This window comes from Canis lupus, chromosome 10 (genome assembly GCF_003254725.2).
Source record: "Canis lupus dingo isolate Sandy chromosome 10, ASM325472v2, whole genome shotgun sequence".
Lineage (NCBI taxonomy): Eukaryota > Metazoa > Chordata > Mammalia > Carnivora > Canidae > Canis > Canis lupus.
In genome coordinates this window covers 10,735,369-10,796,316 of record NC_064252.1, presented here as the reverse complement: position 1 = coordinate 10,796,316, position 60,948 = coordinate 10,735,369, and the positions used below count along the sequence as shown (strand labels likewise).

Genomic DNA, 60,948 nt, shown 5'->3' with positions numbered 1-60,948 from the left:
TGTGAATTTTCATTATAGACTATAATAAATGAAACTGTGTTTCTTGTACACCAGAGCTTGTGGCCTGAGCAACCGCTGAAACACATGCCACACCTTTGCCACCCAGAGAATAATCCTTGGCAGGCAGTGCTGGAGGGGGTTTGGGAGGTGAGAGGGAGTGAATGCTTTATAATGTAGGAAGCTATTACTTCTTTATAGTAAATATAGATCCATCCTACCCCCATCCCACAATTTGGCTTTTTTTTTTTTTTTTTTTTTTTTTGCTAAACTGTTTTTCTCTCCCAGTGGAACACTAGAGCACATGTTGTTATTACCTATAAAAGGTGGTCACTGAATAGTGAAATACAAAGTCAAGCTTTAGGATTTTGTTTTCGTAAGATAAAAATTGGTTGAGTTTGGAGTCATGGGATCCCTGGGTGGCTTGGAGGTTTAGTGCCTGCCTTTGACCCAGGGTTTGATCCTGGAGTCCCGGGATCGAGTCCCACGTCGGGCTCCCTGCATGGAGCCTGCTTGTCCCTCTGCCTGTGTCTCTGCCGTTCTCTCTCTGTCTCTCATGAATAAATAAATAAAATCTTAAAAAAAAATTCGTTGAGTTTGGAGTCAAGCAAAGCCAGTGTTTCTGGCCAGCAGGAGACCCAAAGTGGCCAGACTAGGGCTGGAAATGGGAAAGAGATGGATTAGAAGTCGGTGGGCTGTGGGGGAGAGGTTCTTCCTCTCAGAGGGATGGAGCCCTGGGCTGATTGGATGAGTGAGGAGTACAGGCATTTCAGTTCAGGTGAGGCAATGGTGTGCTGAAGCTGCGGGAACCAATCCTGGCATCTAGTCCCAACTCCACCTTCAGTGTTCTCACACTGGGTGCTTGAAACTGGCCACGGTGAGACTCGTTACAACACAGAAATTGGTGACTGAGACAAATCAAGATGTTTCCCTTGGAGGTCAGCTTTATAGACATTTTCTGGTACATCACTGCTTTGGGAACTATTTGAGGATAAAGGTGACCTCTGCCTCACTTCCTGGGTAAAGTCTAGGGAGGTAGCAAATCTTTGGAAATCCATCCATGTCTAACCTACATCTGGCAAAAGGTACAAATGATTGTTGCTGAGTGACCTGTGGCTCATCTTAGCAGAAAGGTTGTAAGACAGTATCCCACAATTTTCCATGGCCACAGATGGGCATGGAAAACACTCAAATTTGTCCTGTACTTTTGTTTTGTTTTGGTTTTGTTTTACAGAGAAAGAGAGAGACAGAGAGCATCAGAGTGGGGGAAGGGCCAGAGGGAGGGGTGAAGTAGATTCCCTGATGAGCAGGGAGCCTAATGTGGGGCTCAATCTTGGACCCTCTGATCATGACCTGAGTCAAAGTCAGACACTCCAACATCTGAGCTGCCCAGGTACTTCAACACAGAGAATCTTAAGCAGGCTCCATACTCAGCAGGGAGCCTAACTTGGGGCTTGATCTCACAACCCTGAGATCACGACTTGAGCCAAAATCAAGAGTTGGACATTTAACTGACTGTGCCATCGAGGCACTGCTGTCCTGTACTTTTGAGAAGAGCTCAGAAATAATTGAAATGGAGCTGTAACTGTGGCTTTGATGATCAACAATCAGGCAGGAAGATGCACATCTCAGCATATGAGACATGAGAGCATGTCTCCATGTGACAGAGGAGAACTAGTTTCTTTCCTGCCCCCATTGGTGGACAAGAAGGTGGAGATGCCCCCCGATGTGATAGAGAAGCGAGAGGGATTCTTGATTGCAATTATCTGAACTCCATTCTACCACCCACCTGAATGACACTTGATAGAAAATTAAGTCTCATTATAGAGAAAAATAAATGAAATTGTTTTTTTGCCTACCTGACCTTGTAGCCTGGACTGTATACTCACCATGCAAACTCTTAAGAAAGTTGTCATTCCATCTGGGGTATTTCTGCATGAACTAGTTGAGAACCACTTCTCCAAGCTTTTTCATTATAAAAGTTGTAAACTTTTTTTTTTTTTTTTTAAGATTTACTTATTTATTTGAGAGTGAGACAGAGAGAGCATGAGCAGAGGGAGGAGGTGCAGAAGGAGAGGGAGAAACCGATTCTCTACTGAGCAGGGAGCCTGACCTGGAGCTCTGTCCCAGGACCTCGGGATCATGACTTGAGCTGAAGGCAGACACTTAACCAACTGAGCCACCCAGGCGCCCCTAAAAATTTTATTTATTTATTATTATTTTTATTTTTTTAAAATATGGAATGCTTCACGAATTTGCATGTCATCCTTGCGCAGGGGCCATGCTAATCTTCTCTGTATCATTCCAATTTTAGTGTATGTGCTACTGAAGCGAACACCCCCTAAAAGTTTTAAACATTTGATAAGTAAAAGCAAGACAGCATCAACCAACTTGTGATACGTTTTGGAACAAGCATCTCATTGAGAGGCTCAGTGGCTAATCATAGAAGTCGTGTGGTTAGACTTTCTGGGTTCAGATCTTTGCTTTGACATGTTGATGTCGTCTCTCAGACAAGTTGCTGAATTTCTCTAAGCCTGTGTTTAGTCCCTCCTACAAGGATGAGATGAGTAGGTCCACTCAGGATTCTTACCTAGTGCTTTGCACACAGCGAACACTTAGTAAACTCTAGCTATGGTTAGGAGGGAAATAACAGTGATCGATGCTTTTTATGTGGCTTGTCCTTTGGCTACATGATTTAATTCATGTTTCTAAATCATCTTATGAACATTGTTTCCCTTCTGCCAGTATGAAAATTGAGGCTAAGTTAAATTGGAATCTAAACGCAGATCTTCTAACTCAACAAAACATGTACAATCAATCCTGTCCACTGGCATGGAGAAAGGACAAGGGGCACCTACAGCCTCCTCTCAAATCAGTGACAATTTGATAGGCAGACGGCAGAGTTAAATGGACGGCAGGAGATTCTGACTCTAAAATCATGAGAGGCTACACAAAACCTTTTCGACTTTTGAAACAGCAGTCAAAAATGAAAAGATTTTCATTAAAGAAGAAAAAAGTTTATTCTAAACAGGCAAAGATAGCAGTTCAGCCATTTTAGTTTAAGAAAGGTGTTATGGTGGACCTAGGTGTTTATTTTTATTTAAAACAAATACCTTAATAACTTATTCTACATTGCATACCATTTCGCTTTTACTAATTAATTAGAGCTTGATAAAATAATTATACTAGGTATTTAAGATTGTTATATTTTAGCCATGGTGAGGAAAGCCCAGCTGGTTGTCAAGGCTGAGGCACCACTGTTCATCCAGTGGCAGCTACATAAATGCCAAAAGGAAACACCCAGTCTAAGGAACTTGCCTTTAAAAGTACAATCCATAACATCATGTGGGAGATTGGGTTGCAATGGGGAAAGTGCTACTTGCTTCTCTGAGTCAGCCAGGTTTAAATAAAAACAACAACAACAAACAACAACAACAACAACAACAACAACAAAAACCCTCTAAATGATGGGATTGAACCCTAAGAAATTACCACGTCTGCAGGTTGCAAATCATCAAATATTAACAATTCACATGGTTCAAACTATCAATTAAATTACATCTTTGATTCCATGGGGCGTCTGCATGGCTCAGTCAGTTGAGCATATGACTTTTGATTTTGGCTCTGATCATGATCTCAGGGTCATGAAATCAAGCCCCATGTCAGACTCCCCCATTCAGCTCAGAGTCTGCTTGAGAATCTCTCTCTCCCTCTCCCTCTGCCCACCCCCCCATTTGTGCATGTGCTTTCTCTTTCTCTCTCAAATAAATACATATAATCTTTCAAAATAAATACATTAATTAAATCTTTGGTTCCTGTTTAACTTTTCCTTTTTTCCTAAGCAGGATTGGATAATAATCACACAATAGGAGGAGGCTTTATTATCTTAAGCACTTATACTCATTGAGCTCTTATGATGCTCCTGTTTTAGTCTAAATGTTTTATATGTATTAATTTATTTAGTACCACAATAACCATGTGGAATAAGAATTATCATTACTTCCATTTGAAAGATTTATCAAGTTGCATATGGCAGCTTTAAGCATTGTATAAACAAATGCTGTACTGAATTATCTCATTCCCATGACCACCAACCTCTTAGAGCTTGCAGTGTCACAGAAGGTAACAGATAAATGCTCCTGCATGGATGTGGCAGTGCAATGACTTCTCTGAGTAGTGGCTCAGCTCTTAGTCACTAAGGATGGCATTACTGAATCTCCTCACAGGGCATACGTATTTCTGTTGCCATGAAAATTGTAAGCAACAGCTCAAGCTAAGTTGCTCATATCTGTCAGAGTGGTTATTATTAAAAGACAAGAGATGACATGTGTGGGTGAGGAGGTGGAGAGAAGGGAACCCTTGTGCACTGTTTCTGGGAATGTAAATTGGTGCAACCACTATGGAAGGAAGTATGGAGTTTGCCCCCCAAAATTAAAATAGAACTACCATATAACCCAGCAATCCCACTTCTGGGCGTATATTTCAAGATGAAAACACTCTCACAAAGAGGTTCTGCAAACCCATGTTCACTGCAGCTTTGTTGACAAAAGCCAAGACCTGGAAATGACCTAAGTGTCCATCAACAGATGAATGGATAAAGAAAATATAGCATATGTATACAGTGGAATACAAGTGGGCCACAAAAAACAATGCAATCTAGTCATCTGCAACGACATGGATGGACCCGAGGGCATTAAGCTAAATGAAGTGTCAGATGGAGAAAAACAAACAACTGTGTATAATCTCAGTTTTGTATGGAATCTAAAAAGGCCAAACACATAGGAAGTAGAATGGTGGCCAGGGGCTGGCAGTGGGGGAGACGGGGAGATGTTAGGCAAAGGGTACAAACTTCCAGCTGTAAGATGAATAAGTTCTGGGAATTTAGTGACTATAGTTGTCAATACTGTATTATATATTTGAAAATTGCTAAGAGAGTAGATCTTAACTGTTATCACTACAAAAATTGCTAATTATGTGAGGAGATAGAGGTGCTGACTCACCTTATTGTCGAAGTATTTCGCAACATATATGTGTATCAAGTCATCACATGGTACACCTTAAATTTACATATGTTATAGTCAATAGTATCTTAGTGAAACTGGAGGGGAAAAGCCAAACTTCTCTTTGCACCCTGTATTGGAAAGATTTGCTGAAGCCAAATGATTTAACTGCTTTTAAGGATTTGCTGACTTCCATCAAAGATGTCCAAAGTTGAGGACATCTTTGAGATGTTGAGATTTTCAGAGTTGAGATTTTCTCCCACATGGGGTAAGTTGCTAGAAGTGGCTTCTTTCCTGCTGTAAAGGGGTAGCAGCCCTCTGTACCCAGAACATAAAGAGTGGGTTCATTTGGAAGAGTTGCCACACACACTCATACCTTTACACCCTTGGCCCCAGTAGGAGCTATACAAATGAGGGCCTTACTCTCTTAGATTTAAAGGAGTTGAAATGAAAAATAAAATGACGGAAGTAGTGAAAATATTTGGTGTCCCTCCTTCGAAACTGCACTAACTCTGCATGACACGTTGCCTAATGAGATACAGAAATGAAGTAACTTGGCCGTGTTCACATCCGGTATAACTGCTATACTTGGGGCTTAATGCAAACCCAACCGATTTTGGAGATCTCTGTCTTCAGCCCCATGGTATATTGATTTTCAGAAAATGTAACCAATAAACTGCTGGACTGAATCTACAAGCCGCATCCTTTGACCATGGAGTCCTGCTTTGTTCACCTTTCTGGTCTCCTCAAAATAGCCTCGAGTCTCTCTTTCAGGTGAGGGACTTCAGTGGCTGTTTCATCCTCCTCAGTTTCCATAATTTGCTATAATGGTTCATAGAACTCAGGGAAACACTTTGCTTATTATTATGGTTTATTACAAAGAATATAAATGAACATTCAGATAAAAGGGTACAATCTGGAGGAGTCCAGAGCACAGAAGCTTCTGTCCCCATGGAGTTTAGGGTATGTCGTTCTCCCAGCACATGGACACATTCACCGACCTGGAGGTTCTCTAAACTCCTGTGTTTAGAGTTTTTATGGAGGCTCTATTTCAGAGGCATGATCAAACAAGTGTTGGGTCATTGGTGATTTTCCCAATCTCCAACCTCTCTCCCCTCCCTGAAGGTCTGGGGGATGGGGTTGAAAGTTGCAATCCTCTAGTCCTCCCTTGGTCTGGTTTCTGGGTCCCCAGCACCCATCTTGGAGCTACCAGGAGTCAGTGCATTAGCATTCAAAAAGACACTCCTCACTCTGGAGAGTCCAAGGGGCTTAGAAGCTCTCCTGTCAGGAGTCAGGGACAAAAACAAAATAATATAAGAAAAGATGATCCTATCACCCTTATGACTCAGGAAATCACAAGGGTGTTATGAAATCTGTGCCAGGGACGAGGGACCAAATATATGTTTCTTATTATATCACAATATTACACCTGGTAATCTTCCTATGTTAAAAGGTGGGGATGATCTATTTTCTCTCTTTTTCTCATTAAGTGCCTTTTTATTCTTCACTGAAATATATTTGACGTGTAATGTGTATATTTAAGAGGTACAACATATTGATTTGATACAGCTCTATATTGTAATACAGTTGCCATGCTATCAATAATTAGCATCTCTCTCATCACATAATCATTTCTTCTTAGTAGTTGAAATAGTTAAGATCTAGTCCCTTAGCAAGTTGATGATTATAATCCAGGACTGCTGTCTATATTTTCACTCTACTGGGCATTAGATCTCTAGGACTTATTTACTACTCACTACTCCTTGCATTTGCATAGTATTCCATCATGTGGCTATCCTCTATCTAATTAGTCCCCACTAATGGGCATTTAGGGCATTAAGATAATCGCAGCAAATACTAAAATTTTTGAAATCTTGTAATTACAAACAACATTGCAATGGATAAACGTGTATAAATGACTTTTTTTTTTTCCCCACGTAGCTCTATGTGCAGGATAAATTCCCAGAAGAGGGACTGGTAGGCTTAAGGGTAAATGCATTTTTGATGCTTATTGTCAAATTGCCCTTTATAGGACTCTCTCACCAGCCTTATATAAAAGCCTCTTTCTCCACCGCCCTGCTGATAGAGTGCTTTATCACACTTGGATTTTTGCCAATCTGATAGGCGAGAAATGGTTTCCTAATGCAGTTCTGATTTACAGTTGTTTTTTTTTATGACTAAGGTTGAGATCTTTTCATATGTTTAAGGGCACTTATGTTTCCTTTCTGTGAAAAATACAGCGTGGGGAGATTATGTTGCCTGAGATATAAGTGACAAATATCTTTCCCAGTTTGTCCCTTATCTTTTGACTTCACTCTCGATGTATCGTTATTGTCATCATTACTATTGCTATCATTTTGCCATTTAGAGGGCTTTTGTTACAGGGTTTGAGGGCATCATTATTCTCTCTGATAACCTCTGGATTTGGAGCCACACTTAGTCTTTCTTACTCTGATACTACAAACGGATTCCCCTTTTTTTCTCATCATAGTTTTATAGTTTCTTCTGTTTTTCCACCCACGTTTAAAATTCTATTTGGTGGTATTCTGATGAATGTTATTTTATGCACCTAGCTTTGTGTTTTTTAATATGACTAACCAACTGCCCCAGCACATTTTAATAAATGGTCCATTTTTACTCGAGATGCTACCTTTGTCATATACCAAATCCCTGTAGGCATTTGGTCTTAATTCTGACTTCTTGTTCTTTTCCATTGGTCCATTTGTCTATTCGCCTAGTAGTACCACACTGCCTTTTTTTTTTTTTTAAGATTTTATTTATTTATTCATGAGAGACACAGAGAGAGGTAGAGAGACACAGGCAGAGGGAGAAGCAGGCTCCTCATGGGGAGTCCAATGCGGGACTCGATCTCCGGGCTCCAGGATCATGCCCTGGGCCCAAGGCAGACGCTCAACTGCTGAGCCCCCCAGGTGCTCCAGTACTACACTGCTTTTATTATTAAGGCTTTATAGCACATTTTAATGATTTATAATATTTCCTTTAGGGAAATATTTCCTTTAGGGAAGAGAGGACGTCCTTCTCTTAGTGCCCTAAAGTGGAAGAAAGTTTTTCCTGCCAATTATATCGTGTGTATAAGTCTAGCCTCCTTACACATCCATAGAGACTAGTACCAGCGTGTCTCCATCACTAATCTCCCTGCAAGGGCAGCAGCAGGAGGCAGGTGCCTGGAGTGGATGACGAAGGATGCTGTTTCCTCCCCACTGTTTGTGGGGATGGGGGTAGAGGGGCATGAGGAGAGTGTGGGGTTGGGGGTGAGTGGGGAGTTGATTTGCTGCTCTACTTGGATGTTTGAAACAATTCCCGAAAAGGAACCTCCCTGGAGGAGCACCAAGAAGCCAACCCTGGATGCCCCAGGCCTACTGGCAAGGGATTTGTATGGAGCACCTCTGTCCCAGCAATGACCACAGGAGTCACTACCGAACGGTATCCAAGTTGAAAGTCTTATGCTGGATGCCTGTCTCTCTCGGAGCTTCAAACTTTTTGCTCAGACTTTTCAAAAGATCCTATTACTTTACAGCCTGGGAAAGAAAAGAGAGTGCCTCCCTGAACTTTGGCTAACAGGCCACCTAAAACACTCTCTCGTCCACCACGTCCTCAGAAAGCAGAATCACCTCTTGGGAGACTCTCCAGCATCATCCCCAGTCAGGATGCACGGACATCCAGCATTTCCCACTTCCAAACAACCCTATCCGGCGGTGTTTACTTAAGAGAAGGTGTCCGTGTACATAAAATAAATCTGTGCAGTTCCCTAAGGTGTGTGCGTTGTGAGGATCGCCTTTTTCTTTCTGCCACCACGATGATAGCTTATGAGGAGTCTGCTGCCGTGTTTTACTTTGCATGCACCACAGCATTGGCTCCTCCAGCGGCCTCCGGGAGGTTAGAGCTGCGGGCTTGGTAATTTGCAGGCCGTGCAGAAGCAGGAGTGCTGGAGCTGTTTGTGCGTGCATGTGTGAGTGTGAACCGAGCCAGATGTGGGAGTGGACAGGAAACCCTCTGTGCTCGATACTGCAAACCTCTGAGTCATTTTCCTTCTCAGTAGGTGCCCATGTTATTAATTCCTAGATTATCTGTGGTTTGTTTTTGACATACCTTGGCCCCCTTGCCATAGCGGGAATGCCTCCCTGTGTCTCCCACCACCTTCTCTTTCTCCCACTTTGGGTGGTAAGTCTAGCATCTCCCATGCTCCTCTAGTTCCCTCTGGGGTTTGGAGAAAACTCCAGGCGCTGTTCCAGGCGTGGCAGGCGTCCTGGCCCAACTTGCTTTCTGTGTTGCTCCAAGGTCCCCAAGCCCCCTACTTAGCCAACATTGTCCGGTGCCAACAGCAGCGATTCTCCTCCTGGGTGTTAAAAGTACTTCTTTTATTTTTCTCTTGACAAAAGGAATAGATTCCTTTGGATAAAACCCAAACACTGCAGAAATATGTCCGGTGAAGGCCCCTTGTAATCCCACCCTCCAGAGAAAACCATTTTAGCAGTTCTATACTCCCCATTTTTTATAAAGGGGGTCACTGGTGACGTCGTCCTGATTTTACAGAAGTGGAGTTTTACAAAATGCTATACACAAACCGTTTTGCAGTTTGCTTTCTTCAGCCTCTCCATATGCTAAGATCCTTGTAATAATGAGGCCAAATACTTTTGCTCCCTCTCATTTCCATTCTCCTATTTTTGGCTCCACGGTCTGCCAAAAAAAAAAAAAAAAGGAAAAAAAAGAAAGGTACACTGAAACAAGATGAGACAGTCTTGGGTTTGGAGCTATAATTCTGCCCTTAGCCAGTGGGGGTAAGTCTTATGGGTAAATGGGTAAGTCTTTTGGCCTCTTTGGCCTCAGTTTTCTTCTTTGTAAAGTCAGGGGGTGGGCCACACGATCCCAAGGTACCCCCCAGCTCCAGCAGACAGGCCTACTGGGATGGGATCTGTATGGAGCTCCTCTGTCCCAGCAATGAGCACAGGAGGAGACGGCTCCCACCCTCGTGGAGCATCTGTTTCAACAGCAGGTGGATGAGGGTTCTCTCCTCTCATGAGCAGGACCAAGTTTTGTCTCCCTTCTCTCTGTGTCCCCCAATCATTCCCCAGCTCATAGCAACCAAATCCTTGCCTCACCTGGCCTGGTGTCAGGGCTCTAACTACCCTCCATTCACAGCGTCTAAGGGACTCAGTCTTCATGTTCCTTGAACACTGTGTGGAATGTGATGCTGTTACTTGTTTCCTTCTTTAACCACTGCAGCGCTGATTTCCTTCCAGAATGACTGTTTCTTCTTCTGGAAGTGTGGACAGTTGATTCTCATCTTTTGCAGATTCAGTATTTGCAAATTACATGACTCTAAACTTTTTTGTAGCCTCAAAAAATTCTTACAAATCGTATTGTAAGAATCTTTGACTTCTATCAGTCAGTAATAATTTCAAGTATTGTGCTTTGAAGACTTCATCTTTCTAGTCCTTTCCTCAGGGACACCATTGCAACAAGCTAGAGTCATTACAACTGAAAAACCTGAAGGTATTCTCAACTACAGTTTCCCTGATTCTTTGCCATCTTTTAACAGTTTGAGAGGTCGCCTCCCCCAGGGCTAGATCCATTAGGCACAAAAAGCCAAATCAATTCCAAAATATCACATATTTGTAACAAACACTTTCTCGTAAGGGAGGCATTTAGGATATGTCACATCTCAAATATTTTGCACAACTATAAAAGGGATTCATTTCACTGGGGAAAAAAATTTGTCAGTGGGTTGGTTGTAGCAAGTCATTTCCCAACGGTGAGACTACTTCACCTGTAGTGGAACCCTGGGGGTGGGCCCGTCTCCACAGTGAAGGGGAAGGGAGCTGGGTCATGGCAATTTGGGCCACACTCTGAGTCAGAAAGGACCTCAGAGGGATGGAGTTCAAATGCCACAGCTGATGCGAGAGCTGTTCTGCAGCATCCAGGTCTTGACGTGACCTGTTTAAAACTCTTTGATAGCTTCCTATGTTTCTAGGGCAAAGTCCAAACTCCTTGACGTGGTGACACGGCCTGGGAGGTCTTCCACAGCCTGACCTCTGCTGATCTCTTCAGTTTTTGTTTCATTTCTTCAGTCCTTTGTCAACCTGTTTGTCCTGTATTTATTGAGCGCTTACTGTGTTCCAGGCACTGATTCAAGAATTAAATAGTAAATAAAACAGAGAAACTTCCCTTAGAGATTATATCCCAGAGGTAGAAGACAGGTAGTCATCAAATAAATAAACTGTGTTATGTCGGGTGGTGACGAATGCCGTGGAGGAAAGATAGCGTGGAAGATGTAGTGATTTTAAATATTTCCACACCTCCTTTGATACGCCTCCCTCCAGGAGTTTGAGTCCAACTGCCTTTTCCCTCTGTGTAGGTTGGACTTCATGGCTCATTTCAAATGAATAGAGTAAGTCAGAAGTGATGGTGTGTGACCTTGGAGACTAGATCTTGAAATGTACTGTGACCCCCCTCCCCTGTCTTAGATCTCACACTCTGGGGGATGTTAGAGACCGTATCATGAGCAGTCCTCTGGAGAACCCTGTGTAAGGACACGAGGCCTCTGACAGCTGCCATGTAAGTGAGCCTTCTTAAAACTGGATCCTCTGGGCCCTGTCAAGCCTTCCTATGAATGCAGTCCCGGCCATGTTGACTACAACACCATGAGTGACCCAGAGCCAAACACTTAGAAATTATACTAGATAATAAATCTTTGTTGTTTTAAGCTGCTACATTTTGGGGGCAATTTGTTACATAGCAATTGGTGACCAATACAAAAAGAAAATAGCGAATAGATATATTAGGGAGTGTTGGCAACTGCCAAGGTGGCCTCACTGAGAGGGTTGTTGTAACAAACACCTGAAGGCCACAGCTCCGCTGCCGAGTAACTGGCACATAAGCCCTCTGAGGCTGTTTGCTCATCTGCAACATGCTCCTCTTGGAGGAGTATGGTGAGGATCATCAATGGGCTACGTAAACCACCCAGCAGGGCAAGTTCTACAGAAGCAATGCTAAATTCTAGTGATGGGAGTTTGTTCTCTTATAAGACAGTCCATTCCACCCATTATGGAACAGTTCCCTTTAGGAGAAAACTCTTGGTTTGAAACTGGTTTGAGGTCTGGGCATCCAAGGGAGGGCCTGTGTTTTTGGCTGACCCTCTGCTGGCCTAGAAGGCTGTCACTCCAAAGTGATGCTATTGTAGAGCATTCTGATTCCTTTTATAACCGTCTCTCAGAGCAGCATTGTGAACAGGCACTGATAACTTTTTAGCTTCATTTGGAACCCTAAAGGGCAAATTTCTATTTTCTAATAGAAACCAGAAAAAAAAGGAGATGGCAAGATTTCTAAACACAGAGGACGTGTGTCTTACTCTGACCTGAATCTCTGTTACACTTAATATCAATGCTTCCTGATTGCTTTTCCTTTGCATTTGTCTCACTAATTCAATTATAATGTGAGGAACTTTCCCTATGTTTCTTCCCTACTGAATAACGAGGACTAGTAGAGGACTGGGCACACAGTAGTCACTCAGCTTTTGTGAGAGACTGACTCTTGGGGACAAGTGGCTTTTGGTTAAGTCCTTTGGAAAGCTCCTTTGTGGATTGATTAGGACTTCAGGATGGAACTTCCGCCAGAATGCCAGTATTTTTTATTTATTTTGATGAAGGAAACTCTTGCCATTTTGACTATGGTTTTGCCAATTCACGAAACAAATGACCTAGCAACACAGTGTGACAAAGGTAGATATCTAGGAAAGTGGATTATCTCAAAAGATCAAGGTAGAGTTTTGGTTGTATCTGTGGGTACAAAAAAAATGAAAGAAGGAAGCATTTGTGGCTCTTGAGGTAAAGTGATGCTAGCTTCCAGTTCTTTCCCCCAATCCTCTTCATTTTGTAAGTCATTGTCGAGAATATTAAACCACCAGGGTAACATAGGGGAATCCCATTGGCAAACATGATCTGAGAACACGTCCTCAGAGAGGTTTCTAGGAAAAGTATTCTGGACGTCCTTGAGGGAGTTCATTAATGGCTACCCAGTAGTAAATATGCTGTAGGTCCCTGAAGTCAACTCGGTGTCAAATAACACATAGATTCAGGGATTCTGTGCAAAAGTATCAAAACACTCTACTTTTTCTCAACTACAGTGAATGCAATCAACCACAAACGTTTCCAAAGAGGTCACAGAAATTTTAATGTTAGGAAAGAGTCAGAGGGTCAGGAGTAGGTAAGGCCTAACCCAACATATATGAAAGAGGCACAGAAAGTTACAAAAAGACATCCAAATTTTTCCACTACAAGTCTGCCATTTTCCCCAAGTTTCCCATTAGTCATTCCTGAAGCTAAGATGTAGAATCCTGCAAAAATGCCTATCTGCATTTAGAATGTCTTATTTATATCTAGATATGTGTTAGTTGGTCATTATAGTCTCAGTTACCTGGTGTCACTTTGGGTAGTAGCAACAGCGGCTAGGTTAATTTTTTATAAGACTGAGAGCAGGATGGAGCTCCCGGAGTATGGGGGTGATTCCAGTGAGGTTGTGCCTCTATGGAGGAGACATTGGAGACTCTGAATTGCATGGAAGTCAACGTAAGTATGACCGGTGCTAGCAGAGCAAGAGGAGGAAAACAGAGCTAGTAAAGATGGGTGTGGTTGCCACTGTGGTTTTTCAGCTAGAGTGCCCTCAGGGTAGCCCTGCCACTGGTGCGGAGAGAGCAGATCAGTGGTGAACTTGGATATTCGTTGCCATTGGGTCACTCTGGGCGCACACATGCCTGCTGGTGGTAGGAAGAACTGGACAACTCTTGTGAGACACAGAGACCTAATCCTTCCCAATCTGACCTTCCTCGAGGGGGTCTCCCAGCCCTGAACATAGGTCAAAGGACAGGCCATCAAGAGGCTGCCTTGGTCATATGAGTACAGGCTGTATCCTTTAGGAAATGAGGAAGTGTGCAGTTTGCTCCTCCTCTCCCCTTGGGGCCAAATGGTACTCTTCTTCTTCCTGGCCATCCTCTCTCAATCTCAATCTCTGCTCCAAATGTAAAGGGGGAAGTTTCCTGTAAAAGACCTTCATGTTCAGTCACATAATTTATTAGAAACTCTGTAGAGTAGCCATAGTCTCATATTCCTGTTTTTCTTTCTTTTTTTCATTTTAGTCCAGGCTATACCTAGGGCTATACACAAGTGAGCAGAGAAAGCCCTGGAAATTCTTGCCTCAATTAGGGAAAAATGTGAACAGGGTCACAGCAGAAAAGGTTTAATTGATTTTGAGGAATAATGAATGACATTAAGAAAAGTTTCATTAAGATATAAATACATATAGAAAATGAATGTATCATAAATGCACAGCTCAATATGTTTTCACCAGATAAACACACCTATATAATCAGGCAGATAAAGAAATGAACTACAAGCACCCCAGAAATCTTCTTTTTTCCTATTTCAGCATCTGATCACCCCCGGAAGTGGTTACTCTTCTGACCTCTAACTTGATAGACCAGTTTTGTCTGTTTCTGAACTTTATATGAAAGGAATTATATATGTTTTATTTTTCTGTATTTGGCTTCTTTTGCTCAGCGTTTGTTTATGTTAATCCCTGTAGTTATGTGTAGCAATATCATGTATATTATCATTGCTGTGTAGTATTCCGGTATATAACATACTGTATTTATCTATTCTAATGGTTTTTGACTTAGGCTATTGTGAAGAATGCTGCAATGTATAATTTTGTAAATGTCTCTCAATAACAAACTCATTTACGTCTTTTATGTAGCTAGAAACTGGATAATTTGTCATAGATATGCATCTGTGCAACTTTGGTAGACACTGCAAAAACAATTTTCTAAAGTGGTTATACCCACAATGAGATATCACCTCATACATGTCAGAATGACTAGTATAAAGAAAAAGAAGCAATAACAAGTGTTGATTAGGATGTGGAGGAAAAGGAACCCTTGTGCACTGGTGGTGGGAATACAAACTGGTGCAGCCACTGTGAAGAGCAGTATGGAGTTTCCTCAGAAAGTTAAAAATAGAAACACCATATAATCCTGTCATTCCAGTACTGGGTATTTACCCAAAGAAAATGAAAACATTAATTTAAAAAGATACATACACTTCTATATTTATTACAACATTATTTATAATAGCCAAGATATGGAAGCAACCCAAGTGACCCTTCATAGATGAATGGGTAATGAAGATGTGATATATATGCACAATGGAATATTACTCAGCCATAAAAGGAATGATATCTTGCCATCTGCAACAACATGGGTGGACCTAGATGGTAAAAGTCTAAATGAAATATATCAGACAGAGAAAGACAAATACCGTAAGATTTCATTTATATGTGGATTCTAGAAAACAAAACAAATAAAAACAGAAACAGACCCATAAATACGAAGAACAAACTGATGGTTGCCCGAGGAGAGGAGGTTGAGCGATGGGCAAAATGGGTGAAAGGGAGTGGGAGGTACAGTCTTCCAGTTATGGAATGAATAAATGATGAGAAGAAAAGGCACAACACAGAGAATACAGTCAATGGTATTGTAGTAGCACTGTATGATGACAGCAGGCAACTAGACTTGTGAGCATAGCATAACATTGACTTTTTGAACTGCTTTGTTGTACATCTGAAGCTAATGTAACACTGTATCTCAACTATATTGTCAATAAAAATAATAACATGATTGCATCAATTTATACTCCTACAAGTGTCTGTGAGATTTCCCTTTGCTCTACATGCTTGTCAACAATTGGAATTGTCTTTTTCATTTTAGTCATTCTGGTGCATATGTGGTTTCAATTTTACCTTTCCCTATGCCTAATGAAATCTAACCCCTTTCATATTCTCTTTTGAGAAACATCTGTTCAAGCTTTTGTTTGTTTGTTTTTTTCCTCCTCTGGGGCATTCTTATTTATTTGCAAGAACTCTTTACATATTCTGGATTTGACTCCTTTGTCAGCTATATTACAAATATTTTTTTCCAGAATTGTTTTAAATAACAACTCACACTTGCAGTGGGTGGTTCTACAATAAGTGTCAGTAGGTATTTATGAAAAGACCCTAAATTAAGAGATATTTCAAAGAAAAAAAATGGAAGCATTTAGTACAGTTTGATCATAATGGATGAAGGAGAAGAGATACTCATGCTAAAAATCTGAGGTCAAGAACAATATGCATTAATTCATTAAACAGATCTGGTCCGTGTAAGGTAAACACCTAGTTAAGTTACAGAATCTCTGTTTCCTAACTCTTGGCTTCCTCATGACTATCTCCACTACTTTCTCTTGGTTGTTCCATATTTTGTCCATGAAGATGCTCATTATTGTTAATAGCAAATGTTTTCTGGACATTACTGGGTTTCAGGCACTAGCCCAGGCACTTCTTACAGATTGTCATAGCTGTATATACAGGACACATTTTCCAGAACATCTGGCTAACTTAGCTAAGGTTATCTAGTTAGTAAGAGGAGGAGTCAGATTCATTATTAAACATATGGCCCCAAACCATCTTCAGCAATGAACTTGAAAAAACCAGATTGCAGAGGATGGGGGATAAAAAAGAATTAGGTAGAGAGTAAAAGCAGTGGTCATTGAATCAGAAGACCTGACCTCAAGTTCTGGCTTTCTCATGATGACTCTGTGGCATTGGGTGGGTCACGCACAAATATTAGTCTAATGGCTATAAAAAGCGGGTACAACTACGTGTCTAGGGTGCCTAGAGGGTGGTTGCAAAGGTGAGAAGAGATCAAAGCAGTGAGAGTTGTTTTCTCAATAAATATTCATTTGTCCCCTCAATGAAGAGAATAATTATTAAGTGCCTCCTGGATGCCAAGCACTGTGCTAGGAGCTTAATAAATTGAAAGGTCAAAATGTAATGATTGCAACAATAATCGGGTCACTTTTGCTTGTAGTTTATTTAATTAGTTGACTGGACTTATCAAGGGCCTACGATGGTCTTACCAGATGAAATCTGTGCTCTTATGGAGCTGAGCTTACAGTGAATGAATGAATGAGGAAAAGAATGAATAAAGCATATTGCCCCTTTTTCTCTCATCCAGCATCCACCTGGTATCCTACAAGTAGCTCTTTGTTTCTGTTTTATTTCCTGGCAAACCTCTCCCAAACATCTCCTCTTACGCTCCTGTATTTAAGCTATATATTCTAATAGATGATCCCACTCATCCATGGCTTTATTATTTATTGTAACTCCCCCCTTTGTCAGCCTGCTAAGTATTCTAAGCACTATTTCCATCCAGTCCGTATATTTAGTTCCCCCTCTTCTCATTTAAGGGCCTGTAGATCTTCTAATTCTAAAATAATGTTAATTAACTAATAGGAGAACAATTTAAATTCTAGTTCTCTAATTGGTATTTAGGTACATTGAATGTTTTATCTCAAAACTGAGCCCACTTCAGATTAACCCTAAAGCTGCTACAACACAATTAGTATGTTACCTAGTGCTGTATTTCTTTAAAGTGTTAAACATGAGTCCAAGAACCCCATGTGACAAAATAGTCAAACAGTAAGAAAAAAGGTATTTATTAAACAGAACAAAATATTATTAGCCTAGTCGATTCGGTTGTATGAATTTGGAAGTGGTAAAAATCTTATACTGCTTTTAAAACATGCTGCATTTTAGATTTGCCATTGATTCAGAGGGCTGTCTTTTCCACCTAACCTAAATTATTGATGTTTCACCTTACTCATAGCACACACATGGCATTTGAATTAGGGTAGTGACAAAGGAAAAGGGAAAAAGCCATTTTCTCAGGATGATGTTTATGATATTTTAAAACCAAATAACCTCAAGATTAGAACTGTTTGGTCACATGTATTTTAAAAAGTTCACCAGGGTAGTGAGAAGGTAGGAAATACTGAGTTTTCTTGGCCCACAATTTTCCCTCAGAGACTAAGAGGGTCTGGTAAATCTGCACCAAGACACACAGTTTTGAATAGGAATTTTTAAAAGTTATGTCTTAAATACTAGTTAACCTGTGGGAATGATTGTGAGAAACAGTAATAATTCTAAAATTGATTAGAGAATTAGAATAAAAGATTCACTGAAATTAGTTAATGAACTATGACTTTGAATATCTGGTGTGATGAGCAAGTGTGAATTATGATTTTTTAAGAATTTATTTACTAGTCAAAATTTAAAAAATGAAATGAAACACTCAGAGAGACCTATGGATTTTTAAAAATATATGACAGTAGAGGGCAGACATTAGGGAGCCAAAGCCAAATTCTGTTTGTACCTACTAGCGTAGTGAGGCATTTGAATAAATGTTGTTTTCTTCTTTCATTGAAATTGATTTCAGTACTTGGTTTTACTAGAGAGGAAAATAAGCTCATTTATATTACGACACATTCCTGTGGCCTTTGTCTTCCTCTTGAAGATGAGATGCAGACTAGAGTCACAAGATTTAGTCCTCAGGAAGGAGAGAAAGGTGGCTATGGTTGACAAGTGTCTTTGTGGGCAAGGTGTCAAACAGGGTGAGTTGGCATGGAAGAAAGTTGGCCCGGGTGTTTTCAGGATCAGCTTTGAGCATAACAGGGAAGTAAAATATCTCTAACTCTCTATTCTGCTGACCCTAACCAAAAAAAAAAAAAAAAAAATGTGCTCTTCATTTTCCCAGGAGATGGATATCCCAATAATCCCAACTTGGTACTTATTCACACCAAGGTGAAAGTGATTAATAACAACTTAATATCTTACTTTGCCTATAAAGTGACTAAGAATTAAAAATAATATACAAGGGGCCCCTGGGTGGCTCAGTGGGTTAAGAGTCTACCTTTGGTTCAGGTCATTTTCCCAGGGTCCTGGGATGAAGCCCCGGGTTGGAATCCCTGCTTGTGTCCCCTCCTCTCTCAAATAAAGAAAATCTTAAAAAAGTACATAAGACTCAATGAAGAAAATTTTGAAAAACACTGTCAATGGATATAATAAAAGATCTTAAGTAGTAGAGAGAAGGCAAATTCTCTTAGATGGAATGAGTTCATTTTATAAAGATGTTAATTCTTTGCAAATTAAGTCATAGCCCAATCAAAGTCTCTCCTGCATTTTTTACAGGAACTTGACACATTTCTTATAAAATTTATGTAAAAAAATATATGAAAGGTCCATAAATAGCTAGGACAGCCTTGAAAAAAAGCAAAGAGGGCAGACTTTCTTGTTCAGATATAAAGACATTTCTCAATAATAAAAATATTATGGAACTGGCTCAAGAACAAAAAGAAAAATAAACCAATGGAACAAAACAGAGTCCAGATGTAGCTATTTATACATGGAAATTCACATATAATAAAGGACTCACTGTTTAGTAACTGTGTTAGGAAAATGGGCTTGTTATGCAGAGGAAAATAAACTGGATTCCCAACTCTTCATCATATACAAAAAGCCATTAAGGACCTGATTATAAAAGGTAAAAACCATAAATAGAGGAAAAGATAGAAGAATATCTCCATGATCTAGAGATGGGAAGAGTCTTTAAACAAAGTCTTGAACAGTGCAAACCTTATGACAAAAAATAATGTCTTAGATGTCATCCAAATTAAGTTTCTGTTCAACAAAACACAGTTAGTAGGATGCAAGTTGAGAGGAGAGTTTGTTATGCCTGCAAGCAAAAAGAGAAATAATACATAAAATATACAGGAAACTCTTATGAATCCACAACAACAACAAAAGACCCAAGCCCACTAAAACAATGGACAATTGATGTAAACCATCAATTCACAGAAAGGGGAAAACTCAAGAGGCTCCAAGTGTATGAAAAAAAAATCAAATCACAACCGTAAGAAGATAGTATTTTGAATCTCCAAAGCTGGCAAAGTCTGAGCTGGAGAGTGTGGGTGGAGATGTAAGGAAACAAACCTTTATTCAATGATTTGAGAGAGTAATCGATGCTGTCTTTTTGGAGAGCAGTTTGGTAGCATCTAGTAAAAGCCGGTAAACTTACCTTTAAGACTCGGTATATCTACTTCTGGGATAATTACTACAAAGATATTCTCAAAAATACACCATTACATGACTTGGGTGAGGCGCTTAGTGCTGCAGGGTCTGTAGAGTACAACTGGAGATGGATTAGGTGCCCACTGAAGGAGGAGCAAAAAGGTAAAGTATGGATACCCACTATGGAACGGCATGTTAGGAAAGGAATCTACTTGTAGCGACGTGGGCAGAGTCCAAGGCCATGGTGCTGAATGAAAGATTAAGAAAGAGAGCCATTGGGATCCCTGGGTGGCTCAGTGGTTTGGTGCCTGCCTTTGGCTCAGGGCGTGATCCTGGAGTCCCAGGATCGAGTCCCACGTTGGGCTTGGAGCCTGCTTCTCCCTCTGCCTGTGTCTCTGCCTCTCTCTCTCTCTCATGAATAAATAAATAAAATCTTTAAAAATAAAAAAAGAAAGAGAGCCATTCCCATAAAATAAAAATGTGTCCACAAGCTCAACAACATTTTATGTTTTACAAGGATTCAGAAATGTATATAAATATATTAGAGCCTATGGCAGGTGGTGGTGTGTGATGCAGAGGGAAGGAGGGTAAGGAGAGTGAGGCCTTGATCTCTGTCTCTGTCTCTTTCTCACAGACACACACACACATACACACACACACACACACGGGGGCAGGTGCAGGGGTGGGAAGGGAAGGACACCTGCAGAGAACAACGATCATGTGTATTGTACTGGGGGTATGATGACTACAAAGCTTTCTACCTGAGTTACCCGAAGTTCTCTTTCTCCTGGAGAGACGTATACTGCCAAAGAATGAGTTATGGGTTTCTGAACATCAGACAAAAAATTGAGAAATAGTTTCATCATGCAGTCAATGAATATTTATTAATCGCCTATTGCGTGCCAAGTGCTCTCCCGGGTGCTGGGGACAGTACAGTGCATGAGACAGAGGACTTGCCTTCTGGATAGGGATTCTGGTTTAGCCCTTCCTGGCATCAGGCTGGGAAAACTGCCACTTAAAATTTTATATCTACCATGGGTACAGTCTGTCTGGGGCCTGGGAACATGAGGCCAGGGGGGTGTTCATCTGGGGTGGCCGCTGGAAGACATTTGACAGTTTACAAGTCAACAACAGAAGAGAAGACCTCTCATGATCTGAAGTTATTTAGCACCGATATGGCTCCAGCTGTTTCTTCCTGGGAGCAGTTTTATGCTGTATCCCCAGCTCTCCTAATAACAAATATTTTTGAGACTTTCTCTATCACTGTTCAGAAATCCTAGTGCATTTTTTCACTTTAGTGGGTTTTGGTCAAGCTCATGGAAGCCTAAGATCTTGGCTCCATTAACACTATGTTTTTGATGGTTGCCCAGCAGGGCTGTATAATGACTCAGAGACATGTCGATGCTGCTGAAGACTGGTTTGCAATTTTCTGACATTCGATGTTTGTTTCACAGCTGTTTATTCCCTAATCAGGAATAATAATAATAATGAGGCTGGCAAGCAAGATTGCACCAAACCTTCAAATTACAAGTACTGTAAAGGCAGCCCCAATTCACCTCCATGCATGTTCCCAAAGATGCTTAGTGAGTTATTTAAATTCACAGAACTATATATCAATTCCCTCGACATCCTTTTTGTTGATTTCTTTTTAGGTGTCTGGTGCTGTGCTAAGTGTTGGAGATGCAAAGATAAACAAGATGAAGACTCTTCCCTGGGAAGCATATAACTTGATGATGTCAAAACTTATTTTCCATGGGAAAACAATTATATATGCTTGTCATGTTCCCAGGCAAACCAACAAGTCTACTGAATCCACAGTATAAGCATAAACCTAGTGCTGATATAATTATACAGAGTTTTGGACATGGACAAAAGTGGCCATGTCTCATATAATAGAAAATTGAAAGAAAAAGAGTCTCTCATCTTGGGCTCATGAACACCCCCAAGCTAATGTTTGGAAGGAGTCTGTTATTTACTCGTCCAAATCTCACCCTTTGCATCTGTCTCCTAAGACACCTTCCCAAATGCTCAGTGTCCTCGTGCTGCTCTATTCCTCCACGGTGGCCTTCACCTGGGTCTTGCCATCTCACCAATGCTCAAGATTCTATAATTATTCATTTTCCTTCTTCTAGTTCTTCAACACTCTTGATCTTGACTAGTTGTGGGAGAAAAATCTGATCAAACCTATGTGCATACTCCTTCCCCTAGCAATAGATCATGGCACTTGCTCCCCTGTCATCCATCTCTTGGGAGGTTTCCCAGTCTAGTTTTTAGGTGTTATTTAGAATTTAATCCATTTTTAATAACTCAAAATCAAGATATAACTACTATATTGCCAGGTTCTCTTCCTTAGGCATCCATATACATGATAAAAGTTGTTAGAAAGATTTTTTGGAAATATTATTTCGAGACTTAACTTGTGTGTTACTTAACTTGAATGAGCACAGGTAATATTTCAAGATGAGCTATTATATCTACTATATTCTTAAAACACTTGTATGTTAAGAAAGGTAGCGATTAGATTGCTAAGCATTAGTATTTCCAAATTTAAATTGATACTGATTATAATTTAATAAAATTTTTTTTAAAGTAACCTCTACACCCAATGTAGGACTCAGCCTTATGATGCCAGGAATTAAGAGTCACATGCTCCTCTGACTGAGCTAGCCAGGTATCCTTCAAAGAAAATTTTAAGATATATTTGCATCCACCATAATTATTAAGATCACTTTAAAAAGTCACAGAATGGGATAAAATGAGTGCTTAGATTAGCCAACACTGTTATTTTAAAAATGCAAGTCTTCCTCAGGATTAAAAATATATGTGTATATTTTTATGTACATTAAATGTACATAAAAGTGTATTAAAAATTTATAAGGTTATTTTTAAAAGTGGAATTATCTCCAAGCTATTATCACTATTTATTTTAAGGCAGAGGATATAGGACACGAGTCCTTTATTTCTGATCACCTTTAATGAGATAAGAATCTATGAAGCTGGAAGGAAAATGAGCCTATGACCAAACTGTTTACTCAGCTACTACAGAAGATGAAAAAATATTATGCCGAATCTGGAATCCACGAAGACAAAGCAATTGCTTTCTTTGAAAAATAAGTAGGGTTTAGAAAATTTCTGGGATTTATCTGTGAAAACACCTTTGGGGCCCTAATAGTGACGTTTTAGGGAAACACTCGCATTTCAAGGTGGGAAAAATAGGAGGTGGCGTTTTGTGGGCTCCTGTGGTGGTTAGGTAGTTCTCAGAAGACAGTACTGGAAATTAGATAATTGCTGATGTCATTTTTTACAAAAAAAAAAATGTGTATTCTGGGGGCTATAAAAGCAGCAACTTTTGCCTTCCCCTCACAAGCAGAATCATCGAAACAGGTAAGTGTTTCAGCAAACTTGGTGTGATGGGTTCGTTTGACGTGATACTTCTTGATACCTAATTGTTTGCCTTTATGCTTTTGCTTCTTGTTCTCTTGATACCAGGTTTCTTTTCTAGTCGCCATTAGTTCCAGTTAGAGCTGTCTGCGATGGCTGCCCTGCAGAAATCTGTGAGCTCTACCCTTATGGGAACTCTGGCCGCCAGCTGCCTCCTTCTCATTGCCCTGTGGGTGCAGGGAGGGGCAGCGCTGCCCATCAGCTCTCACTGCAGACTTGACAAGTCCAACTTCCAGCAGCCCTATATCACCAACCGCACCTTCATGCTGGCTAAGGAGGTACTCATCTCGGTCTCTCTGTCTTTCATATCTTCTCTCCTTGGAACCTGATAGTTCCTAAAACGTTTTCCAGAACACTACTAAGATCTGTAAGAATGCATTGTCTCTCCTCACTGGTAGACCAGAGATTATTTTCTATGTCTCCTTAGAGACTCTTTGGAGATTAGGCTTTACCAGAAGACCCTCCATGTTGGCCTTGATGATATATGTTCGTTGAATTTTACTCCCCAAAGGCCATTTATTAGCCCTTCTGACTGTGTTTCTCCTTACTCCTGTGTGCATTATTTTAAACTCATGCACACATCTGAATTCTTGAGTCTTCATGGGGCTGCTCTGGGGAGAGTGGATAGAGTGCATCTCTACTCACAGACTTTTCATCACAGATGAAAAGGCACTTAGTCTTTTCTTCTCTTCCAGGCTAGTTTGGCAGATAACAACACAGATGTTCGTCTCATTGGGGAGAAACTGTTCCACGGAGTCAATGTAAGCCATAGTCATGATGAGCGGGGCAGTGTGTCATCCCTGGTTGTTTGGATGGTGGTGATGATGCTTTGGGTCTTCTGGATGCCCCTCAACATGACCCCTGCTGTTTCACTTTTGCCTGCAGATGGGAGAGCGCTGCTATCTGATGAAGGAGGTGCTGAACTTTACCCTTGAAGAAGTGCTGCTCCCCCAATCCGATAGGTTTCAGCCCTATATGCAGGAGGTGGTGCCCTTCCTGGCCAGGCTCAGCAACAAGCTAAGCCAATGTGTGAGTTTTTGTCCCCGCCTAACTCTACCCTCTCCTACTTGACTGTCTTGCCTTGCTTCTTTCCTTTAGAGCTCTTCTCTGCAAACCCTCACTGCCCCTTCCCACGCTGGCAGCAAGAGGTGCCTCAGCAACACCACCGTGAGAGTCATTTGGAATCACAGAATGTTTGTTTTTGCTTTAATTGAATCATATTTTGAACATATGATGACGAAGAGTGTCTGAAAGACAAGAGCAGAGAAAGCTCTTTTGTCCTTGGGAAAAAGCATCTCAAGTTATGTGAGACAAGAAAGGTGTTGAGACCTGTAGGGAAAAAATGCCTAGGTGTGGGAATGGGTCCCTGGAGTATAGATGGAACAGGTGGGAAGAAGAGAGGCTAATGGGAAGATTTAATGTTCAGTGCTGGGTGGGCAAAGATGGTTGCCCTTTGGATGTCACGAGAAGGGACAAAAGTCAGAGGTGTGTGACCTTGATGGCTCTGAATATTTAAAATTATGAAAAGACTGCAGTGGAGTGGGCAGAGTGAAGGGACCTAGTATTTATTGAGGAGGGCCTACTGTTCACACAAGACATTTTATGTCCGTTTCTTGTTCTGAGCATGCATTTTTTTGAGGGGTAGAGTTAGGGTTTTATTCTTCACAGAATTTGCATAAACCACTCTACTCTTTCCACAAACGTAAACCTCAGTAGGATTTCTCAAGGGTGAAGAGAGGTCCCATGTAAGGGAAATGACTGGATTTTGGTGTCCAAGGGAATTCAAGAGCTTTGAAAATCTAGGTCACTGGTGAAATCTAGGTCATTGTGGGCAAAATTGCTAAGAACTTTAACTCCAGGTGCATTGTAACACACCTCAGTTAGGGACGCTGAGGTTCATAAAGCTTCAGCACGACAGTGTTAAAATAAGTGCTCTGGTTTTCATTTTGTAGCATATTGAGAACGATGACCAGCATATCCAGAGAAATGTGCAAAAGCTGAAGGACACAGTGCAAAAGGTACTACTAATAACTATTAACTCTAACCATTAAATAGGAGAGACAAATATTGTTTTTCTTTCCTACCTTTTCTTTTTTCCCCCCACATGTAATTTTTTGCTTTATTTGCCTACATCAGGTTGATTATATATATATTTATTTGTATATACTATTTATTTTGTATTTATTTTATATATATTTATTATATATATTTATAGATAAATTTTAAAATTTTGCAAATCATAGAATTCTAGAATTGACTGGGAAATAAGATTATCTAATCTCTTCACCCCATGTTCTGGGCATGACTAGCCGTAGAGCCAGGGCTAGAATGCAGGTCTCTTGAATCCCCTCCAGCACTCTTTCTAGCAGCAATTTGTGTTAGTTTTAGTGTTAATTCTTTAGGAAATTTGAAATTCCTACTGATTCACGTAATCCAAACAAGCACTTGTTCAAAAACAGGAAAGTACTTGGGGACAAATTTATTTGAGGTGATTTTTGAAGCCATTGATTTGATGACTTAAAACTTGGAGAAATAAACCCAGAACAACCATAACAAAAGAGTTGCACATATATGATGTAAATTTTTAGAATTATTGATACTTATATTTAATTATCATAATATAATACCTAGAAGCTATTGATTTTAATTTAAAAGCAAGAATGAGCAACCCCCAATTTCTTTTATGCAGTTCCAAATGGAATGGATTTATTAGAGTGAATGGAAGTCTGAACTGGAAATACTCTTCTCTTCCTCTCTTTTTTCCCTTTCCTTTCTGGTCTCCTTCTTCACTCAACAAATCCCCAGTGAGCATCTATCTGGTTAGGCTAGTGTGCATTTGTACAGAGAATGATACTGTCACATGGCCTATTTGGATAAAGGAACAATAGTAGAAGGCTCAGACTAGCAATTGTGACTCATTCAAAAACCAGAGGAATGATTACTAGCAGCGAAAGTGATGCTTTTGCAAGCAGGTAACAAACCTCAGAAACATGAAGGTTCTAGCTATTGGAATTTTTAATAACAGGTGTAACCTTAATCATCCCCTTCTTTCCACCTTGATGTTTCTTTTAAAAATTATTTCTTGCTGATCATGATTTAATGAATCTAACCATTTCTTTGATAATCGAAGGCTTTGTAGTCTTTCATTGTGAAGACCAATTCTCTTGCCATATATCTATTACCTAGAGGTAGAGGGCTGAATGTTAGCATGCCATTGCCAAGAAGTTCTTTGCACTTCTGGCTTGAAAAATTCCTGATGTCAGCTTACTTTGTTGGCTTTAGAAAAATGAAGTGTGAGAGAGAAACATCTGATGGTGATCCATGTAGGGGAATAGAATTTAAAACTTTTAACTCATTTTGAAAAAATCGACTTTAACATTTGCAGTAGAGTGTCATGTAGAAGAGTGATTATGTATTTATTTATTTTTTTAAGGCCTGTAGCTCCAGAAAGCATAGGTGAGAGAAGAATGTTACTCAGAGGAAGCTCAACCTGAGAGAAAACTGGTCAGCACCAGCTGAAATGAGAGGGTGGTCTTGGAGGTGTTAATTCCCCGCCACTGGAGGTAGAAGCAGAGAGCTGGTTGTGGTAGAATGGAGGAGACACAGTAGATCAGGAGACTTCCAAAGTTCTTTATAGCCTTGGGAGTCTTTGAGATATAAGAAGTATCACTTGACATGATGTCAAAGGAAGTACGAAAGGTGGAATGATGGCAGACAGCAGGAAGAGAAAGGGGAGCAAAGCATAGAGGACAGTCATGGCTTACTACCTTCCTTGAAATAAGTTGGAGCAAATTTAATAGATTAGATGAATTTCAGAGGAGGATGCTTTGGCCTCGAATCTGACTTCTGTCTCCTATGGAGTCTGGAAGCCTCATTTGCATACTATTTGGAAGGAAGAGGAAAGAAGCGGTATTATATTGTGTATCTGGCTTTCTACTAATTAAAGCAACTGGATGGGACTAATTTGTCATTCCCCCCACAAAAGTGAAAACCTGTATTTTCCCCCCTTTGTTAAGGAGTTGAGAACAGAAAAAAAAAAAAAAAACCCATGTGTACTGGTAAATGTGTAGTTTTGATTCGAAGTTGTGTGAGCTGAGCTGTTATAATTAGTTGGCCATAGCCTATTGTGAGGGTATGAGGCAAGGCCGGGCGTGATGGGGGGTATTGGGTCCTGCAGATGCCTGCTGTGCATCTGCAGGACCTGCTTCTCTGGTGAGGAAGTGGCTTTCGGCAGCTTCATCAGTGTAGATACAACTGAGACTGGTGCCTGTTTGTGCCCTTTCATTTCAGTTGGGTCTATGGCAAATCACACTATATTCTTGTGAAAAGATCACTATTAGTAATATTTTACAAAGGCAAAAACCTGGTTTATGTCTCCAGCAACCTAACCATCTTTTTATAATTTGTTCCTCCTAAAAAAAGCATGGTATAAATGCTCAAATACTCACGCATTCTTATTTTTACAGCTTGGAGAGAATGGAGAGATCAAAGCAATTGGAGAACTGGATCTGCTGTTTATGGCCCTGAGAAATGCCTGCGTTTGACCAGAGCAAAGCTGGAAAATGGATAACCAACCCTTTTTGCCTGTTAGAAATAACAAGACCCCCTAAAAGGTTTTCTTTTATCAAAAGGAAAATGGGAAGCCAAACTTTACAATCATGGGTGGATTCTAAAGAAACCCCTGCTTAGCTTAAAAAAGAGAACAATGCCACCTGTGTCCAGAAGACCAGAAGGTAGACCTTCCAAGCTTAATGAAAATGACTGATAAAATGTTATTGTAGTTGGTGTTTTATATGCAGAAATTTATTTTTTAAAAGCAATTGTCTATTCCTATAAACCATATTACTTCCCATTTCCTAAATAACCTCATTTCCAAAACCAATAATTTATATTTATGAATTTATTTATTATTGTAAGTACACATTTTATTTATGTCATTTTAATATATAGATTTATTTATAGAAGCGTTATGGTATTGCTACTTAAGTATAAAGTCAGTATTTATATTTATGACAATAATTATGGAGCTATGTTTATTTGACCTCAATAAATACTTTGATACCCTACATCTTGTGGCTTTGTGACTTGTTTCCCTTTACTATCATCATCGTCATTACCATCATCACCATCACCATCACCATCATCATCATCATCATCATGTAATCATTCCTATTTGCTTACTCTAGCTCTAGCTTGAATCTATTAAGGAGGGCATTCTTCAGTTTTCCTGCAAGTCAGGAAATACAGTAAAGGGGAAGAGGACTGAGTTTGGGGGAGTCTTTGAAATTTGTGCAGAGAAGGGAAAAGCAATAGAGATAGATGGACTAGTTCTATCTAGAAGAATGGACAGGAGACACCAGCACTGAGGAATGTGTAGGTCTTTCCACAGAAAGTGAAAGTCAGTGGTTAGGAGAGGTCAGTGGGTCAGTGGTCAACTGTTTACGGTGTTTCATTCTCTGAAAAGTCAGGAAGCCCAGGTTTATTGTACAGGTCACGTGCCAGTTGGTTGTCAAGTTCCTGCAGGATTAGGCCAAGCCTAGTGGTGACAGGTGAGTGCATATGTAAATTTTAGATTTGCTCCTGGGTAAAGTGGAGCTAATACTTTTGGGTATGGGTTCCAAATGCTGAGAGGCACCAAAGCTAAGCTTCATAGATAATAGAAATATAATTGTTTCAGGGATAAACTGGGGTTTAGGACTCTTTCTTCTCTTCTTCCAAAAGAATCTCAGTGTAAAACTTAGCGAAATTTGGGATTGTAATTATTTTTGACCAGTCTTCTAGAAATTGAGCCATAAATGGAATATCCTCAGAATTGGATTCATGAACGCTTCCATCTAGGCCAAGGAGTCTGAAATGAAGAGATTTTAAAAATTCTGGATGCTAATGAACGTAAAGTATAAAGTATCAGGATCTTCTTCAATTCTGAAGGGCAGTGCTGGCAAATTTTGCAGCCATGGGAGATAGTCCAAATTCCTCACAGGGAGGGAGTCTTTACAGAATCATTGGTACCCGCTATAGCAATTCCTTGCAGCAGTGGCAGAGGGCAGCATTGGCTGGCACTATTTACACTACTCTTACTCTTGGCCTTGGCAGAGGCCTCCGGTGTCTCCTCCCCCAGTAGCAGATGGCAGCACTCAGGTGTTCATGAAGACTAATCCGTGAGGTTGCATGAGACATAGGCCCCCAGAGACACCAACCAACATTTAGGACTGAGGAAAAGCCACTGGAGTGTTTTGAGTGTGGGAAAAACTGGCTATGATTCCTGTTCTAAAAAGATCACTTTGGGGTTGGGTGGAGAGTAAGTCTAGGAGGGGTGAGACTAGAGGCAAGTCCAGCACCACATTTTAGGGAGGAGGTGATGATTGCACTGGAGTGGGTGGGAGTGGAGCCAGAGAAAACTGATGTGTGACTATTTCTGTGACACTTGGTTTGGGTTGCCTGGGAAATAAGGGCCACACATAGGTCAGATTCACTAAGAGAAAAAGCGATCTGCTAGTTTTTCTTCTGGTTCTTCATTTATATTAGATTCTTCCCTAGCATGCAGTGCTTCATATGAGTAAGGACAGACAGATGATTTTTGTTCTGAAAAGAGGTCAGGATTTTAAGATTTGAGTCAAGATATATATCAGATGAGAAATAGTGATACCAAGAGTTGAAATCTGAGGTCCTATCATCTCGCAGGCAACCACAGCTATAGTGACTTTATCTTTAAAATATACTTTCAAGGCGCTTGAGTGGCTCAGTCAGTTAAGCATCTGATCTTGATTTCAGCTCAGGTTTACGATCTCAGTTGTGAGATTGAGCCCTACATCAGGCTACATGCTGGGCATGAAGCCTGCTTACGATTCTTTCTTTCCCTCTGCTTCTCTTCCCCCTCTGCTTGTTCTTTCTCAATAATAATAATAATAATAATAATAATTTACACACATATACATATATACTTTCAAGGACTGTTTATTGTTTAAAAAAAAAAAGACGCAGAGGACTGGGACGATGGATCCTAATCACCAAGAGAAAATCCTATCGCTGCTACATCATGAGGGCTGGGTAAACTGTAACTGGACTATGGGCATGGACTGAATTGTCTTGTCTATTCACTCAATAGTTTTGTCCATGGAGAACTACATCAATTGAAAAAGACAGGATCATCAAGAACTCCATTTCTATAGGAATGAGGGTGTAGGTCACTTGACCAGGTGAAGGACCCTGTCCAATGAGGTGTAGGCAGAGGGAATAGGGAAAATGGAATGAGTGGTGGAAGGAGGAGTTCCTAATTATTAATTTAGGTCATGTGAACAGCTATAAAAATAGGAACTATAGCAGATAAGGTTTCTATTAATGAGTTATTTGTCTTTTTTCTCCTTTTCCCTTCCCTCCACCTTTTTTTTTTAAAGGAAATTTTTATTTTTTAATTTTATTTTAAGATTTATTGATTTATTTTTTTAATTTTTAAAAAAATTTTCTATTTATTCAGAGGCAGAGAGAGAGAGGCAGGCAGAGAGGCAGAGACACAGGCAGAGGGAGAAGCAGACTCCACGCAGGGAGCCTGATGTGGGGCTTGATCCCAGGTCTCCAGGATCACACCCCAGGCTGCAGGCGGCGCTAAACCGCTGTGCCACCGGGGCTGCCCCTTCCCTCCACCTTTTATAGGAAGATCATTTGTAGAGGTTATTCTAGTTTTCAGGTGGGAATATGATCGCATTGATATTATTCTGTAATGATATAGTAGTTGATGAGATTCTAAGTGTTACCTGTGTTGGAGACACAGGAGACATTTTTCACCTGAACAAATCCAAGAGTGGATGTTGAAGACAAAAGGGATGGCTTGTGCCATCTGGCCCTCCAGATCCATCCTCTGTTCTTTTCCACTCTAGTTGGTGCCCAGAGAGTCTGATATATATGAAATGCCTCATATATGTGTTTATTCTCTGTCTTTCGATTGTATTGGCAAGTGGGAAAAGTTAGCAGGAGATTGAAGGAAGTGAATAAGGTCAGAATACTTATTCCTCTGGAAGCTTCTTGCCAGATTGCTTTGCAGGTTGGTGTTATAGTTCTACTAAAAGCCTCAGCTCCTCACAGACGGCCCTCTTCCACATAGTTTTCTTTACTGGTTTTAGAAATTGTTCTCAGCACTGTTTCCTCATTGGCTTCCAGCTATTGTTAGCTTCAGGGCATTGCACTGCTTCATGGGGTCCCTTAAACTCTACATCTTAAAAAAAAAATCAATCTCTTATTAAACTCTTCTCTGTTACCCAGTTTGAGTGTATCATATGTTTTCTGCTGGGATTCTGATCTATATATTCCCTTTTTCTCTTGACTCTCTCCACAACGCCCACATAGCAGCAGGATGAAGTCTGTTAACTTAGATATCTTTTATGCACAATAAAGAAGTCAGTTTTTGGCATATCTGAGTCATGTGTAAAATTTGACCCTGCAGTAAAGCAAAATCAGAAACAATAGAATTTTGGTTTCTAAAATCAAGCACTTTCTTTAATTAAAAAATCCAACAGATTTCTCTACGGGGGAGTAGAGGCATTTAGGTCAACATGCAGGGACTAATGCGCTCTCTTCTTCCCTCTGGCCCAAGAATGCTCTTGGTCCCCTGGAGGCTCTCTTCTCTACCCTGTTGCTTTCATGCAGGACAAACAAGAGGATCTTTAAGTTGGGCTATGACACCAGCTAGAGGATGGGAGAATTATTACACTTGAATAATTTTGACTGCTCTCAGCCTTGTGTTTTGGTTGCCTCTCTTGTGTGTGGCCCTTCTTTCTCCTCTTATCTTGCTTCAGGACATTCAAGATGACCCTACATGCTTCTTTTAGTCACGGTCTCTCCTTATTTCTATGGGGTTTAACTGTCTGGGTCATTCTCTGCATTCTGTATCTCACTTTAGCAATACGTGTGCAGAAGAACCTCAATAGCATCTAGAAATTGATCTGTCGTGCCCTTACCGGTGGGTGCTGTTTGTCTGTGAAACCTGCATGCTGCGGGATGCCCTGTCGAGCTCTTGTTCCATCTATGTTATTTTCCACTTGCCATGACCTCAGGGGCTGTTTTTAGGCACACTGGTTGCCCAGGAACTTTATGATTCTTACGTTGTTGCTTGACTCAATAACATCTTAGGAATTTCAATTCAATTCAGGTCAGTAAGCAACCATTTAGATCATAGAGTAGCAAGATGCTGCACTAGGGGCTATGAAAGTAGAAGGTTTGGCTATAATTTGGATGCTGTCCTCAAGAAGCTGGTAGTCTCATGAGGAAGATGATGAGCAAACAACTGTCCGGGCACAAGTGGACTGAAATGTGCTTATGGGAGAGGCACCAACAAGGTGACAGTTGTCACTGTTGATGTCACCAGAGTTGCATTTGAGCAGATTTTTTTGAAGGATAAGAAAAATTTCAGCAGGTTCAAATGTGGTCTCCTCTGTGAAACTTCCCCTTCGCAACCTAGCATAGTTAATTGTTCCATCTTCAGGAGCCTCAAGGCATAAATGTATAACTCTCTTTTAGCATTTATCATGCTGCATATTAATTATTTGTTATGTGTCTATTTTAGGAGCTTCTCAAGTATAGAAAATATTGTTTGTCTTTGTGTTTTAGGACCTAAAAATGCCTGGCACCTAACAGGGGCTTGGTAAATATTTGGTGGATAGATGCATAAAAAACTGAACAGCAGGGCAGCCCCAGTGGTTCAGCGGTTTAGCGCCGCCTTCAGCCCAGGGCGTGATCCTGGAGACCTGGGATCGAGTCCCACGTCGGGCTCCCTGCATGGAGCCTGCTTCTCCTTCTGCCAGTGTCTCTGCCTCTCTCTCTCTCTCTCTCTCTCTCTCTCTCTATGTCTCTCATGAATAAATAAATAAAATCTTAAAAAAAAAAGAACTGAACGGCATTCTGGGCCTAAGGATTTGGATAAGCAAAGGGTTAGAGACCAGAAAGGGGACAGAGTCATCAGGGGAAAGCCAGAGGCCCAGTGTTTGGACTCATGAAAAGGGAACTTTGTGAATTAATAGGATTTTGGCTCACTCCATGCCTTGGCCCCTAACCTAATATGAACTGATAAGACAACTGCCTCAACGCTCTGTACTCTAACTTTGTCCTTTTTGAGTTTGGGCAGCTGACATCTGCTAACACTTCCCACCACCAAATGCCTCATAAGAATTATGGGAAATGTGATGTTGCTGATGGTATGGAGTAAAATCCATTCAAAAGCTAAATCCAAACCAACTCAATAGTTTCTGACACAGCCAGACAAGAGATGTCACCTCCTGGAGAACATCCACACTGTAGGAGACCCGCCCATGGCCTACCTGGCCCTCTCTGTTGATAACCTCTGACAAGCAAAGGCTGCTGGAGAACACCTGATTTAAAGCCATGATAGAATTATCTGAGTTCTCCATCCATGGTTTTGTCAAAGTCTCCACGCTTTTGTCTCCAGAGGGTGGTTCTAATGGACTGGGGCATGTCCCTAGAGCATGTGTAATCTGCTCTTCACTGTCTCCACAGTCTTTGAACTGCATGTTCCTCATTCTTAAAATAAGGAGAGTAACACCTACCCTCATGTAAGAATGAAATCACTCCATCATGGCTGGTTGGAAGTAGAATTTTCTGAGTTGAATTAAATATATATATATATATTATTCTTTTAAAACACAATATATATGCAATATATAAAGAATAAATGAACACACTAATTCAGAGCAGAACCTTGGAAGACATTAGCCCCAAAGCAAGTTTATGGGAAGGATAAGAGACCTCTTACTAAGAGACCTCTTACTAGCTGATTCTTGCCATCAGAGAGTACTTGCAAAACAAACAACACACATGTGTTTAACTGCAGAAAAGTGAAGAGCTGTTGTGTAGAAAGTAATGAGAAAAGATACAAGAACAAAAAGGAGGAGCCAGCATCACTGAACACAGAGCTGCAGGAGAGGTCCCCTTTAAGCCCAGCCGGTCAGCTTGTCTGATCTGTCTAAACACTTCTGGTTGGGTTTGAAATGCAGAAGAAAGACAGGAAACAGTACAGAAAGCAGTGGAGGAGATGCCCACTGTGGGCTCTGCAGACCTTCCAGGCAACATTAGATGATAAAGAGCTGCTTGTGGCTGCCCAGCAGAGCTCAGAAGTGGGTCAAGAAGAAACACTTGAGAGGCCCTGCTTAGCAGAGTTTATTGTGTCAGCACCCAAATTTCTTCCTCTGATCCCTGACCACCCTTTGGTCTTTCCTTCCCTCTCAGGGCATTGGGTGGCGATTGTGTTGGGGTGTATCCAGTAATCCAACACTGTTTATTGAACATATACTGTGTGCCAGTCACTGTTTAGAATAGGTGTAATAGCGATAAACACGCAGACAAAAATCCCTGCCCTGATAGAATATAGATTTTAGTGAAGGGAGACAGTAAACAGAATGCATAAGTAAAATATATCATGAGTTAGATAATGATAAGGGCTTCAAAAAAAAAAAAAAGGGAAAGGGAGTGGGGTTAACTCTATTACGGTCGTGTTTTACTTTGCTAAGTGCTGCCATAAGAAAGCACTGAGGCTGGGGGGCTTCAACAACAGAGATTTATTTTTTCCCTAATCCTGGAGGCTGAGAGCCTGACACCAAGGTGTCAGGAGGGCTGGTTTTTCCTCAGGCCTTCCTCCTCGGCTTGCAGCTGGCCACCTTCCCTCTGTGGATGTCTGGGTCTTAATCGCCCTCTTCTTAGGAAGACACCAGTTGTATTGGACTGGGGCCTACCCAGAGGACTTCACTTTAACTAGATTACGTCTTTGAAGACCTTTCTCCAGATGCAATCACATTCTAGCATAGTGGGGGTTAGGATTTCAGCATAGGAGGGTTTTTTTTGGGGGGGGGAGGGACAACATTCAGCCCAGATATCCTGGGAAAGCCTTGTTGATAAAATGATATTTGAGCAAAGTTTTGAAAGATTGGAAAGAACTGGCCACGCAGATGTCTGGGGGAAAAGCATCTTGAGCAGAGGGAACAGCAAGTACGAAGACCTTGAGACAAGGGTGTCCCTGGTGAGTCGAAAGAGCAACAAGGAGGTGTTGTGGCCAGATGAGGAGAGCAAGCGGACAGCAGGAGGAGAAGAGGCCAGAGAGGCGAGGGGACTGGCGAGTTAGCCCCTTAGGCCATTGAAAGGACTTCGGCTTTTACCCTGAATGTGAGGGGGAGTCCTTAAGGGGGAAATCGTGTTGCTAAGTCTGCAAGTTCACGTTCAAATGCAGTGCTCCGTCTGAGCGAAGTCTAGCAGGTGTTTGTGCGCAGTGCCGCAGGCCCCCAAAGCTGAAGGCACAGACCAATGGTTAGTCCATTTTCACAGAAAAGGTACATCTATTTCTAGGCCTCTCACAATCACGATTTCTGAATTCTGTCTCCATTCTTGCTGTTATTACTGCAAACCTTATTTTCAACGCACTTAGAAAATGAGGTGGGGAGGCTATATTTTTATGTGATTTCACAAAACTTTAGAGGATGACTGGATCTGTGCCTCCCATCTCTCCTTGCTGAGCTCAGGGAAGGGGACAGCAGCAGAGGTCTGCTTTCTGTCACCCATTGTGGTGGGTTATTATATTCTTTTTATTTTTTATTTTTTAAATCATGGTTAGGGTATCATAGTCTTTGCAGTATTTATGGAAGATGTGCCTTTCATTGCCAGAGAATGAATGGCCAGTACGTCTGATACCAGTGTGTCAAACCTACAAATGCTAAGTTAGCCCCGAACCTACAGAGCTACAAAGAAGATTGATACTAAAAAAATAGCTATTGGAATGTATAGTAATTTTTTAATAGTAGGTTTATTTTTATGCTTCTCATCAGAAGACCTTGGGGTCCTACATAAATCCCATGTACTTATAAGCCCGGAGGCAAAGTGGTCCAGTGGAAATACCATTAGTTTGTGTTTCGAAGGCATGGGTCAAGCCTAGGTTTGCTCCTTCCTGGCTCTGTGTCTTCGAGGAAGTCATTTTACCTCTTTCCATCTCAGTTCTCCCACCTGCAAACTGGAAAAAAAAAAAAGATCTTCACTTTTTATATAGTGTTGGGAAGAACAAGTAAAGGAATATGAAGTTAGATATTTTTATCAAGTATATGCAAGGCCTGTAAAATACCACAAACAATTGTTTTACTCTTCTTTATGTGTTTTTCTTCTTGTTCCTTTTCCCTTAGGTCACGGTCCCATCTCTTGTTGTCTGTAGTGTCCGTCACAACCTCGGACATTCCTTGTGTCCTGTTCTCCAGTGTGGTGGGAGGCTGCACAGGGAGTGGGAAGCACGTGGGTTTGGGGGATTCCTGAATGTGAAGGGAATCCCTGCCTCTTTGATCGAAGGGTCGTTTGGGCATGTGATTAAACTTCCTCGAGTTCTGTAAAATGGAGCAATACCAGATGTTCTAAAACTACCTACGTTCTCAAATATAATGAGAAGTATTTAGCTGTTGCCTATATTTCAGGATATGAAAGTGTTCTCTTCCCAATCAGCCTGTGGAATATTAAGTTGTCAGCACAACAGTCAAGGTCTCTCTTAATTCCATGAATCTAGGATCAGCAGGAAAGCGAGTAGGCAGGGCTTGATTTCACCTCTTTTTTTTTTTTTTTAAAGATTTTATTTATTCATCCATGACAGACACACAGAGAGAGGCAGAGACAGAGGCAGAGGGAGAAGTAGGTTCCATGCAGGAAGCCCCACGCGGGACTTGTTCCCGGCGCCGTGGGATCATGCCCTGAGCCACAGGCAGACGCCCAACCATTGAGCCACCCGGGTGTCCCATGATCTCACCTCTCAAGAAAGCATTCAAATGGATCTAAATACATTTTAAAAATTGGATGAGGTAGGATTCTCTTCCTCTTAAAAATGTTTTTCTAGAGCTACTAATATGTTGGCATTTGCAATATAGTTAAAAAATAATTCTCTTCTGGATTGAACAAGAGAGGAAGGACCATGACTTCAGATAAGGCTTGGTGTAGCTATGACTCAGCGGAGGCTTCTTTCCCTCCTGCTGCATCAGCGGCTAGGCTCTCCTTGCTTCTCTTTCTCTCCTCCTCTCTCCTCTCCTCTCCTCTCCTCTCCTCTCCTCTCCTCTCCTCTCCTCTCCTCTCCTCTCCTCTCCTCTCCTCTCCTCTCCTTTCCTTCTTTTCTTTTATTGAGGTGAAAGTCACATTATATAAAATTAACCACTTGAAAACAATCAGTTCATTGGCATTGAGTACATTCATAATGTTGTGCAATCACTGCTTCTATCGGGCTCCAAAATATTTTCAACACTCCCCATGGGAACCCAGCAGTTACTCCCTCTTCCTCATCTCTCAGCCCTGGCAACAATCAAGCTGTTTTCTGTCTCCATCTACTTACCCATCCTCGATATCTCATAGAAGCGAAATCACACAATATGCAACCCTTTGTGTTCAGGGTCTTTTATGTAGCATATTATTTTCAAGTTTATCCATTCTGTAGCTTGTCAGTGCGTTATTCCTTCCTATGACTAACATTCCATTGTATGGACATATTACACCTGGTTTATCCATCCATTCATTCATGGATATTTGGGTCCTGTTTTCTTTTTTTTTTCCTGTTTTCTTTTCAAAGAACCTAAGTCTGATGATATAGCTCCTTTGCGCCAATCTCCCAAATGGCCAAGAGTGGAAGCTGAAGTCCCAGTAATAGCTTTAAAGGCTGTGACTTGCGTCCACATTTCCTCTTTGATGTCACATTTTCCTCCCTCCTCACTTGCTCTTGTTTGATCACACAGGCCTCCCAGCTGTACTGAACACACTAAGCAGGCGCCTTCCCTAAGGTCTTTGCATTGACTGTGACTTTTGACTGAATAGGTATCCCCATGACTTACTTACTCCTTTACTTCATTCTACTGTTGTTTAAATGTTACCTTTCCACAGAGCCTTCTGTGATCATCCTGCTAACAACCCATCCCCATCTGAGCACCAACATCCCCCTTATTCTCTTCTATTTTCTCTAAAGCAACTATGATTCTCCAATGGTATATAACTCATTTATAACTTGCATAAGTTATACTCATAGTGTTTACCTAGTTTCTCTCCTCTCCCTCCTTCACTACCACTAGAATATGACATGAAGTCAGTGATTTTTTTGTTTTGTTTATTGGTGTACCCTAAGCCCCAGTAAGCCTGGGAGATAATAAGCACTCAAAAAATATTTGGTGACTGAATGAATTAACGATGCAGGGGGAAAACATATAGAGTACAAGCCACCTATCACAGGGCAGGGAACACAGGCTGAGATTCTCAGGATTTTTGTGCACTTTTCCTCTTCATACTTGTTTCATGAGTCCAGTTCCTATATCCCCTTTCTTCCCCATCCAGACCATTTGCAGTCCTCTTCATTCCTTCTTCTTCTTTTTTTTTTTTTTAAGATTTTATTTATTTATTCATGAGAGACACAGACAGAGAGAGAGGCAGAGACACAGGCAGAGGGAGAAGCAGGCTCCATGCAGGGAGCCCGACGTCGGACTCAATCCCAGGTCTCCAGGATTTGGCCCTGGGCTGAAGGTGGCGCTAAACCACTGAGCCGCCTGGGCTGCCCCTCTTCATTCCTTCTTAACCTGTTCTCACCCATCCCTATGATGATGTAAACATGAGACAAACATGTTTCTTGGGTGGAATTGTCTGACAGAGAGGGGCAATTTTGAGTCTATGTTAGCCATGCCCTGGGAAATAAATTATGCATGCAACCGCTAGATGAGCTTTCTCAAACCCCAGGAGTTGTATTTATTAAGTAAAGCTTATTAAAAGGCTGCATTTGCATTGAGGACACGAGGGCATCATTGAGAAAATATTTTGAATCATTAAATAACATTTTATTTTCTGGGGGATATAAAAATGACCTCTTTTTATTTATTTATTTTTATTTAAATTCAACTAATTAACATCTAGTGTATTATCAGTTTCAGAGGTAGAGTTCAGTGACTCATCAGTCTCTGCTTTCTTAATATTTAGCACTGGGTTGTTGCCTCGCAAGATAATATGTAATTTTGGTCATTCTTCCAAAGATAGATATTTGCTTCTCTAATAGCAGATTTGCATCCCACTGCTGTTCTGTGCCTGTGAACAGTTAATAAATTAACTTTTATTTCATTGCTGAATCACAGTGCAATCTTTCTAAAATGTTTGAACAGCAGTTAGACTCACACATGTAGTAACAGCCCTGCACACAGTTCCAAGTAGGGACAAGATTGGAAGGGACTACTGTCCCAGGGCCTAACTTGGGGATGTAATTATAAGACTTTATGGATCATAAAACAGTTGGTGATTTCAGAGATATTAAAATGTGTGTGGGGAGGAACCAAACTACAGATGTCTCTTAGAGTCAATGAAGTGGTTTAGCAATTAGGAATTTAGGAATTTAGGAATCCCAACTGAGTTTTCTTTTTTTAACTCCTACAGAAGAGCACAAACAAAGTTGCATCACAGAGATCTCCAAGTGAGCTGTAATTCTCTGCATGAGACTCATTTTGCTCATTGGGTATGCCTGACCATCAAAGACAGCAGCTAGCATCCTTTTGGACGTGTGGGGGTGAAACTGAATTTTAAGGGAAATGGCTGCCTTGGCGGCATTTGGGAATTGGGGTAGCCAAGTGCGCTTTGGGCAGATCAATTGTTTTAATGTTCTCCTGAACGTTATGTAGGAGTGACAGCCCATAAAATATCCACTTAACATCTTAGTCTGCTTTCTGGATGGGTGTGGGGTAAACTGAATTCCTCATGCCCACATGCTCTTCAAAATATTGTCAGATGATTGATCATCTCTCAGTTTTCTCACTTCCTTCAACCATTTCTCCAACCTCTGAAAGCTTGTGATAAACTTTAACATTATTCAGAGTATTGCACATGCATTTTGCTGTGGTCTGAATGTTCGTAACTCCCCCTCCTCAGATTCATATGTTGAAACCTAAACCCCAAGGTGATGGTCTTAGGTGGGGCCTTTGAGAGATGTTTAGGTCATGAGAGCAGAGTCCTCATGAATGGGATTGTTGCCTTTATAAAGGAGGATCCAGAGAGATCCCTTCTGCCACACAAGGACACAGTGAGAGGTTGGCTGTCTACAACCCAGAAGAGTGTCTTCACCAGATAGTGACCATACTGACATGTGGATCTTAGATTTCCTAACCTTCAGACCTGTGAGAAATAAATTGCTATTGCTTCTAAGCTATCCAGTCAGTCGTATTTTGATATAGTGCCTGGACAGACTGAGACACATTTGTTATTTGAAAAATAATAATGCAATAGTAACTATTTCCAGAGTGCATCTGTAGCTGCCATTGTGCCAAGCATTTTACTTATATTACCTTATTTGTTGCTCATAAAAGCCCTCTGATTATTGTACTGTTTAATGATGACAAAAACTGAAGCTCAGAGAGGATTAGTAACTTTCCCACGGCTATACAACTAGCAGCGTAGTGAGATCTGAGTTTCAAAACCAAATTTCCTTGTAATTAATAGCCATTTTTATAAAGTTCTGTATAAGGAACTTGTGAAAGTGATATAATAAAAATACATCCAGATGAGCGGAGACTTTGTTTCAAACTGGTGCCCCAAGGGCATTATGTACTTTTCTAATGGTTCTTCTGTTATTTGGGACACTTTGGGAACCCTCTTTTGGAATTGTCTTTTGGACGTGTATTTTAAATATCTTTTACATTAATCATTATTCATCTTTTGAGGTCAGACTGTATGAAGGGCCCTAATGAGGCAAATCTGTCAACTAAGGTGTAGGATGATTATGATCAATAGGGTGATATAGTTTTCAGTCATAAGGAAATGACTAGTTTTCTTGAGTCAGTTGTAAACCAAAGCAGAGGCACCCTTGGGACGTGTATGATCTTCCTTGGGTCATGACAGTTTGAGAGACAGAAGATATTTATGTAAATGCAACTAGCAGGAGTTAAAAAATAGAACACACGTTGACTTCATTTATCAATATCAGCAATTTGAGTCACACTTATGTTTTGTTGGTATACAGCAGGGACCTCAAATTAGCTGCCCAAGGCAGTGTACAGCTCCTGGAGGTGTTTTGTGTGGTCCTTTCAGAGCACCCACACAGTGTGTTAATAGGCTATACAATTAGGCAGATTTTAGACTTGGTGGCAAAATAAGCAATTTAGATTCAATTGTCCTATATCCACCCACCCAGAGTGTTCATCTTAATCTCCCACCCTCTGAAGGCATTTGGGCTTTTGACCCCTAGTGTTCACATTCTTTTGTAGAAAGGAATTTGGAATAATCGGCATTACTCAGCTCAAAAGCAAAAACAAAAAACCAAAACCCAACAACCTTCGGGTACTTCACGTCTCAGTTCAAACTTAAAGCTTAAGCTACTCCCAGCTAAAAATAATTCCTCCTTTTTCCTGAATTTTTATAAAATTTCAGGAACTCCCCTTTGCACTCCCAACCAGCTGTCTTCTGCTGTAGCTCTTTGTGGAATAGCTCTCCTCTCGCTTCAGAGGGTGTGTCTTTATCAGCAGAGGTGGTCCTGTGGAGATGAGCCTCCGGCTCTTTCAGATCTACTCACTTTATTCCTAGGTATCTTATGCTTTTGGGTGCAATTGTAAATGGGATTGACTCCTTAATTTCTCTTTCTTCAGTCTCATTGTTAGTGTATAGAAATGCCACTGACTTCTGGGCATTGATTTTGTATCCTGCCACGCTACCGAATTGCTGTATGAGTTCTAGCAATCTTGGGGTGGAGACTTTTGGGTTTTCTATGTAGAGTATCATGCCATCGGCGAAGAGGGAGAGTTTGACTTCTTCTTTGCCAATTTGAATGCCTTTAATGTCTTTTTGTTGTCTGATTGCTGAGGCTAGGACTTCCAGTACTATGTTGAACAGCAGTGGTGAGAGTGGACATCCCTGTCTTGTTCCTGATCTTAGGGGAAAGGCTCCCAGTGCTTCCCCATTGAGAATGATATTTGCTGTGGGCTTTTCATAGATGGCTTTTAAGATGTCGAGGAATGTTCCCTCTATCCCTACACTCTGAAGAGTTTTGATCAGGAATGGATGCTGTATTTTGTCAAATGCTTTCTCTGCATCCAATGAGAGGATCATATGGTTCTTGGTTTTTCTCTTGCTGATATGATGAATCACATTGATTGTTTTACGGGTGTTGAACCAGCCTTGTGTCCCAGGGATAAATCCTACTTGGTCATGGTGAATCATTTTTTTAATGTACTGTTGGATCCTATTGGCCAGTATCTTGTTGAGAATTTTTGCATCCATGTTCATCAGGGATATTGGTCTGTAATTCTCCTTTTTGGTGGGGTCTTTGTCTGGTTTTGGAATTAAGGTGATGCTGGCCTCATAGAACGAATTTGGAAGTACTCCATCTCTTTCTATCTTTCCAAACAGCTTTAGGAGAATAGGTATGATTTCTTCTTTAAACGTTTGATAGAATTCCCCTGGGAAGCCATCTGGCCCTGGACTCTTGTGTCTTGGGAGGTTTTTGATGACTGCTTCAATTTCCTCCCTGGTTATTGGCCTGTTCAGGTTTTCTATTTCTTCCTGTTCCAGTTTTGGTAGTTTGTGGCTTTCCAGGAATGCGTCCATTTCTGAAAAAGCAAAAAATATTTCCAGTGTTTGGACCTTTCACTCATACTCTCTCCTTGCCCCTTTGCTAGCCTGGTTGTCTTGATGTAGACGTTAGTCCTGGATTTTGATGCCTCTTATTGACTGCCTAGCTCTGAGGAATCGCTTGCTCATGAGCAGACTCCTAGTATTGCTTCACCCAGGTACTACGTTGACTCCCTGTGTGCTAGGCTTTGGTGTGCCTGCCTCTGCTTCTCATTATATGATTCTGGGCTACGTCCACTTCTTGGGGCTGCTTCTTCAAATGAACCACACCCACCATAAGAAGAACTCGGACAGAACTTAGGACAGGACTCCATGGAGCATAGCCCTTTAGTATCTAGCACTGGTCTTTGTCTAGGCAGATTCTTGACAGAAATTTGTTGACAGGATAAATTAAAACACAACACAGTTACAGTAGCATTTCATGATGTGGAAAGGGAAGTATTTGGATATGCTTTTTTAGATGAGGAGCCAGGGTAGGTGCTGAGGATTCAGAGATGGAACGTTGGGGTCTCTTTCCTCAAGAAATGTGCACGCGACTCAAAGTCTAGAGCTAGAGGGGGAGTCTGGGTGGTCCTTTTGGACAGAGATGATAGAGAATCTACTAAACTGTGGGCCTTAATCCCAGGTCCTGTGCCAAACAAATCTTGAATATGTTACGGGAGTTATAATTTCTGAACTGGAAAGAATCTTGAGAAAAATTGCAAAAGTCTTCCCTTGGGTCTTGTGCTGGCTGAAGAATGGTGGCCCATGAAGGAGAGCCAGGTGAAGGGCTTGGCAAGGGAGAAGTGTAAAACTCGTATGAGATCATGAGCAGGTTTCCCAGGGCTGTCCATTCTACCTTTGGTTAATTTGGGGGGTGGATATTGGTTAGAAAAGAGATTTTTTTTTTTCCATATGGGAATTTAGAAATAGTCACACTGCCTCCTGGAGATTAGTTTCTTTTACTGGGTTGGCATGAGTTTTAAAATAAGGAATCTGTTGTGGTATGCAACTGAAGTTCTGACTTTTTTTGAATACAGGGCCCCAACTTTACCAGTAAGCTGGAGCTTTTTCTTAATGTCACAGACGGTGTGGTCAGAGCTGTTTTGGTTATGAAGCAAACTCTAAAAAAATAGAACAACCAAAGTGATCTTCCTCTATATAAACTGTAAGTTATCTATCACAGCATCTCATTGGAGAGGTGGCCTTGAGAGCTCAAGTAAGTAGGTTATCCGATCATCTAACCAGCACAAGAGACTCTCTGGCTGCCACCAGTGACACGAGCCCAGAGTGGGGTGGAGGGAAATGCAGGTGAACTGTATTTTGAGGTCTGGGGTGCTGTTTGCCACTCTGTCTCTTGCCATTGCCAAGCACAAGCAGTCTTCCTCCGCAAAAGGTTGCTACCCAAGGGGGACACTGTCCCAAGCCGTTGACACACTGTACGTCAAGGCAGCGTGGCTCAAGGCAACAATTCCAGTAAGTACTAGGCACTCTGCTTCAAATGATGGTTTAAAGGACATGTGTACTTCTGGGTGAAACTTCTTTCTCTTTGTTTTATTGTAGGAAGACCGCATAAAAAATATACGATTGTTAAGAAAGAAAACAAAAAACCTATTTATGGTAAGCCAGAGGGTTTTTTTAAATCTTTTTTTTTCATGTTTTCTACTTGTTTGATGCTTTCTCCCCCGCATTTTAATTCTTCCAGATGGCCGTCGAGTAATAATCAGGCGGGTGGTTCCAGTGACATTTCACAAAAGCTCTTCAGGATTTACCTTATGCAATTTCTTGTGTGTCACTTACAGAAAAACTGCAGATTCCAAGAGCAGCTTCTGTCCTTCTTCATGGAAGATGTTTTTGGTCAACTCCAGTTAAAGATCTGCAGGGAAATACGTTTTGTGGAAGAGCTTCATAGCCTCAGGCAGCAGCTGAGCCGTTGTGTAAGTACGCCCAGCAAATACGGTGACGTTGAGCCCAGAAACCTACCTAGAAACCAGCATGTGGGAATCTTTCTCAATATCGAAGGGTGAGGAAAAGGCTTTTGAACTGTTGGCTTGTGGTCCAAATGGAGAGTTTATCATCAGTGAACCAGCACTGAACAAGCATTAGAACTCATGAAGCCACTATGCTTATTATTTCTTACAGAACAGCACCTAAGACATACTGAAGATCTAAAATAACATGGAACGATCCTCAATGTTCATTTAGCTCCTTATCATTCCCTCTATATATGATTCCCAAGCCATCTGCTCTATTATTTATTAAATAATAAATAATAAATTAAATAAAAATAATAAATAATAAATTTAAATATTGCCTAATATTTCTCAAGGCAATATTTCTCAAGCTTGCCAAACATTATTCTAGTCTGTCTTTTTTTTTTTCTCTCTCTCTCTCTCCTTCTCTCTTTCTTCCCCATATTGGTGAGGAGGGCTTTTAGATTACTTTTTTCTCAGCTATTTATCCAATTTTTTAATAGTTACGTCCTTTTTAAGGCATAGTCTTAGTCAAAGCTTTAAAAAGGGTGCTATGTCTTCTTTGGTACTTAAATTATGTGATGCTGGAGTACGGTCATGGTCACCAGGAGCAACGGGGAATTAATCAGGAAGGTAAAAGTGACCACATTTCTCTATAAATGTCCACAGTCATAGAGACCAGTGCAGAAAAATGACACAAAAAACCCCCGAACCATTAGGCCAGGATGCCTGCAGTATTAGTTGACTTGCCTCTGTGGGGAATGGCAAATCTTTTCTGTGATCCTGTTTGGGTTCCAAGTACACCTTCTCAGCCTCTTGTGATTGTACCTTGCAGAGGTGCAAAGGCAGAGGGAGCAGTGACGAGGACGCCAGTCCTTGGGTTGCCAGATGGGAACGAGCTCTCTACTCTGGGGTATTATGGTCATTGAGACTTAAACGCTGAGCAGTTGGAGGTTGATTTTTATTTCTTAAGAGCTCGGATGTCTTTTCCTTGTGGTGCATAAAAGGGCCCAGGATCTCAAGTTGTGGACCATAGCACAGAGGCATTTTATGTGGGTGAGCTGGTCAGCCAGGTGAAAAATTTCAGTGCATTTGCATTCTCCTTTTCTTTGGTTAGTTTGCATTTATGTCCTTATTTGAGTTGGGTTGTATGGTGGTTCATAAACCCTCGCATTCCATTCAAATAAGCACAATGATAAGAATTACAAACTGGTATCTCTGTAGAAGGAGAGAGAATGCTCTGGGCAGTTCCCTTGTCTAAACCAGGGGAAAGAAACTCACTTCTCTCTGGCTTTTTCTCTACTTGACCTCTGTGTTCATCTTATTAAGACAGTGAAATAGTATAAACAGTCTCTTTAATTTAGCAGAATCATCATACAATTTTACATTTCATTCCCCTCCCCCCCACACCTGGTTAAGTATTATTATCCCCAGTAAGAGCATTTTCACTGCTGAAAAATTTGAAAAGGAAGAGACTATGCCTTGAAGGACTCGGGGAAATAATGAACAGTAGGCAGTCACCAAAGGCTAGAGCAAGGCTAAAGGAACAAGGGGGTTGCTCCCATTTCAGGGTCTGGTGACAGGGGTCCTTTTCAGCCTGGTTTTGTTTGTTTGTTTTTGTTGGTTTGCCAGAGAGAGAGAAAGTACAAAGCAGAGGGGAGGGGCAGAGGCCGAGGGAGAAGCAGACTCCCTGCTGAACAGGAAGCACCAACGGGGCCTGGATCCCAGCACCCAGGACCTGAGCTGGATGAAGACACAAGCTTTAATGGGCTGAGCCATCCAGCCGCCCCTGTCATGTGTTTTAAATGCCTTCTGTTTCTCTCTATTTTTTTGTTTTGTTTTGTGTTGACCTAGTTCCCCTGTGTAGGTGCTGTTCATTGCATTAGCCATGCGATTAGATTTAAAGTTATTTCAAATGAAGTTGTTAAGGACGATGAGGCACTAGAACAAATCCTGGCCTGATACTGTGCAGTGTGTCTGGACACCCGAGGCCCTAGAGCCGTGTCTGTCTCCCCCATCAGTTGGGTTTCCTCCGCTCACATAGCTGGAGAACACACAATGACAGCTGTAACCAAAACCAAGCAGTGTTCTAGACGAAACACTTAGAAGACATATAACCAGCTAGGGCCTCTGGTTTGCCTTGATTTGGTTTTGGAGGGTTGGTTTTTTTTTTTTAAATTTTATTTTTAATTTTAATTTTTTTCCTGAAGAGCCCTGTCATTAAAGACACTGCCAATAGAGACACTTGTTTCAGGGACATGGGCCACCCAGCCCAAGGGGTGGTGCCCAAGGGCGCAGAGGGGCAGCCCTCCAGCGGGTCTGGTGGCTGGCACCCCCTAGTGGCCGCATCCCAGCACACACCCAGCGTACCTCCCCAAATGCCAGCTCCTTCAGGGCTCCCCTTCTTACCTTCTTCTCCCTCCCCAAAGCTAACCATTGCTAGCTCCAGTTAGTGTGTCTCACAAACTGTAGAATTTATGCCCTGGGGTATAGCAACCACTTCTGTGAAGACTCAAAAAAAAGTCAGAGGATTAGCCTGAGCTTTGGAAAGCCTTCTCAGACACACGCTTTAGGGAAATCAGTGCTGGGCTCGCATTTGATCTTTTGGCCAATCATAATTGTGTATTTTTGATAACAGAAGCTGGTACCTGTTTAATGTAAATTTACTGAGCACCTGCTCTAGTCAGTGAATGATTTCTTCTTACGAATATATCCTTCTCCCGAATAAGAAGGGAAGTGAAACATGCAACACTGAACTCTCCTGAAGATGGTGTTGTCAACACAAATAAATGGAAACCCAATCAACTGAAACTAAGTGGTTAAAAGAAACAAGTCAGTTTTGTAAATTGGCTTTTTTTTTTTTTTAATTTTTCCAAACTGGCTTGCAGCAGGGTGGCCTGCTTCTATATTTTCCTGGGTGAGACAGGCCAGTGTGGTTTGGTCCCTGCTTCTCTGGAGCTTGAACACTTACTGTCAAAGAGATGTAACCCGAGAAGGCCAAGGAATCATGAAATGTGACATGTGTGATGCCCAATTTCCCGTGTGACGAAGTCACTATAGAAGCACCAGGAAGGAAGTAGTTAATTCTATCTGCCTTGGGGTGTGGAGGGCGTGATGTGTTATTGAAGGAGACCATGGCTGAGTTTAATTTCCCAGGGAGTAATGGGTAGTAATGGCAGGGGAGAAGCTTGATCAAGGCTTGGTGGCATGAAACCACACACCATATTCAGGAAAATCGAGTGTGAATGGGAATTGGCTTGGGGAATGTGAAGAGGAGGCTGGGTGGTTAGATTTTAACCAGGAGGTGCTGGTAAGGGCCTGGTCAAGCAAGGCATGATACCAGTGGCCAAGGATAAAGACTGTATCCTGAAGAGCATGCAAAGCCATCGAAGGGCATGGTGTGATCAAGAACTCTGTTTCAGAAAGACCTCTTTGGTGAGGGTGGAGGGGTGCAGGTGGGGGGTTAGGCTCGAGGGAGAAAAAGCAATGGGAAGAGCATTGCAGTAACGTGCCTGGAGTACAGTGCTGGAGCCCTAGTGTCACAGGGAAGGGCAAGAAGAGTCTGCAGAAGACAGTGGAGTCTGCGATGAGCCTAAGGTTCTTACTTGGGGGCTGGGGGGAGGGGTTCATGAACAGTGTAGAAGGAAGAAGCTTGGAGGAAGGTCGATATGTTGCTTTAGACCTGCCGGAAGTTTCATGAGTCCCATGCATCAGTGTAATCATGAGTAGTATGTACATTTTCCATATATATTTTGTGTATGTTTAGTATTTATGATGTATCTGTTAACAGATTTACTGAGATACAGTTGATACACAGGTAACTGAACATTTAACTGAGCTGAATATATAATTTGGTAGTTTTGACTTACGTGCACACTTCTGGAGCCATCTCCACAGTTAAGGTAAGGAGCCTATTCATCACCCCCAAAAGTTTCTTTGTGTCCCTTTGTGATGCCCTCCCTCTCTGGCCCTGTCCCTCTGTCTCCAGGGAACCACAATCAGCCTTTTGTCACCATAGAGTTGTTTGCATATTCCAGACTTTAATGGAAGGGGTGTATGTGTCATACTCTTTTGTGTCTTTTTTTTTCTTCACCGCATAATTATTTTGAGATTCACCCACGTTATCGAGTGTACCAATAATTTATGCCTTTTTTCTTGCCCAGTAGTATTCCACTGTAATGATCTACTACAATTTCTGTATCTATTCGCCTATTGCTGGTTATTTTCTTCCCCCCGTTTTTAGCTGTTACAAATAAAGCTGTTGTGAATACTCACGTACAAGTCTTTGGACAGCTGTTTTTGTTTCTCTCTGGTAAATACCTAGGAATGGAATAGTTGGATTGTAGGTTAGGCATATGTTTTGTAAAAGATGGGCAAATTGTTTTCAAAAGCAGTTGTGCCATTTTACGTGTTCACCAATAGTGTGTGACGGTTCGTTACTCAGTATCCTTGCCATCACTTGGGAAGGTCAATGTTACGCCAGCCAGTGCAGTTGGAGGGTAGTGGTATCGCCTTGTGCTTTCAACGTGCATTTCCTCATTACTGAAATTGAGCATCTCTTAATTTGTCTGTTTACCATCAAAGTATCTTTATTTGTTTGTTTGTTTATTTATTCATGAGAGACACAGAGAAAGAGAGAGGCAGAAACACAGGCAGAGGGAGAAGCAGGCTCCCTGCAGGGAGCCCGATGTGGGACTCGATCCCAGGACTTCAGGATCACGCTCTGAGCCAAAGGCTCAACCACTGAGCCACCCGGATGCCTCCAAAGTATCTTCTTTGACAAAGTGTCTGTTTGGATATTTTGCCCGTTAAAAAGAATTAAGTTGGTTATTTTCTTACTGAGTTTGGATTATGTGTGTTTTAAAATATATTCTGCATGCAAATCCTTTTCAGATATATAATTTGCAAATATTTTCCTCTGGTCTATGTCATCTTCCCATCATTTCAATAGTGTCTTTTGCAGAGAAGTTGTTTTATGTTTTGCTTAAATATTTTATTTTTATTTATTTGAGAGAGAGCAAGAGAGTGAGTGAGCGAGCAAGCACAATCGGGGTGGGGGGCAGAGAGGGAGGGAGAAGTAGGGAGCCCAATGTGGGGCTTGGTTTCAGAACCAGGGATCTTGACCAGAGCCAAAGGCAAATCTTAACCAACTGAGGCAACTAGGTGCCCAACAGTTTACATTTTGGTGATATCCAATTTATCAATTTTTCTTCAACAAGTCATACTTTTTTGTGCCATATTTAAGAAATCTTTATTTAACACAAGGTCACAAAGAATTTTTACTGTGTTTTCATCTAGAATTTTTTCTAGTTTTAGGTTTCATATTTAGGCCAATGCCTTTTTGCATCTATTGATGTGATCATGTGATTTTTATTTTTTAGACAATTGATACAAATTAAGTTGATTGATTTTCAAAGTGAAACCAACTTTGCACTTCTGGGGTGTACTCTGTCTGGTAATAATGTGTTATCTCTGTCTTGTATTGTTAAGTTCAACTTGCTAAAATTTTGTTAATAGTTTTTGCATCTACATTTATGAGGACGTTAGTCTTTTAATAGTTTTCTACTATTAGTACTAAACTACTACTTCTAATAGTAGTTTTCTTGACTTGTGATACTTTTGTCTCATTTTTGGAAATAGTATCATGTTGGTCTCATTGAGTAAGTTGGAAAATATTCTTTCCTCTTCAATTTTCTGGAAGGATTTGCATAGAATTAGTCCTTTGAAGCCATTTTTTTTTAAAGCAAATGGTCCAGTGAAGTCATTTTTGCCTAGAGTTTTCTTTATGGGAAGATTTTAAGCTAAATATTCTATTTTTTAATAGATGCAAGGCCATTCAAGTTATTGATTTCTCCTTGAGTGAGCATTGATAGCTTGTGTTTTTCAATGATGTTATTCATTTCATCAAATCTACCAAATCTTAGCCATCATATTATTTATGCTATTTCCTTAATATCTTTTAAATATTTTATATAGTATAGGATGATGTCACTTGCCTCATTCTGAATATTGGAATTTTTTGTCTTCACCCTTTTTTTCTGAAATTTTATTGAAATTCATCAATTTTACTGGTTTTTCAAAGAACCGGTTTTTAGGTTGATTTTCTTTATTATTTTCTGTTTTGATTTCACTGATTTCCATTCTGAATTTATTATTCCTTTTTTCTGTTACATTTGGGTTTAATCTACTCTCTATTTTTTTTTACAGTTTTTTTTTTTTTTTTAAGGTGAAAGCTTGGGTCACTAACTCAAGATCTTTCAGTGTTTTCTTAAGGTGGAAGCTGAGGTTATTAGCTTGAGGTTTTTTATCTTTTCAGTGTAGGAGTTCAGTGTTATAAATTTCCCTTTTGATACAACTTTAGTGACATCCCACAATCTTTGATATGTTGTGCTTTATTTTCACTCACTTTGAAATACTTTTTAATTTCCGTTTTGATTCCTTCTTTGATCATTGGTTATTTCAAAGGGTTTGTGTCTCTGGAGATTGTTCCAGATGCCTTTTTGATTTTGATTTCTAATTTGATTTTATTTTGGTCAGAGAGCATCCTTTATATGACTCAAATCTCCTTATATTTGTTGAGCTATGTTCTATGGCCCAGGATTTGGTTAATTTTGGTAAATGTCCTTTCTTTGTGTATTTGAAAAGAACAAATGTCTTGCTGTTGGGTGAGGTGTTCTAGAAATATCAGCTGGATCCATTAGTGGCTACTGCTCTTCAATTTTTCTATATCTTTGCTGATTTTCTTTCTACTTATTTTATCAATTATTGACATCTCTGACACGAATTGTGGCTTCTTCTGTTTCTCCTTGAACTTCTATCAGTATCCATGGTAGAAGTTCCTGTATTTTGAAGTTCTGCTATTAGGTGCATAAATTTTTGTGATTGCAATGTTATCTTCATGAATTGACCCCTAATTTTATAAAAAGTATGCTATTGTCGTTGATAACACTCTGTTCTGAAACCCACTTTTTCTGATACAAATAGAACCATTTCAGCTTTCTTTTAATTAGTATTAGCATGATATATTTTTCTTTGTCCTTTTACACTTAACTTCTTTGTGCCTTTTAGTTAAAGTGGATTTCTTATAGGCATCACACATTTAGGTTGTGTGTATATTTATCTACTCTTTTTATTTGTAGGTTTAGACCATTTACTTTTAAGTGATTGGGTTTTTATTTATTTTATTTTCTTTTTTTCTTTTTTATTTTTTTGTGATTGGGTTTTTAAATGGTTGGAGTTACTTGTCTTCTATTTACCCAGCCTGTTCTTTGCTCCATTTTCCTCTCTTTCTGACTTCTTTTTGGTTGATTTAAAAAAAAAAAAAAGATTATATTTTAGACCTTTTATTAACTTATTAGTTATAACTCTTTGTGTTTTGCCATTTTTGAGACTTCATTCTTTTGTGTAGAACCAGGTTTCTCTCTGGTGTCATCTTCCTTTTCTTTGAAGGATTTCCTTTAACATATCTTGTAGTACAGTTCTATTGAGGATGAATTTTCAGATTTTGTTTTTCTTTTCTACTCTTTTTATAGTTTACTTGTGAAAGATATTGGATCATTTGCCTTACAAAGTTTCTCATAGTCTGTATTTTGATTATTGAATTTTTGTAGAGTCATTTAATATTTTTTCTTTATTTTTCCATACACTGGTAATTACACATAGATACTTGATCAGATTCAGGCTTGATGTTTGGGCTGAATCAATTCATATGTAGTGTTGTGTATTTTTCATCAGAGGTATATGTATATGGTGCCTATGTTTATCATTTAGCAGTCATTAATTATTGTCTAGATCTATGTAATCCTAAGCCATTGAAAATGGTACTTTAAAAATTCTATTATACCTTCTTTATTTATAAGTGAGGGTATTCCATAAACAGAACTTACCCCTTTCTACTTGGCTGTCCTGAGAAATTTATCATATAAGAAAGGCAGAACAAGTAGTTAATTCTTCTTCCTTATTTACCGGTTTTCAATATAAGGAATTACTTTTTAAACAGTCTTCCAAGGTGATCAATGAGTTGTTATTTTGCCCTACTGTTATTATTAACTCATGGGTTTAAATTAGTTTTCATTTTTGAGGAATATTTCTGATTTCTACAAGCTTCCATCCTTTTGGGATTCTTCGTAAGTCCACTAAGACTGGGATCCTATTGAGCCACTCCTAAGAAACAGCACCCAATAATAATTCTCATGGTAGAACATTCAATGTGGAATTCCAATACCACTGTATTTGAGAGTCATCTCTTTGTTTTTGGTAACATTCTAGGCATTGTGCAGCACCTAATAAAATACTATATTTTTAAATAATCTGATTTAGGTAATTCAGATGGTATAATTGTTCAAAGGAAATAAATTATGGTTAATGGAAACACTTTTATTTTTATAATCTTTGCTAGCCATATAATTTGGCTAAATGGCACTTGGATAGTTGACTTATGTAAATATAAAAAAAATGCAGGCAGCCCCGGTGGCTCAGCAGTTTAGCACCTCCTTCAGCCCAGGGCATGATCCTGGAGACTGGGGATCAAGTCCCACGTCAGGCTCCCTGCATGGAGCCTGCTTCTCCCTCTGCCTGTGTCTCTGCCTCCCTCTCTCTCTATGTCTCTTATGCATAAATAAATAAAATAATTTGCCTAATTGCTAGTGATCAAAGTTGAAACTGAAAAAAAATCCATTCATTTTAGATCATGTCATGACCTACTTTAATTAACATTTTTTTAAAATTTTTATTTATTCATGATAGGCACACAGTGAGAGAGAGAGAGAGGCAGAGACACAGGCAGAGGGAGAAGCAGGCTCCATGCCTGACGTGGGATTCGATCCTGGATCTCCAGGATCGCACCCTGGGCCAAAGGCAGGCGCCAAACTGCTGCGCCACCCAGGGATCCCTAATTAACATTTTGAAAGCCTGAATAGTAATGGTAATTAGATATATTTCTTTACATTTATTGTATGTACTTAATTTTCAAGTCTGGTAAGTCTTGGCAAATACAGTATTTCTGTCTCAAATTCTTGTAGTGTGTTTAATAAGTAATTTGTATCATCAGTTGCAACTAACTTTTTAAAAAATTTTTATTTATTTATGATAGTCACAGAGAGAGAGAGAGAGAGGCAGAGACATAGGCAGAGGGAGAAGCAGGCTCCAGGCACTGGGAGCCCGATGTGGGATTCGATCCCAGGTCTCCAGGATCGCGCCCTGGGCCAAAGGCAGGTGCCAAACCGCTGCGCCACCCAGGGATCCCCAGTTGCAACTAACTTATCAACTTATGAAGCATTGCCAATGATTTATCCTGGTAAATTTTTAAAAAATTGCAATTGCCTGAACTGGTAAAACCAGAAGTAGGAAATGAGACCAACCCTGTGTTGTTCTCTCATGAAGTTGCAAACTCCAAAACCTGTCTTCAACAATACCAATAATCTCATTTTGTGGTTGTTGGAAGAATTAAATGAGATAATATAACAGAGTGCCTAGCATATAGTAGTTCTATAAAATTTTTAGTGTCTTTTCTTATTGCTTTCATTGCACAGAACTCTAATTTTCTTCCAATTACATTTTCTCAACAATTACCAAAGGAGTGGTTCACTCAACCAACAAATTCCTTTTCAGTGACTGTGCTAGTGTTAACTTGTATAATGTGTATAGTTTATAGCAGTTCTTTAAAGAGACCAGTTTTGAGTAGTTGGTTTAGATAAAAAATATATTTTCTAATGATATTATAGAATCTGTTGACAAATCACTCCTTGGTTAGTGATACATAACTTCTCTATCAAAATTATGGGGCACAGCTCTAGCCTTCCATGTGCTAAGTTACATGGACTGACTCTTTTTATTGACATATAATTGATGTATAACATTCTATTAGTTTCATATGTGCAACATAATGATTTGGTATTTGTATCAATTGTGAAATGATCACCATAAAAAGTCCAGTTAACATTCATGCATGGACTCATTCTGATAAACAGTTACACTGAAAATTTTTAAAAATCTGCAGTAAAGTTATGCTACTCTAGTATCTGTTTGTATTTAAGGTATTTGGAAACTCTAGTTTTTTCTATGACTAGAACATGGAGAAATGTTGAATAAGGGTCTAGTATTATTGTAGCGTATGTAATGAGGTTATTATATACACTAATACATGTCAGTTGATTCCGTTAGTTATGGAGCCTATAGAGATAGGACAATATCCTGTAAACTCTTCTGATCTATATTTGTTTGGGATTGGCTACCTGTCGTTTGTTTTTTAAAATTGAATGTCTGATTATGAATTTGGCTAATAGTTTAGTCATTTTCTCTCCTTTCATGCAAACTCTTTGTTTTCTTTTTTTAAAGATTTTATTTATTTATTTATTTATTCATGAGAGACACAGAGAGAGAGAGAGAGAGAGAGAGGCGAGACACAGGCAGAGGGAGAAGCAGGCTCCATGTGGGGAGCCCAATGCGGGGCTTGATCCCAGGACTCCAGGATCACGACCTGAGCCGAAGGCAGATGCTCGACCACTGAGCCACCCAGGTGTCCTCACGCAAGCTCTTTGGACACAAATTTAATTATGCTTTCTTATGCTAATTAAAAATTTCCTTTCTAGGTTTCCTATAAACCTTTCTGGTCTCAGTAGTGTTGTGTTGATGTCTTAGAGCCCATACTTTTGCCGAACTGACATTTAGTTTTTTCAAAACGAGCTACACTGATATACTTTTCTCAACTGTTATTTTAAATGCATCTGAAATAGTATTTATAAGACCTCACATACTGCAGTCAATTAAGCTGACTGTGCTCGTTCTCCATGGGGGTTAGGCAAGTATTGATTCTCTCGATGAAGTTCTCTTTCATCCAATTGCAAGATTTGGACCAACTATTTTTGTATTAGACAGTTTCAGGTTAGAAGGAATTAGCATCTAATCAAACTCTTTATTTATAAAGTCATGGGCAGACTTCTCTGAATTCTTCCCATAGCTACTACCTTCACTGGTCCTAGACTTGGTTATTTCTAGAATTTCCTTTTGTAGCTCCAGTCTAAAACACAAATGAACAAAGAAGTGCATGTGCACACACACCAATCACGAGATTTCTTCTGTAAATTATCACATCACCCATTTTTGAGTTGAAATCTGCCTCTGTCTCTCTGCCAATCAGCCTTTAGCCCTTTAAAGCCATTTCTAGCATTTCCCTGCTGCCATGCAGAGCAGAGATCTTTGAACTAATCTCTCTTTGGAACTGGATTTTGAATGTTTTCAACAAAAGCCTGGCTCAGTTGCAATATCTTTTCCAAGTTATGCTGGTTTTTTTTTTTTCCCTTCACAATAATAGAGTGGTTTTAAGTACAGACTCCAGAGTCTGAATATTTGGGTTCGGGTCTCAGCTCTTCCAAGTACCATGATTATTACCTTCCATGCTTCAGTTTCCTAATCTGTGAAATGAGGGTAACAATAGCTTGTACCTTATAGGATTGTTGGGAGGACCGAGTGCGGTTCATATAATTGAAGCCTTCAGATTAGTGCCTGCTACATAATGCTAGCCTGATACCTGTTGACTGTTCCTATTTTCCACCAACAATCTTCTGAGTATTTTTTTCTCATCACTAGAAAGGGAATTGGGATAAAGAAGAGAGCTCCTGGACTGCCGGATTTTTACCTTCTATATCGATCTCATATTTCGTTGGGAATTCTCTCCACAACTCTTATTTACTAACTCCTTTTGTTCATCATCATGTCCTCAATGTCTAGCACTAAAGCCTGACACACAGTAGGTCTTCATCAACTTTTGCTTAATAAATGAATGGATTTTTTTCTGACTGTACTCTCTGACATTGGCCACCTCTGTCCTGGTCCTGTCACTCATTGTTTTGGCCTCATTGGATCTGGTCTGGGTGGCAATGTCCTCTTCTGATCACAGGGAAGTCCAATGCCATGCTTGCGAATCCTGCAAACTATACTTTACCAGAATGTTCTGTGTCTGCAGGTCTTCTGTGCTTAATCAGGGAAGCCCCCTTTCTAAAGAAGGATCTCTTGCTTCCTACGCAGGGTCTGACCTGAAAGCAGAGTCCCCAGTTCGGCAGTCATGACACCATCACCACCTTTATGCCCTGGAACAGCTTTCAGAATATAACTGTCAAGTCATTTCAGTTATCTTCTCTTAATAAGGAAAGGAGCCTGCATGCTCCCCATGCTCCCCACACTCCTCCTCTTTGTGTTCTGGCCTCAAGGGACCTGCTGGTTGACATTGGCCATGTTTTGATAAATCTTGTCATTTAGCTGCTTCCATTTCCTGAGTTTTAATTGTTATTTTTGTTGATGTGCCCAGCACTCTTTTATCACTAGGGTAGGACCTCTTGTGACACCTTCAGCAAGTGACTTAACCACTTGGGCTTTGGCTTGCTTTTCTGCAAATCTGCTAAAGAGATAAATTAGGTATTTTCACCTTTTTTTTTAAACATTTTTTTCTACTGAAGCCTATGGAAATGTGTGGGTGAATAGAGGACAAAGTTAATGTCCTCCCACTTGGTTTTCAAGCGATTTCTGTGGTCAGGTAAGGACTGGAAATTCACCTCCACAAAGGAGACTGGCGGTTTCTCCTGGCCTGGATACTAGACATCTTCTTAAAACGTCAACCTGCTCTTTCTCCTTTTGGAGAAACTAGTATTTCCTGGCCCTTTCTCCTGGCAGTCAACACCTGGATATTGTACTATGCAATGCACATAGCAGACAGGGTGATTTTTCAAAAAGAGAATTCTTTTTTTTTGTCAGTTCCTACATCTTCCATGCTTCCTACATCTCCCAGCTTGGATTGCTCTAGCTATGTTGCCTTCATTTTAGTTTCTGGGAAACACTAAGTCTTTCTGCCCCAGGGCCTTTGCACGCCTTCCTCTCTGCCTGAGTTATTCTCTCCTGGGCATGCTCCCAGCATTCTCTTTCCTATCTTCACTGGCTCCTTCTCATTTTTCAGATCTCAGTTTAAATGTCATTCTTCAAAAGAGAGCCTTCTGTGACCACCCAGTTGAAAATAGGTCATTCCTGTAAATTCCTATCATAGACTCTAGGCGTTTCCAAAACACAGATTTAATTGTAGTTTGTAATTTGTAACTCTTTGTTCGTTTTTAAATCGATTGCCTGCTTCTGTCATGAGACTATAAGCTCTGTGATGACAGAAACCAACTATTATTTACCTGCCATTGCACACTTATGCCCAGGACATTATAGCTGCTCAGTAAATGCTTATCAAATGGATAGAAAAAAACTATCAGAGCCTCTCCAATAATGTAACCTGTGTTTTCTGTTGATTTATTAGATTTCCTGTGCTTCCTCAGCTAGAGAGATGAAAACGATTACCAGGATGAAAAGCACGTTTTATGGGGTAAGGATTTCAAGTCATTGTCTTTGAGTACTCTGTTTCTTAAAATGTGAAAAATTTCTGCCTTTATCTCTCTGCTTTATCTGCAGCTTGGAAACAAAGGAATCTACAAAGCCATCAGTGAACTGAATATTCTTCTTTCCTGGATTAAACAATTCCTGGAAAGCATTAAGTAATGCAAGGAGCCAAATGCATGGATCTGATTGCTCTTTTGGAATATAATGCGAACCACTGGAAATGCATTTGTAAGAGTGTATTTCTTTAAAAGTTTTTGTACATCTTAGATGATGCAGAACAGACTATGGGAATTTAACATAATAAAGTTTTGGAGATATGTCAGTTGTCATGAGTATGTACATTTTCTTTATTTTCAAGGAATTCTTTCATCCTGAGTGTGTTTTATTATTCCCAAGTACATTGTATAAAGTTAATTTAAAGCTGTATAATCAGAATTAACTCATATAATATTTGTGGAGGAAAAGTGACAGCTTTTAGGGATACAGTATAGTGTTATTGAGTGTTACATAGATGCTGTGTATATGATTATTATCTACTTAAGGCTTGATGATTATTAATTATGCCTGGTATGAACTTAGCTCCTAACAGATTTTCAGTGGTTTTTTTTTTTTTTAAAGATTTTCTTTATTTATTCATGAGAGACACACACAGAGAGGCAGAGACACAGGCAGAGGGAGAAGCAGGCTCCCTGTGGGGAGCCCGATGTGGGACTCGATCCCGGGACCCAAACCAAAGGCAGACACTCAACTGCTGAGCCACCCAGGTGCCACAAATGTTTAGTTTAATTAAATAAACTGTTTCTTTCCCCTGGATGTCCTTTCTACGACAGCCTGCTAGAATTTCATCGAGTACAATGGGTGACAACCAGACTCGATCACACAGAACAGACATGTAAGCTAACTGGACTGGTTTACCAGGAATGCCCTTGACAGATAACCCAAGCCACAAGTTCCCAAGCTGAGATGGTGCTGGAGCTTGATAATGCTCCTTCCGGGTGCTGCACAGTTAGGAAAAGTCCATAGAGGCCAAATTAAAGCCTCAATGCAGCTCAGACTCCCCCCCAGGAAACCATCAGTGTTTAGAAGGCTTCCTTGCCCAGCTAGCCCTTCTGTTAATTGAGTAACAAGGCCTGACCTTTGTTTTTGCGTTACCTGGACCTGGCTTCTCAGGTGCAGGGTGCAAGGCATGGGTGGTTGCAGAGAGCAGGTTATGTGATGGCCAGTTGGCTTCCGCAAAGAATTCCTCGGGTCCCTGTGGCACTCGGAGAGCACCATGATTTGGTGTTCTGTGATCTGAATAGGCGGGGCTTCCTCCAAGCCTGTGTGGATTTTGTGCCTCTTCCCTACTGCTTTCCCACCACCCCGTTCCTCTTTTCAATCATATGGTGACTATTCTTTTCACTAGAGACTACCCTGTCTTGGATTATCTCATATTCCAAAATTACTTCTTTGTTTCCTGCACCTTTTCCTCTCTGCCTTTCCCACCAACACCCTGTGGTCCCACCTTTTATCTGTCTTGGTGACCCTGTTATTAGACAGATCCACGGGGAGGGAAAAGTGTGGAGAGCAGAGGGGAATGGTGAGGGGGAGACTGGAAGACTCTGTGTTCATCTGGCGCTGTTGACCTGGGCTTCCCAGGGAAGCTCCCAGGCCAGCAGTGATGGGAAGCCTACTTTGTTTGTTTGTTTATTTATTTCTATTGAAGTAGAGTTGACACCCAATGTTACACTCGTTTCAGGTGATTGGACAAGCCTGCATACTACGCTGTGCTCATCAGAGTGTAGCCGCCATCCGTGTCACCACACAGTGCTATTAGAACACCGTTGACTCTACTCTCCATGCTGTGCCTTTCATTCTTGTGACTTCCTCATTCCATAACTGGAAGCCCATATCTCTATCTCCCCTTCACCCATTTTGCCCAGCCCCCCAACCCTTTCCCTCTGACAACCATCAGGTTGTTCTCTGTATTTAGTTATAGTTCTGTCTTGGGTACCCTTCTTTCTTTCTTTCTTTCTTTCTTTCTTTCTTTCTTTCTTTCTTTCTCTTTCTTCTTTCTTTCTTTCTTTCTTTCTTTCTCTTTCTTTCTTTCTTCCTTTCTTTCTTTCTTTCTTTCTTTCTTTCTTTCTTTCTTTCTTTCTTTCTTTCTTTTTCTTCTTTTCTTTCTTTCTTCTTTCTTTCTTCTTTTTTTAAAGATTAATTTGTTTATTTCACACTCAGAGCAAGAGCAAGAGAGTGTGAACACACATGTGAATGCGGGGAGGGGCAGGGGGGAGAGAGAGTCTTAAGGACATTCCCCACTGAGCATGGAGCCCAACGCAGGGCTTGATCTCACAACCCTGAGATCATGACCTGAGTCAAAATCAAGAGTTAGATGTTTAGCTGACTGAGCCACCTGGGTGCTCCTGTGGATCCTACTTTCTTGAGGAACATTTGAAAGAACCAAGATCCTGGGGATCAAGAATATACACCCTGGCTTTGCCATGGACTTGAGAGGAGGTGATATACCCATGGGTTCTCGTCCCACTTTTAGGGCGCCGTGTCTTCTAGAAAAGCCTTCACGGCTCAGTTTGACTGTGCTGCACTTCCACAGGGCCCTGGTATCAGTCTTGGTTGCAAACCATTCCTAAGCCGTTGCATTACTTCGG

At 40.6% G+C, this 60,948-nt stretch overlaps 2 protein-coding genes and 1 non-coding gene across 3 annotated transcripts; 2 read left to right on the top strand and 1 right to left on the bottom strand.

The window, feature by feature from the left end:
* Window positions 1-2,228: 2,228 nt before the first annotated feature.
* Window positions 2,229-2,335, bottom strand: LOC112678065 (U6 spliceosomal RNA). Its single transcript, XR_003147357.1, has one exon. It is a non-coding gene; the product is annotated as a U6 spliceosomal RNA (small nuclear RNA).
* A 21,147-nt stretch (window positions 2,336-23,482) lies between these two features.
* Window positions 23,483-27,934, top strand: IL22 (interleukin 22). Its single transcript, XM_025476532.3, has 5 exons — window positions 23,483-23,668; window positions 24,086-24,151; window positions 24,276-24,419; window positions 25,343-25,408; window positions 27,857-27,934. The coding sequence occupies exons 1-5, from the start codon at window positions 23,483-23,485 to the stop codon at window positions 27,932-27,934; spliced, it is 540 nt and encodes a 179-aa protein (XP_025332317.1).
* A 16,246-nt stretch (window positions 27,935-44,180) lies between these two features.
* IL26 (interleukin 26) lies at window positions 44,181-58,606 on the top strand. Its single transcript, XM_025476533.3, has 5 exons — window positions 44,181-44,438; window positions 44,526-44,582; window positions 44,765-44,899; window positions 58,224-58,289; window positions 58,376-58,606. The coding sequence occupies exons 1-5, from the start codon at window positions 44,268-44,270 to the stop codon at window positions 58,460-58,462; spliced, it is 516 nt and encodes a 171-aa protein (XP_025332318.1). The 5' UTR covers window positions 44,181-44,267; the 3' UTR covers window positions 58,463-58,606.
* The last annotated feature ends 2,342 nt before the right edge of the window (window positions 58,607-60,948 follow it).

Excerpts from the sequence above, each read along its gene's own strand:
- IL26 (XM_025476533.3), top strand. The coding sequence starts at position 44,268 with ATGCAGGTGAACTGTATTTTGAGGTCTGGGGTGCTGTTTGCCACTCTG. Across the intron at positions 44,439-44,525 it reads GGCTCAAGGCAACAATTCCA|GAAGACCGCATAAAAAATAT; the intron begins GTAAGTACTAGG and ends GTTTTATTGTAG. Across the intron at positions 58,290-58,375 it reads TGAAAAGCACGTTTTATGGG|CTTGGAAACAAAGGAATCTA; the intron begins GTAAGGATTTCA and ends CTTTATCTGCAG.
- IL22 (XM_025476532.3), top strand. The coding sequence starts at position 23,483 with ATGGCTGCCCTGCAGAAATCTGTGAGCTCTACCCTTATGGGAACTCTG. Across the intron at positions 24,152-24,275 it reads AACTGTTCCACGGAGTCAAT|ATGGGAGAGCGCTGCTATCT; the intron begins GTAAGCCATAGT and ends TTTTGCCTGCAG. Across the intron at positions 25,409-27,856 it reads TGAAGGACACAGTGCAAAAG|CTTGGAGAGAATGGAGAGAT; the intron begins GTACTACTAATA and ends TTATTTTTACAG.